At 48.5% G+C, this 70995-nt stretch overlaps 1 protein-coding gene across 3 annotated transcripts; it reads right to left on the reverse strand.

The window, feature by feature from the left end:
• Nucleotides 1-24493: 24493 nt before the first annotated feature.
• On the reverse strand, nt 24494-45975 carry TFAP2A (transcription factor AP-2 alpha). 3 transcript variants are annotated; one of them, XM_047102856.1, is made up of 8 exons: nt 41369-41413; nt 37933-37959; nt 36245-36679; nt 33065-33116; nt 30752-30983; nt 28710-28828; nt 26610-26751; nt 24494-24782 (listed from the first exon to the last, which is right to left on the reverse strand). In XM_047102856.1, the coding sequence occupies exons 1-8, from the start codon at nt 41411-41413 to the stop codon at nt 24494-24496; spliced, it is 1341 nt and encodes a 446-aa protein (XP_046958812.1). The 3 variants fall into 3 exon arrangements, with proteins under 3 accessions (XP_046958812.1, XP_046958814.1, XP_046958813.1); XM_047102858.1 differs by lacking the exons at nt 37933-37959; nt 41369-41413 and adding an exon at nt 45943-45975; XM_047102857.1 differs by lacking the exon at nt 37933-37959 and having other exon boundaries at nt 41369-41419.
• Nucleotides 45976-70995: the final 25020 nt, after the last annotated feature.

The raw sequence follows: 70995 nt of genomic DNA on the forward strand, positions 1-70995 counted from the left end.
TTTCCGGTATCCGTTATTCTATCGAATTCCTGTAAAACAGATAGCAGCACGCCCATTTTACAGATGAGGATATGAAAGCTCACCCATGTTAACTGGTTTGCCCACGGCTAAAAGCCAGCCCCTCCTCTGCTTCTGAATCCACTCCTCTCTCCACCAAACCACAGCCAACTCCAAATATGTCCATCTTTAGTTGACAATGAGAGTCACTGACTCAAACATACCTAGCGCTGTGGATAAAAAGATGGAAATATCTGGGCTTTGGGGAAACCGTTTGCTTTACACAAAAATGCCTCTCTGGTCATCCTTGCGTGTGAAACGCACACGCGCACGCGCCCACACACACACACACACACACCCCCAAAAAACTTTCACACCAAGATTTAAAGTGAAGCAAATGTTAGCAGTCAACTTTTAAACTTTGGAAAATGGTGTCATGAAAGGAGTAACAGCCACAATAACAAGGCTCCAATAAAACAGTCAATACTAATATGGTGTGAATGAGAAGAATTGTGTGTGACGTTCCCTAGGAATGCGGGTCAACCTTCTCATGACTCCCCTTCAGCCTTGTCTGAAGCGTTCACAAACGGCTTTTGTGTCCCTGTCTGTGTGACTATGGTATGTGACTGCACAAGCGGCTACTTCACACAAGAAGGGCTTATATGTAAAGGTTTATATCTACAGTAGCCCCTTCTGACCCAGAGGGATTGAAATGCTATTCAAGAAGCACCGTGGTGGTCCCACCCCCCTCCCCACTGGGCCCTGTTTCGGGAAGCCACGGCTCCAGCTGGCTGGCTCTGTCTTTTGTTGGCAATGAGTCCTAAGCCAGGTTTTCTGCTCACACTCCCTAGCGCATTCGACGACTCCTCACGCCTACCCAAGACATCTTTGTGGGTGGTAGGGCCTTTTACTGTTTAAACTTTGGTGGAAGGGGGAAGAGGGAGTTCTGCTATTCTTTTTCCACAAAGTCATTTCAGGTAAAGCAACTTTGGTGACCATTTTCATGCTTCCATCCCCCCGAGGCCACCTGTTTCCTCCTCCTTCGCTCGAGTTGCTCAGTAAGTATCATCGTTGCTTTCTTGGTTGCTAGAATCCAACACCTGCTACATTTTCCAACTTGCCTTATGTTCTCCTGCTTCAATGTCTTTATATAGTTAAAAAAAAAAAGTCCTTTCAAAGCTGGCTCCAAAAATCTCAGATATTGGGCTCAGCAATTTCTTAAGTTACGCTTTGGGCAAGATACAGAAGTGGTAATTACAGTTAGCCCAAAGGATAAAAACTGCAAACGAAAAGAAGAAAATACTTACAACCTTGCGATGGGATTTTATTGCTTTCTCTGTGTATTAAAATGTGATATCTTAACCTCTGCATGAGTGGAAGGAAACATGTTTGCAAATTCAACCATTATCTGTTCGCAATTAATAATATGGAATATCATCTATCCCAAACCTCTCCTTTCTACGTGTGTCAACATTTGATCTAGGAGTTTTGTTTTGCAGCAGAGAGAGTGAGGTCAAAAGTTGGTTTTCCATGCTTCTCCAGAGGTAACTAATGTCTGAGGGAACTAGAGGAATGGTTGAGAATTCACTATCCTATTTTATGAGACTGGAGGAGGGGGTCGCTCTATATCAGGCCACGAATCAGGAGAATTTTAATACAGTACAATAAGGATAAATTTTTGCACACGTCAGCCAAATCCATTGTGGCTTTTAAACTAACTAGAGGACATTGGGCACCTGGGTGGCTCTGTCGGTTAAGTATCCAACTTCAGTCTGGGTCACTATCTCATGGTCTGTGGGTTCAAACCCCATCTTGGGCTCTGTGCTAACAGCTTAGAGCCTGGAGCCTTCTTCAGATTCTGTGTCTCCTTCTCTCTGCCCCTCCCCCACTTGCACCCTGTCTCTCTCTCTCTCAAAAATAAATAAACATTAAACTAACCGGAAGACAGCCACAAAAACCAACTTGGTAGTCTTAGACAGACAGCCTGAGTTACTGAGGCAAATTCATCTACCTAGTCCCCATGGTTATAGCCTTTATTATTATTACTACTATCTCATCCTCTAAGGAGAAAAAATAAATTTAACTTAAAGTCTATCTGACAAGAAAAATTAAATAGAAAGGAATAAGATTTTGTCACATCGGGTTGAGCTTGGAGGGCCACAAGCCACTATAATCTCTAAGATTTTTTGCCCCCAAAGAACCAATTTTTGCCCCTTTAAGGGCAATATCACCCCAACTGAGAATGCATGTTTTTACCTAATTCCATATATCATAATGATTTATCAGTCCACCCCCACTCTATGCATAAATCCCTGTTACAACTCACTTCAGTGTCTGTAATTATATTTTTATTCATCTGCCTCCCCACCAGCCCGGAAGCTTCTCAGTGGAATTTGTTCCTAGCAAACAGCTCAAAAATGTTGAATAAGTCAACGAACAGATGAAAACATGAGATATAAAGGCTGAATACTACAAAAAGTAAGGGGCCAGTATGTCCTTAATCGCTCTGCCTCTTTCTTCCTTGACCAGCCAACCCAAGCTTCAAACATTAAAGACCATCTCCAGGTATTGCCCCAGCCCAGGGACTAGCGTGAAAAAGCGCTAAAGGTTTTCCAAACAGCCGCGAGGTCTTGCCCACGTTTTGGAGGATGACAGGTGGTGTAACAGGCGGTGACAGAGACCTGATGCTTGTTTGATGTCTTTGTGACCATTTCTCTACCAGACGCAATAAGGCGTGGGAAGTAGCAATTATGTTGTCTCGAAGCAGCATGGCAAATTTACTCACCAAAATGAACACCTCACCTTTCTCACTGTTGTGCTTGGCCTAGCTGCTAAGAGTGATGGCCAACAGTAGGGCTAATGGCCTGGGCAAAGCGGAACAGAGCACCCTGCAATTAGGAGGGAGGAGATTCCTAAGAATACTACGCTGGGTGGCCAGGGGGCCTCAGACACCCACACCCCCCAGACCCCGAGGTGCCACAGGATGTAGGGAGATTTGTCAAGAAGAGTCAAATCCCTGCCAGTGGTGTTTCTCCCATTCAACCAGCACCATCTGTCTACCTCCTTTCCCACCCGACCCATCGCCACCCACATCTCCAATTTGCTCAACCAAAGTTCAATCAATTTCACTAATGGCTGTTGCAGAGTAGGTTACCGGAGGTACTAGCTATTATGGATAAGAAACAGCACATAATAATAATAATAACAACAACAACAACTATAGCAGCAACAAAAGTACCAAGGCACCTGCCTGGCTAAGTCAGTAGAGCATGAGACTCTTGATCTCTGGGTTGTATGTTCGATCCTCATGTTGGGTGCAGAGGTTACTTTAAAATTGAATCTTTAGGGGCGCCTGGGTGGCTCGGTCAGTTAAGCATCCGACTTCGGCTCAAGTCAGTGAGTTCGAGCCCCACGTCAGGCTCTGTGCTGACAGCTCAGAGCGTGGAGCCTGTTTCAGATTCTGTATCTCCCTGTCTCTCTGACCCTCCCGCATTCATGCTCTGTCTCTCTCTGTCTCAAAAATAAATAAGCGTTAAAAAAATTAAAAAAAAAAAAGAAAGCGTGATCTTTAAAAAATTAAAATTAAAATAAATAAAATCTTTAAAATTAAATTAAATTTGATTTGATTTGATTAATTAAAATAATAAAGTACCATATATTCATGCAGCATTTTACGTTTACAGAGCAATTTCATAAGGATCAAATTTTATCTTTTTTTAATGTTTATTTATTTTTGAGAGAGAGAGAGAGAGAGAGAGACAGAATCCAAAGCAGGCTCCAGGCTCCGAGCTGTCAGCACAGAGCCTGATGCGGGGCTGGAACTCGTGAACCATGAGATCACGACCTGAGCTGAAGTCGGATGCTCGACCGACGGAGCCCCCCAGGTGCCCCAGGTCAAATTTTATCTTCACCACACTGTGTACACAACATAGACTAGACCGACATTCATTGCCTTTTATGGACAAGAAAGCTGATGGCAAATGACTGAAAGTCCTGTGGGGGTGCACTCTCCATTCTAGTGTCCTGGATGGATTCCAGACTGCGAATCAGCAGTTACTCACTGGTGGCCTAAGACAGGTCACTTAGGCTCTTTCAGCTTCGTTCCCTCACTTTTATTTTATTTTATTTTATTTTATTTTATTTTATTTTATTTTATTTTATGTACTGTTTATTTATACTTGAGAGAGACAGAGTGCATGAACAGGCCCGCAGGGAGGGGCAGTGAGACAGGGGGACAGAGAATCCGAAGCAGGCTCTTCGCCGAGAGCAGGGAGGCTGAGGGGGGCTCAGACTCACAAACCGGGAGATCGCAACCTGAGCTGAAGTCAGATGCTTAACCAACCGAGCCACCCAGGCTCCCTGGTTCCCTCATTTAAAAAATAAAGATACCGGAGTGCCTGGGTGGCCCCATCGGTTGAGCATCTGACTCTTGATTTCCGCTCAGGTGATGATCCCAGGGTCGTGGGATAGAGCTTTGAGTCAGGCTCTGTGCTGAGTATAAAGCCTACTTAAGGTTCTCTCTCTCTCCCTCTGCCCCTCCCCACCACTCGCTCGCTCGCTCTCTCAAATAAAAAAAATAGGGGTGCCTGGGTGGCTCAGTCAGATAAGCATCTGACTCTGGCTCAGGTCATGATCTCAGGGTTCCTGAGTTCAATCCTTGCATCGGGCTCTGTGCTGACAAGTCAGAGCCTGGCACCTGCTTCGGATTCTGTGTCTCCCTCTCTCTCTGCCCCTCCCTGCTCACGCTCTGCCTCTCTCTCTCTCAAAAACAAATAAACATTAAAAAAATAATAATAAAATAAAATAATACCAACAATAGCATCTATCTAAAAAAGTTGTTGAGAGTTTGAATGAGGTAAAACCTATAAGGCACTGAGCGACTGGCAAAAGATACAAGTTAAAAAAATGATAGTTATTAGTATTAGTATTCATATTTGGAAGACATGAAATATTAAGCAATGTATGCAAAGCTAAAATGACTTGATTTCAGCAGCTCTCAAAGGAAACAGGAAAATATTCAAATTGTCCTAGATATTTACAAAAAATAAACCTGTTTTTCTCCTTCAGAAGAAATAAAGCCTTAAGACAAAATGACCCCATTAAAGAAATATAAAACATCTTCCTTCAAAACATATTCTTTAAAATGTGGTACACACACACACATACACACACACACACACACACACACACACACGAGTGTTAGTCAGCCTTAAAAAACAAGGAAATCTTGCCATTTGTGACAGTATGCATGAACCTGGAGGACATTATGCTAAATGACATAAGCCAGACACAGAAAGACAAATATTGCATGAGTTCACTTATATGTGGAATCTAAAATAGTTGAACTTAACAGAAGCAGAGAATACAATGGTTGTTGCCAGGGGCTGGGGGTAGAGGGAAATGATGAGATGTTAGTTACAGGGTACAAAGTTTCAGTTACAAAAGATGAACGAACCTAATGTACAGCACGGTGATCACAGTTAATAATACTTTTTATATACCTGAAGTTTGCTAAGAGGGTAGATCTTGAATATCGTCACACACACACACACACAAAGTGAGGTCATGGGTATGTTAGTTTGAGTGTGGTGGTCATTTCACAATTTGTATGTATATCAAAATACCAAGTTGTATTCTTATTTGTCAATTCTTTTTTTTTTTTTTAATTCGAGTGAGAGATAGAGAGGGAGTGGGGGAGGGGCAGAGGGAGAAAGTCAGGGAGGGTAGAGACAATCTCAAGCAGGCTCCACCATCAGCTCAGAGCTGGCAAGAGGCTCGATCCCACAACCCTGGGGCCATGACCTGAGCCAAAATCAAGAGTCGGCCGCTCAACCAACTAAGCCCCCAGGCATCCCCGTATTTGTCAATTCTTTATCGATAAAGCTGGAAGAAAACAAAAACATATGCTTTCTATAATGACTTTCACCCGCAGACCTCAAATGTCTTCTCCTGAACTCCAGGTAGTAAAGAGGGATCTGGAAGGTGGGAATTAAAGCATTTTCCCGAAGTTAGATAAGGAGCCATATGTCTAGCCTTGTAAAGCAATACATCTACCGAAACAGCCAAAGCAAACTGTAAACTTCATGAGGGAAGGGATTTTTGCCTGTTTTGTTGGCTGCAGTATCCCCAGTGGCAAGAACTATCCCTGTATATAGTAAGTCATTAAAAAGAAATATTTGTTGAATATTGCAAACATTGACTGCTCGAGCACCTTGGTCCATCTTCAGATGCTATCAAGTGGATCATCCATTGACTTACTTAACTTTCTGTTACGGGTCCATTTAATCATTTCCTTATTCGGCACACACCTATTCACCACCTTCTGCGTGCCGAATGCGGCGCTGGATGCTGAGGATAGAAATACCAGAATCAGATCTCCCCCTCTGGGAGCTTACAGTCCCATGGCAGAGAGGAAGGAAGGAGCAATGGCGTCCTGCAGGTCGTAGAAGACAATGAACTTGCCACCTGTCCTCCTCTCCCAGGCGTTTCCTTCGAGCTCCTCTTGTGCGTGAATGTTGAGTACGTTCGTGTCAATAACAGGCATTCTGTTGCCAAAGAAAAGAAACAGAAGGGCATTTCGTGTCCCCGCTCACTCCCATCCAGCAGCTCCCACACCCCTACATGTTTGGTTGTGGCGCTGCAGCGGTTACATGGTAGCTGATCCTGTCCCGTGAGACGCCAGCGTCCGACCCAGGTCGGATGCAATGGTGCATCGCCGGACTAGGGCTCCAACCACATTAGCCATAGGCCGCATTGTTGCTGCCGCTGCTGTTATTTTAATTATGATTGTACGTTAACTACCACCTTCCTTCCTCTGCCTTCCTTCAGCGGCAATGATGTATGTTACTTTTTGGTAACTGGATTTCATTAACATTTATGAACTCTCATAAAGTAGTAGAAAAAGCAATTTGTGTGGAAGAATTTTCCACCTCATTAAACAGTGTTCTTTTGGGGGTCAAGCTGATATTTTTTTGTTGTTGTTGGATTTTTTTTTTTTATAGGTCCTTTGTCCTTCCCTGAGCCCTGGGGGATGAAAGGAAAACGTCCACAGTCGGCGGGGCTCATGAGCCCTATAGAGGGCGCTAGACCGAGCGCGGGCTTCCCGCTCGCTTCCGCCTGGCGTTACCCACCGGCTTCTCAAACTCCACCGGTCCCACGTACCCGCTCTGGGTCCCTACGCCCTTCTGCCTCCTGGGCCACGTCTGACTCCTTTCCCGCCTGCGGATGAGGTCGCCTGGCTGAGGGCGGGGTGGGGTGGAGGGTGGCAGGGGGTGGTCCGCCGGCCTGAATGCAGCTCATACCTGGGGCCTAAAAGGGTGCCCCCGGGCTTTGTCCCCGGCCGACTGTGCAAGGCATTCCCACGCCGGCGAGGACTGTCCCCAGCTCGGCTCTCGCCCTAGGACACCACCCTCGGCAAAGGCGCACTGGCGCCCCCCACCCAAGCCCCCTTGCCTTGGAGGCAGGCTCCAGCCCCGGAAGAAAGGCCCGGGGGGGAAGTGGGAGGAGAGATCCGAATAGAGTCTTTTAAAAGCCCTTCCCCACATTTCTAGCTTAGCTGCATCGTCCAGCCACGGCCTCCTGGCCCGAAAAGACTGTGTTTCTTTTCACACCCGGAATGCGAGCGGAGCCGGCCTCGGTGGGCAGCGGGCGGCCGGGAGTCGGTCCGGCTGCGGGCGACGCCTGCACTCGCCAGCCCCCTGCCCCCAGCCCCCCAATCCCGCATCCAGCCTCCGGGCCTGGGCCCCGGGACCCACCGGAGGACGTGCCGGAGCCACCGAAGAAGGCATGGGAGAGCGATGCCGGAAAGAAGAACCTCCCCGACGGCTGATCCAAGGGAACTGGGGGGTGTCGCAGCGATTGCTGATGGGCTTTGGTGAGGGACACACTCTGTCCCAGCAACCTGCCTCTGGGTGCCGGGGAAGAGGTGAAAAGGGCATGGTGGCCCTAACGCTTGGGGGAATAAAGCGGGAACCCGAAGAAGCCGAGGCCTGAGGGCGCTGTAAAGTAACCAAGGAGCCAGGTGACAGGTGCTGGGGGAAACTAACATGTAAGAACGACCTTTCTCTCTTCTCGGCGTAAAAATGTAAAACAGTGGCTCAAACTCCGCAATCTGTGTGCCCACCTAGGTTAAAAAACAAAAAACAAGACTCAGCTCTCCAAGCAACCGCTGATTTGGTGCTTGTGACATGGTTTTCTGCCAGACGGCTCCCAAACCAGATCTTATGACCTCTAAGACCTTTCAGCAGGTGACTGGGGCAGAGGCTGGAGCGCGTCTGCTGTTCAGCCTCCGGACAGATTCTCCGCATCAGCCGGTGTGGACGCGGGTCCCGGGGCTTTTCCGATTTGCTGAGTCAGCCGCCGGCGCCGCGGGCTTTGCTGTTTCAAACCCAGGCGACTGTGCTTCGCTGACTGATGTGTCGACTTGGTAGTGTAATTATTGTTTTGTTTTCTAATATGTAATTACTCTTTGTCGTCGCTATTATGAATCCGCCGAGCCTGACTTGAACAGCAAAATGGATTCAAGTTTGGGGTTAGGACTCGATGCGTGGGAAATACTGACTGCTCCCCACGCTGAGGGCCCTGGGCCCACGCATCTATCTCTCGCCGCCCCCACCAGCCCAGCAAGAAAAGAGCGCGCCTGGGGTTCCCTGGCTGACAAGAGGCCGTTAAACCTGAGCCCCACACCGCTGTGGATCCACTCTCTGAGAGCAGGAATCGCTGAGGCTCTTTTTTCTCCTATGCATATTTATAAAGAGGGACGACGAGGGAGGGAGGGAGGGAGAAAAGGAAGATTCAGAAACAGAGAGACGGGCTAGAGAGTTGAGGACAGGGTAAAAAAGAGAGAGACATTGATTTGGAGAGAGTTCAGAGACAAAGAACGAAGAGACAAGGAGGGGAGCTTGCTTATTTTCAGGTGTTCCCGTCCTACATTTAAAATGAGATATTGGAAAGTTCCCACCATTTCCCATTTGTTTTACCACGCCCTGCATTATTAAACACCCCCCCACACCCCCACCCCGCGCGCGCGCGCGCGCGCACACACACACACACACACACACAAAGTGGCTGCTGGGTTCCAACACTACTCCCGCAACCGTGCCTCCGGCTCTGAGCCAGGCCTGCCTGGTCGGGTCTCCCCACCCGACGGGGCGACTTTCAGGAGGCCCTGAAAGTGCCAGAACAAAGAACCGACGCCGCAAGCGCCTCCAGTACCGAAGGAGCCCCGTGGGCCCCGGCCTCAGAGTCGGACCTCTAGGCTGAGCCGGGTTGAAAAGGCCCCCAAGCACTTGGCGGGCGGAAGTTCACGGCTGGGCTGGGCACCGCGGGACCGCCCCACCGCGGCGCCGCCCGGGCCCTGCCCGCCGCCCTCTGCGGCCTGCAGGGCTCGCGGAGCGGAGCGGGCAGCTTTGCAGAGCCGCCCGCAGGCCCGGGAAGTGAGGTCCCCGGCCCAGGAAAGCGATCCATTTTCTCTAACCATTTGCCCGAGAGCTGTCAGGTTAGCGCTGCCTCCTCGGCCACCCAGAGAAGAATGTGTTAAAAATTGCACGGGAGGCCTTCCCCAGACCCAAATGTACCACACCAGGGCACTTGCGGCCCCAACCGCCGGTCCCTAACCTCGGCCACCTTTTCCCGTTGAAATATGCACATCGCTCTTCAATAATTTAGACACCTGGGAGACTGGACAAGTATAATTTTTTTCCCAAACACACGAGCATCCGGGTTGCCATCAATCATGCTTTTGTTTTATGTGAGATGGGCTTTGTGTGTTTAGCTGCCCGGCTTCATCCTATTTGCATGCGGCTATTTAATGGGCATTTATTTTAGCTTTGAAGATCTGCTTAAAAATCTAAACCCAGAAAAGAGGTGGGGGTGGGGCGCCCCCTTCCCCCCCTTCCCCGACCCCCCGCTTGTGGTTCGGGTGAATTTGCCTCTGGGGCCCCTTCCTTTCTGGAGACGGGTCCTGCGGGTCTCGATTACAGATGAATTTTGATTCCGAGGTGGGACACGTAATGAAACGGAAAAGATGCGTTCTTTCCCCCTATATGTCAGTGTTTCTTTCTAGCAAACAATGCTCCAGTCAGTATTTGTGTATGAGACAAGTAATTGTGCTCCAAATGCTTAAATAAATCATTGATGGGTGAAATTACACATGCTCACTTAAAGTGTAATGTGATTAAGAGATTATGAGATTGAAGCTAATATCTTGTCTCCCAGCTCCTGGCCCCCAATCTTGACACCAGAAATTTATCAACTACAACTGTCCTGAAATTTACAGATACAATAGGTTTCTATTGACAGCGGATCAAAAACAACCTCTAAAGATAAATAAATAAGTAAAAATACGTATGCGCGTATCTGTATCATACAGGTCGTGGTTTTATTGTGAAAGGACATTAGAAGGGAAGAGGAAAAGACAAGCGATGAGAGCGAGAGGGTGTTCGCCTGTTTTATCTCTCATTTTTAAAAAGTAAATGGCCGTGGGGGGGGAGGGGAGGGGAGGGAGGGGGACCGTGGCGGGCTCTACGTCTGCGAGCTGATTACTCCCCGTCTGAAAGCGGCTCCATTTCCCGCACGGTGGGTAAGTCCTTTATCGGGGGAAGCCCCGGCCTCGCCCGCAGCCATCCTTCGCCTCGAGGCGCGCGCTGGGCCGGGGCGCGGGAGCCGCTCGGCGACTCCGTAATGACCCGGGTTCGCCGCAGCTGCGCCCTGACCCTTTGTGATGGCGCAGATAGCGCTCGGATGAAATTATGTCCTTCTCCGGGTGTGAAATTACCATGTTTATTAATTGAGCCAGACATTAGCTTTACCTTTTCTTTTTAAGCCGTGAAAATTTGTGATTCAGGGCAAATGATTCTCTGGCAGACGCTGCGCTCCGCACCCTACCCCTCCCGGCCCGCGCCTCCCCTCCCCGCCCCTCCCGGCGCGCCCCTTCCCCCCTCGTCCCGGGCAGCTCTGGACAGCTTGCTGGCTTTCCAAGCTGGAGAGCCCGGGGAGAAAAAGCAAGCGGGCCTGAGTGTGAGAGCGCGCGTGTGCGTCAGTGCGCACGCGGGTTTTTTTTTTTTTTTTCCTCCTCGGGAAGTGTTCTCAAACAATAATAATAACCCCCCGACTCGGAGTTACAGCATTTCCCCCAGAATTCTTGATCAGTGAAACCCAAATCGTTTTCGAGACAAAGAAGCATCGATCAGCGACAAAGACAGATTTAACGTATTAAATCTTTATTAAAGTGAAGTCATTCTTATTGAAATGATGTATTGGGTGTTCAAAAAGATTGGATTTTTTTTTTTTTTTTTTTTTTTTTTTTTGCATTGCTAAAGATGGAGTTGGTGGCGGAGGGCAAGAGTTGTGTCTTTTGCCCTTACTGTTCTGGGCTGGGGTAGGGTTACCGGGGCTCTGCCCAAGGTCCCGCGCCCCGGAGAACACTGCCTTGGACTAGGAGAAAGGCTGATCCCTTTCCTTGTGCCTGCCCCTACTTTGATTTCCCGCAGAACAAGTGCCCCCAGTCCCCTCAAACTTCCTGCGTTTGTCGCCACATTTAGGGGAAACTGAGGTACGGCAAGCATGGATGGTTGTCTGAAGTTCGAGAAGTTAGCGACTCCGGCGCGGGGGAGGGGGGTGGGGGGGGGCTAGACTTTCTCCTCTAGGGTGTTCCTAGGTTTGGGGGAACAAGCCCAAGTTCTCCTGAGAGCCGCAAGAAGGTCCCTGCGCCCCAAGTCGGAAGGGTAAGGAGAGCATGTGTTCTCGGACCAGAGCGTTCTCAGGCGGTCTCCACATCCTTCCTTCCTCTAGGCCAGGACTGGAGGCAGGAGCTGACCTCTTTCCCCTCTTGAGATAGACCTTCAATTCAAATGGCCCTCCGGACCTCTTGCCCAGCCAAAGGCAGGGAAACCAGGACCAGAAGGAGTTCAGAGAGGGGCCCTCTCACCCCCGCCCCCCCAAGGGACAGCTGCCCCAAATTTTCGGTCTTGCCTGTTAAAGGGCTCAAATTCTTAGCTCCCTAGAAGAGGTGGAAGGGGCGGGGTATCTAAAACCGTAGGCTGCTTCTCAGAAGGGCAGCCACAATTTTAACAAGATGTATTTGTGTCTCCACCTCAGACACACAGACATCCACCCCACTGCAAACGAACTGTTGGAATCAATTTCCTTGGAATACTCCACTTTTTTTTTCTATCATATTTCAGCAATGGCATGAATGCTATAGTCAGTTGATTCAATTTAGTATTTGCATAAGGAGGAGAAGAAGGTGCCTTTGCAGACTTCAATGAATAGGTCTCTTGTTTGTTGTATGTGTTGTCGGATTGGACTTTTAAATACAGGTAGGGGAGGAGGGCAGTGGGAGGCCACATCCAGGACTGTGTTGCTGCCCATGAGTCAGAAGCAGAGAAGTCACTGCTGGGATGGTAACAGACTATTGTCCCTTGCCTCTCCACATGTCCTCACTCCTCGGGCGCGTCCACCCATTGGAATCCCCTACTTTTCGGGTATTTGCGAATTGGAGCTTTCGTGGCCCGTTCCAGGCAGTCCTGCTTTCAAAGACATATCACTTTGGCAAACTGAAATAGTTCAGTAGCAAAGAGAGATGGCAAGAAGAGAGTTTTATATACTCTGCACAGAGGAAAGGAGCAAACAGATTTTCAGGACAGTCTTCAGAAATAGAGCCAGTTTTAAGAGGATCCCAACCCGGGCACTAATTAAATATTTCACAGCTTCCAAATTTAATGTGTTAACATTGGGATTTTCTTCCCCCACCAAGTCATACAAATTGGCCTTCTGTAACACCATCCCCCACCCCAAGGATCCCCTCCCATACCCACCCACACACATACACACTCCCTGCCACAAAAGTCCTACCCACCCGTTTTCTGAATGGCATTACAAAGAATTTTGTTAAAGAAAAGTCAGACTAATTGTTGCCAGAAGACCCGTCTCTTAGAGAAGTCTGGTTTTCATAAGCCAGATTCTGTAAGGGTTGTGGTTAAATCTAAGCCTAGTAGAAGGTTCTTAAGGTTTTCTCAGCAAAAGAGGGAAATACAAAGAAACACTAAGTTCAGCCAAAATGCTCAGTGGGGAGAGAGGATGAAGAAGATGGGGTGGGAGGGAAATTCAAGAGGATTCCCTCAACTTTTGTTTCTTTCTAGATTCCTCTCCTTGGAAGAGCTTTCTCCAAGCTAATACCCATTGAGACAGTTTTCCCAAGTAGCTCTAGCATTGCATGGTCACCGACCAGTGACTTGATTCTCTTGATGTGGCTGGGAGTTATACTAGAGAGGACAGCAAGGGACTTTCCAGCCCCAAGATTCTCTGAAGCACCCCCCTGCTCTCTCAGCTCCAGGCTTGCTCTGGGGAGCCAAAGGTTCCTTCGGCAACATGCAGGTAAGCCATGTTGCTGTAGGGGCCGGGCCGGTGCAGACATCCGTGCCAGCCCTCCCCCTGGCTTCCCAGCAAGCTGCTGCTCAACCTTGTAGCAGAGTTAGACGGCGGTGCAGGCGGGGGTTGGGGAGAATATCTCTTTGAGTGTTTGACAAAGAAAAACCATAGAGAATCTTAAATACTGAGAACAAACTGAGGGTTGATGGGGGTGGGAGGGAGGGGAAAGTGGGTGATGGGCGTTGAGGAGGGTACCTGTTGGGATGAGCACTGGCTGTTGTATGGAAACCAATGTGACAATAAATGTCATGTAAAAAAAAAAAGAAAGAAAAAGAAGAAGAAAAACCTCTTTAAGACTGGTCTATCAACAGGCTGATTGAATTTTAGATTTTCCTCCTCCAAACTTTCCTCTATTCTGTTGTTCCTGAAGCTTTGATAGGCACAGTCCCAGGGGTGGTTAGAAGGCCCCTGGAGTTCACCATCAGAATGGCCTTCCCCACTGCCACCTCGTTTCAGCCAACCCTGGAAGCTGGAGCCACCACTTGATGTCTCATGATGCAAGAGATGTCTCATGATGCAACTCCCAGCCTCCAAACTGCATGGGGGATTCCCAAGACCCTTTTGGCTTGCAGAAATATCCTCCGAGGTAGGACTCATCACTCCCATGTTCCCTGATATTCCAGAAAACAGTTCCCTTCCTTGAACTTAGGTCCTTCTGTTCAACTGGCTATTGAGAGTGTGCGTGTGAGAAATCGAATATGCAACAATAATGCTTGCTGAGCACCATGAGAGGGTTCTCCCAGTCCTTGACATCCTGGTCTCTAGTATTTAACTTCTTTCTCCTCCCCAAGATTCCTTCTGAATTCCCTTCCCATCCTCCAATCTTACTGCAGGGGTGACAAGAGGGTCCGAGAAGGTCTTGATGTTACTGTCTTCGTTTGTTGTATAATTACAAAAAGATCATAATAGAAGCAAATGAATAAGAACTTAAAAATGCCTTATTGTCTCTCTCTCTACCCCCCACCCCCCCCAATCCTCATGGTTTAGGTTCTGAAGGATTCTAACCATACTTTAGTGTTTGATATAACCATACAGAGTAATTTCTTGCATTCAAGATACAAAGCTACTTAGCTAAAAGATGTATTTCGCTTTCCACTTTCCAGGATGAGTAGAGCAGCCTTCTCCCCCAAATCCTATCACTTCCCTTCCCAACAGCCTGAACTTTTTAGGGGAGTTAAGGCAGGAACATTTCCAGTCACCTATTAAAACTGTGGTCACGGAGGTCTGACAACGTAAACACCTGGACCTTGACATCAACAGCAAATCCGGCTCATCCAGGAGACCTCAAGGGTTTCATTTGACTCCAGATGTGGATCAGGGCTAGTGGGACCAGCGTTGACGCGTCCCTATGAGTGGAAAGAACACATCCCTTTTCGAGCACTTCATAGCCTGGGCTTGTGCAGAGTAAAGGGAAAGACCAGAGAGCCCCATGGTGTATCATGCCCTGAAGCCCACTGCATTTGAAGACCATAAAATATGCAGCAAGCCCATTTGTGTTGCCTTTCTCCTCCTTGATCATCATGAAATAAATTGTTGCAGAAGGAAAATACCTAAGTCCCTGAAATCCCTCTCAATGTAGGGTGAGTGAGATTTGAAGAAAAGTGTTCAATTACTCTGACGTTCTCATTTTAGAAACAAGCCACAAAGCTGTGTTCCTATAATAGAACTACAGTGTCTACTGTTGGTGTATATTTGCATAATAATTGCTACACAAAATCAAACCTCAAGCTTCCTCTTTTGCATTTGGCTTCATTAACCCCCCCCCCCACAGCATCAAAAATATTTTGTATCTCTGCTTCTAAGGTCTTCTCTAGAGTTCATCTTTCCACTCTGTCATTCTCTCTTTTTCTCCTAATCAATGAAAGCTTTTTCTCCTGAAGCTAGAAATCCAGTCAAACTATTAAATCCGGAGCGTGTAGGGCTTCCCTTATTTACCAAGAGGGTATTATCATAAGGCAGAGATCTTCAGATTCAACTTTAGCTGTGCCTGTCACCGGCAACAAAAGAGATATGGGGTATGTACAAGGGAATCAGCATCAGGGATCTTTTTTGTCGGAGTTTTTTGATAAAGGGACTACCCGTAATGTCCTTCAGACAGGGTCCTTCCCTGTTATCTGCCCATTTTTGCTGTCTTTTTCTCCCATTACACTGCCCCAGCACTCCACAGAGCCAGTCAATTTCTGTAATTCCAAAGGAAAAAAAAAAAAAAACTGAGATGAAACATGTTTTCTCTTTGAGGGTGACCTCTGACCCTTTCCTTTCCAATACACCTGACACCAGGGTTTTAGAATAAAACCCGTTTAGGTCTGGGATGCTGACGTTGCTTTCTCTCTGTCTGTCCGTCTCTCTCTCTCTTCGCCTCTCCCTCTCCTCTCTGTCTTCTCTGAGGCCGAACTCAATGAAAAGTTGTTGCAATAATCGCAGCTCCCTGCTCCGCCAGGGCCCAGGGAGAAGGGCGGAACACGCAGGGTGTTTTGTTAAATGCTCCCGTCGTTCGCAGGGGCTGGGACTTGATAAAAGGAGACAGTTTTCTGAAAAGATTTGATTGAAATGGCGTGTGCCAGGGCTGATGGGAGCCAGCGAGGGACAAAGCGCCGCGAATCCATGGACACTCGAGCAATTATGCCTCCACGCTGAAGGTGGATTAGCGCGCTGGAAAGAAGCATATGTTTGGCCCGGGGCGACACTTCCCCCCGGCTGAGCTTAGAGAATGGGAGCGCGGAGAGCTGCTGGACCCGGAATATCAACTATCTGCGAAGCCCCCCTCCCCAGCCCAGCCCAGCCAGTCTCCCCGCCCCCGCCCAGAAAAGTCAGAGCGCATTTTTACAAAGAGAGGAGGAGGAGGAGGAGGAGGAGGAGGAGGAGGAGGAGGAGGGAGGGAGGGGAAGGGATGCCCAGAAGTGCAAATGGGCCTGGGATTGGCGAGAAGCGCCACCCAAGGCTTTCATCTCGGGTCGTCCTAATGGGAGATCCATGCTTGGGCGTTGAGATTCAGAGGGGGTCGGCTAAACGCTCCCCCAGTAGCCTTTCCTACCCACTGCTTAAGTAGTTCGGCCCAGGATGTTCGCCCAAACGGGTATTGGAAGGTCAACCAAAATTGTTGCAATAAAACAAGATCTTCATGCCTTTTTAAAGATTCAAGTGCCTAATGGACAGTGTCGCGGGAGGCGCTGAGCGGGCGACGCGGGTTCCTGGCCTCTGGGTGGGTCTAGGTGAAGGAAAGGCCCCGGGAGGGCGGTCAGAGAGTGAGGTTTTGGGCGAGATGCGTGGCGAGTGAAAACAGCTCGGGGAGGCCTGGACGGAAAGAAAGGGTGGGGGTGCCGGGGTCGAGTCCCACGCCGCTCGAGTTGCTTAGAGACCCGGGCCAGGGTTGCTAAAACTGCGCGCCGCCTCGGGAGTCGTGGAGCCAGAAAGTTTCCCAGATCCTGCCTCCAACCATTAATTAAAGCACCGCTCCTGCGGAAAAGGCCCTTAAAACTCTGACCTGAGCCTCCCGGCTCTCGCTCACTGCACCGGCGAGCGCGCGAAGGGAGGCGGGGGGCGCACGCCAAGTCCCAAACCTCTCTCTCAGGGTTCGACTGCAGCTTAATTGGGTCTCACCCGGTCGCGAGCGCCGGGGGCCGCCGCCCAGGCCGCCCGCGCCCCTTGCCGGGGCTGTCGTCTTGGCCCCCTACGGTCCCCACCCTCCCTAACAGTCCCCACCCCCGCCTCCATCCAACCCCGAGCTGGGCGCGAACCGTCAGTCCTCTTTTCCACCGTCACCGCCCCCGCCTCCCACCTCCAAGGCCAGACCTTCAAAATCAAGTTGCGCGTTGCTTCTGATCCAAAGTGGCGCGCGACGGGATTTGGGGGGCGAATGTAGCTAGGACTGCGCGGGGGCCGGCGGGCGGGGGCGGGGGTGGATCCGGCGGCGGGGCGCACGGAGGGGGTGCGGACCGTGCCGCCTCCTCCAGCGCGGGGGTCCTGGCGCCCGGAGCTGAGATCAGGCATTGGGGACCGCCTCCTTGCTGTGGACAAAGGCGCAGCCCAGACTTGGGGGCTCCAAAAAAAGACAGGGGGGGATCCTGAAATAGGATTTGGTAGCTGACAAAGCAGACGGAAATTTGATCCTAGCATTAACTCAGCGCCTTAGGAAAAAAAAAAAATCTTTTAAGCTATATTAGCTAAATTTAGTTTGACCAAACCGTTCAAATAAAAATATAAATAAATCTGTATACATAGATGTGTATATTTCCCCAGGGTAGGTTGGATTCTAAAAGGGTGATGAGCGAGAACAATTCAAAAGAGAGCTCAGGGAGATGTGTGCCCTGACAGAAATAGGGGTCCTGGCTTCTTTACTTGCAAAAGTTTAGAGTTGGGGGTGGACAGCTGAACAGCAGGGCATGGTCATACAGAGGCTGGACCACCAAACTCCACTTCAGTTTGAAGTTTCGGGTTTAAGACTGTTGCTGGAATTTCGTGATTTCCATAGAAAAATCATGTTCAGAGAAAGCATAGCCTGGAATTGGGCCACTTAAAAGAAGAAGAAGAAAAGAAAGAAGGAAAATGCCCGTCCTCCTGCTGTTGAAAATATTCCCATCTCCAAATGGAAGTTAATATGGAAAGTCAAGCTAATTCCACGAAGTTTCCCCAAAGATGGTCAGACTCCTCATTAAAAACAGAGAGACAGAGAGAAAAGGAAGGAAGGAGGGAGGAAAATGGGGGGGGGGAGTGAGAAGGAGGGAGGGAGAGAGAGAGAAGGAAAGAAGAAGGAAGTTAAGGAGGAAGGAAGGAAGGAAGTTAGGAAGGAAGGAAGGAAGGAAGGAAGGAAAGAAGAAGGAAGGAAGGAAAGAAAGAAGGAAGGAAGGAAGGAAGGAAGGAAGGAAGGAAGGAAGGAAGGAGGAAGGAAGTTAGGAAGGAAGGAAGGAAGGGAATCTCTGTTATAAATACCTTAAGTATCTACTATGGAAAGTTCATCTCCTCTGCATTTCCTTCTCCTCCAACATAGATTTCTCTAGCAATATCCTAAGTGTTGCTTTTTTTCTTGAGAAATAAATCTCCCTGTGAAAGCAAAGTTGGCTTTGTGCTGTCCTTTTCAGACGCCAAAGATGACAAAGATACACAGTTTTACGTGGGAATAACAGTTAAAGTTTAGTCATAGGGCCCTCAGGTTCAGCCTAAAATCTCCTTCACTCTCTCCTTTCCTGTTTCAATCATGACCCTAAAGAGCAGAATGTTATTTTTCAAACACAAGAACCTCCTGTGTACATGAATTGCATAGGTTTCCATCCCAATCTTCTCTTTCTACTCTCATGGCCACCCTGCTGCCCTCAATGGGAAACAGTTACTTCTTGGAGGAAGACTTAACTTGTGTTGGCAATTTGATTGAGAATGTTTCTCATCTATGTCCATGTGGGCAAAGATGAGTTTGGGCTACTGGTTTCGTAGAAAGAAATCAATGTCACGTTCAATCATACAACTGCTCTCTGTTTATAAATACTCCACCTCGGACTAATTCATCCCTGCCTTCAGAAACACAGTTGAGTAAACTCTGATCATTAATGGGGTTTTCGGTTCTAACTCGGGGTTAACTTGGCAAATAAAACTTCTAAGAGGAACCCATAACAAGGTCAAACTTTGTCAGTTTCTCTCCCATGGTGCGTTCCAAGGAGGACAGTATCCTTAAGAGTAGTGTAACACTTGGAAACTGACATGCCATACCTGTGCAGCAATCAAGTTTAATATAAGAAAGGAATTGTTCATTGAAATTCGCAAGGAAAAATATCCCTGAGCACCCCAAGAGGCGATGCAGAGGTGTGAGAACTGTTATTACCTGGCGTGTTGTGTGGTTTCATTCTTCTGGGGTGGATGCTGGGGTGATGTGAGGAGTTGGCTTGGGTTTGTCTGTGGTATGTGGGGTATTTTCTTCTTCTCTCCTTGCATTTTAGGTATTTCTCTTTACCACATAGCACTAAGCGATGGGGAAACGTGGCTGTGTTTCTTCAAATGCCCAACTTGGATAATCAAGCAAATTAAAGGACAAATTTCACTACTCTCGCCTCAGGATCATTGCCATCGCTGCACCTGTAACTCAAAGAATGAAAACCCTGGTTATTTATGTTGTACTTTCTGCCTCTTGGATCTCTAGCGACTTGACCCGATTTTTATAGCCCTTTTACCCAAGCAATGAGGATTCTTCCCCTCACTTCACCTCCCCCCACGCCCAACCAACCCCATAACTGAGTGGCTTAGGAGGAGATCTGTAACTGGGATGAAGCAGCTGTTGGCTTCATGCCGCCCTCTAACTTGATTATTCTTTGGACACGTTAGGCAAGCATTAGTGATTGATAATGACGCTAATTAACCCCTTTCCTTTCCAAACAGTAAACGGCTGCCAGCAGGATGCTACAAACAATAAATATAAAACACTGCATACATCAATATCTGTTTAAAGCACAACTTCATTTGGGCACATTTAACCATACTGCTTTCAGTTAACAATTTCACTATTTACTCAAGCACTCCTCCAAAAGCCGGAGGAGGGAGGAGGCAGAGGAAGAGAGAGGGTTAAGAAAAGGAGCCTGCAGCTTTAAGACCACAAAAACAAAAACAAAACAAAACAAAAAAAAAAACCCAACAACAACAAAACGCTTGTCATACCTGTCAGCTGCAGCAAAGTTAAGCTCTAATGAAAATCATGCATAATTTTTTTTTTTAATTTCAGGTCAATACTTTTTTAAAACTTAATTAATCCAGCTCTGTTCTTAACCTATTTAAACTTAACACAAGGTTGATGACCACATGTGATTTTTTTCTTTGTGGGGGGGGAAGCAGCTCTCCTACCTGACATGGAATTATTATGAATTTACTTTTGATTGAGAAAGAAGTGGGGAGACTGTTTCATAAAGGCTGGTGAAATTCAGATTTTTAGAGGATTTGAGGAAACCAGGGCAAATTTGATCTGATTGCGCAGTCTCACGTAACCTGAGTTGTAAAGAAATGTACATTAAATTTGGAATTTTGATAAATGAATATTCCTAGCAAGTGAATAAAATGTATTCAATTAACTAAAACCCTGTGCACTTCTGAACTGAAGTGGAATCGACTGTAATTGATTTATTTGAAACCAGAGGTTAAGGACTGAATTAGCTAAGTACAACTGGGTATTTCAAGCCACTGACTTCTCAAATGTCAAATCCCTTCTATTTTAAATATTATTTCAGCTGCAGGGCATTGCAGTCCTGATGGTAGTTCCATCAAGAACTCAAATTATATTAATATTCGATTTTGGGGAGGAATGGATTGGATTGTGATTTTTAAAGGGTGTTGGAGAACAGAAGGGGTAATAAAGGAGCATTGTGTTTTCATAAAAATTGGGCGTGGTAATTAGCATAGCCTAGCAAGCATCCTTATAACTCAAGTATGTATCCTAATTTGAGTTAATCTACAGAGAATCATGGTTGTTAGTATATAAACATGTGACCTGTCAAGCAATCACCATGTGCTTTAAAAAATACACATTGGTCACAACAGATAAAGTCAAAATCCATATAATCTTCAGTTAGACCCATAGAAATTATTTTTAATAATAACTGCTCTAATCCTCCCACCCCTTAGAAATAGATATAACTTCTTTTAAATATTAAAAAAAGAAAAAGAAAAAGGAAAGGAAAGTCACAATATCCTGATCCTCAAAATGTCTAACTACGGAATAAAAATACCTAATTCTGTGCATTTGGAAACCATTGTTTATTATGACCTTGTAATGTTCTAACCCACTATTTCCTTTCTATCTTTCTCAGGATGCAAGGATTATATTGGGTTCAGGTTTTCCAACATAACAAGCATCTGTAAATCCAGATATGAATGAATGGTATTTAATAAGATTGTTTTCGTTTTAAAATGAGTATTTATGTGTCGTTGGAGAAAGCAGCAATGTATGGCTGTTTATGAATGCTATTGTGCCTGAGGTTAGGATCCCCCACACAATCTGAGATGCAGCCAAGAAAAACAGCCCTGATAGACAATGCTTCACTTCACCTGCTACGATGCTGTGTGCGTTTCATTTCTGTCAAGAGTATGTACAGTTAGGGTTCATTCGCCTCATTATTTTGTTACATCTACGTTACAGTTAACCAGTCTCTCTAGGAAATAATAAATAACCGCTTTAAAAAACAATTGCTGCGTTGCGTTCGGAGAATACACTTTCCATTCGAAATTAAAAAAAAAAAACCCACCATTGTTATGAATTCTCTGGCTTTGGAAAATAGAATTTAGACTCCACCAACTCTCGTTCGTCTGTCGAGATTGATTTTACACAGCCTTCCATAAGGAGATTAGAAAGCAAAAGGCTGCAAAATGGACACTGTCTAATGCTTTGCTTCCTTAGTCCTTCGGAATGTCAAACCGGATGAACAATTGTTAAATCTCCTCCAGTACGTATAGCTAGACACATTTCCTATGACCTTTCCTATAAACCTTCCAGTTAACTACCTCCATTTTCTTCTTAAAAACCATTAAAAAATCCCCTTCACTTCCAAAGCAAAGACTTTCCAAATCAGACTTTCCCAAAGCTCTGAATTCACCATTTTTAGGTACAGGAAGTCCTTCCTGCTTTAAGAGCTAAGCATATAGTCCTGTTACTGTAGAAGACAGATAGGATAGTCTGTAGGGGCAGGATTCACAGCCCTCCCCCACCCTCTCCACCCCACCTCAGGGCACAGTTTCTATTTCTGAAAGGTCCTAGGAGGAGCCCCGAGGTGATAGAAAAGGGCGGGTCGGCATTTAGGGGGCAGGCAGAAAAGACCCTGGGAATGAACCTCATTGCCACTCACCTCTGCTACCTCAGGAGATCCTAAGAACAGCAGAGTAGTGAACTCAGCCCTAAATAAAATACTAAAATAAATGGGAGGCAGTGTACCCTCTCTTTCCCTGCTCCACATGAGTTTAACCATTCCTTTTCCCTTCCCAGAAAACCAGAGCTGGGTCTTGCTCATTGACGTGTCTTAGCCACTGAGAAGCTTGAGCCAGTCAAGTGAAGGTTTACGTGGTATTTCCTTTGTGCTAATGAACTAACAATTCAAATTTCAGTTATCCTCTGAGACAGGTTCCAGAGCAGTTATGGGGCAGGAGGGGGGGGGGGGTGTCTTCTGTTCTGTTCTCCATCTTCCCGGTCATCCTTAACAGTTTGGTTCTGAAGGTTTTATATTGCGGTTTCCAAAACACAAACGAAAACCTAAAGGGTCACCATAAATAAAATAAAACTTTATTTTTAATAATAAAATTAATGTTTCTAGTCAGGAAAAGAGAGTATGTCATTCCTTTAGCAGTACAAACAATCTTTTATCCAAAAGAATACATTGGGTTTTATTGTGTCATTTGTCTGAATACAGACTCGGTGGAATATCTAAATGATACCCTGCTCTGAACTCCAAGTTGAAAGTAAGTTTTTATTATACTTGAGGGAAACAATGGGTTCAGCTGCTTATTGCACGGAACAATTGCCAAGGGAGAGTTAAACTCAATTACTGTAACCATACTGAATAAAAAATACTGCCAAGAACAAAAATACGCCTGGGTAAAGACAGCCCCTGAATAAAAAAAAATCGACATAAAGCGTATCAAATATTTATTTATCTGGGCAACAAAGGACTATGATACATTGACAGGCATGAAAACTACTGCCAGCACAAGTCAATACAATACAACTAGAACTGCTTCCAAAATGGCCAGTGAAAATACAGAATACCAGGTGGTCCCAAATGTTTGAAGTTCTTTCAACAAAAAGAGAGAGAAAGAGAGAGGGAGGTGGGGGGGGGGGGGGAATCCCTTACCCTTGGTTTAAAGACAATGCTCATTTATTGCTGGAATGATCCTTTCAAGGGAGGATAGTGGAATAAGATAAACTTTTTTTTTTTCTCCCCACAATACATAGAAGGGTCATCAAACCACTCAAGTTTAAAACTCTTTCCAGGGTCCGATATCACTTTTTTTCTTTCAGTTCGATGGAAAGCTAAAATGTAATACTAATTATATATAAAATTTTAGTTGGCTTTTTTTTTTTTTCTTCGTTCAGCTGTCTCCTTGTCGTCTTTAACATGCTACAACAGGGCTAAATTCATGAATCCCAGAGGGGGAAAAAAAAAATCCCCCAAACCTTGAATTTCTAAATAAGTACCATGAACCACATGAAGAACTAATAGGGAAGATTCAAAACCCACTAAACAAGAGGTAAACGAGATCACCAGATAAATTAAAAAAAAAAAAAAAAAGAGGCTTAAAACAGACTCACCATATTTACAATTCCCATTAAATTACACATAAATAAATATATACAGAGACGTGAACACTGATTCCCTTATATAACTGTGAATCGTGTTGCCAGAGAAAGTTCAAGTTGGTCGCTTTACCTTGAAGAGGAAAAACTTCTACAACTGAAGACATGACATGGAAATTCCTGTGTTTGTGTTCAAGTTTATTCACAATACTGATAAAAATGTCATTATCCTTTTGGCCTTTTTTTTTTTTTTTTTTTTTTTTTTTTTAGTATGGCTACAATCTGAACCGAAGTATGTAAGGGAAGGTGGTGACTCAGTCCCATGAAGCTCGTATCTTTTTTTTTTTTCATTTTTATGTTCTTTTTTTTAGAAAAAAAAAAATGTTTTTCTTTTTTTTTTTTTGTGGTGGTTGTCACTGTTGGGTTCCTGTTGGTTTTTCTGTTTTGTGTTTTTGTTTTTTAAAAAAGGTTCACACACTTGGACAGAACTTTTCTTTGCTGGCTTCGAGGCCTGTTCTGTTCTCTTAGGCTCCACAGGAGGGCAAAGGGCGGGGGAGTTGGTGCTGGTGGGGGGGGGGGAGGGGAAGTCGAGGCAGGGGGGGCGGAGTCAGCAGGGGCGGTCCCGCTGCCGGAAGAGAGAGGGCCCCCGGACTCTGGAGGGCTGTGGGGGGCGGGCGGCGGCAGCAGCAACAGCAGTAGCAGCAGTGGGGTTCGCTGATTCCGAAGCTGTCACCTGCCTGCGGTGGTAGGTGGGGGGAGACGACCGAGTGGGGGGGCTCGCTGGGCGGGGAGACGCAGGGCGGGAGGACAGCCTCACTTTCTGTGTTTCTCCTCTTTGTCACTGCTTTTGGCGCTGTTGTCCGTGTGGCTGTTGGGGTTGTTGCTGAGGTACATTTTGTCCATGGCCTTGAGGGCCTCGGTGAGATAGTTCTGCAGGGCCGTGACCGCGGCGCACACCGCTGGGCTGCCGAAGCCGTGGGAGATGAGGTTGAAGTGGGTCAAACAGCTCTGGATGCCGGGCTCCAGGATGGGGTTGGGCCGTGAGTTCCCCAGGGGAGATCGGTCCTGAGCCAGCAGGTCAGTGAACTCTTTGCATATCTGTCTGCAGCACAAGTGAAGCAGAGAAAGAGAGAGAGACAGAGAGACAGACAGAGAGAGTGGTGGGGGAGGGAGAAAGAGAGAGAGAGAGATGAGGCTCCCCTGTGGGCAGTACCAGCAGCAAAGAGAAAACCCTTCTCCCTGCAGTCACCCCCAGGGGATTCCGGGGAACCCCGACCTGACCCAAGGCCCCAGAGACAGACTTGGGGAAAGACCGAGTCACCCCTCAGTGTCCACTGAAACATGGCTCCTTCCGTCAATGCATGCCTTTCCTGCCTTCACAAATGTCTCTCGCTCTCTCTCTCTCTCCTCTCGCTCTCACCCCTCAGCTACCCTTAACTGCTAACCGCCTCTTTTCTCACTCATACCAAACGCCCCAGACACAGAAACACATTTCACACGTTAGAAGAGAAACAAAAGAGAATAAGACGGGCAGGAGTCAGGAACACAGGCATCTCGCCAATGGCCAATAGCACACAGCCATCAGCTGTCCTGTTCAAAATACTAGACAGACCCTCTCCCTGCTCTAGAGGTCTAGAGAGACCTCAGTTGGTGGGATGGTCTCCACTCATTCACCTGCAAATCAGGTTGGATGCAGACAGGAAGGCAAAACTTTTCTTGGGATTATTTTGCCTTAAAAAAAAAAAAAAGGTCACAGAAAACCTGTTACCTGGGGACAACTCAGACTGATTTTTGAGAAGAAATCGACCCTTCAATTTCAATTTCTCCTTCCACCTCTTTTCCCACCCCCCAACCCTCAGCCCCCGAAAAATCTCTAGGGAAACTGTGAATACGGGTGGGCTTAGGAAGCTAAGGGAAGAGAAAAAGTTGGCATTTCAAAAAGGGTCTCGAAAAGTCAGAAATACAGGCAGATGAGGCCTGTATGCTGGAAGCTGTCTCTGAATCTGGGAAGGAAGGACTTGCTGGGGCCTCCCTGAGGCATCAGCAGCCTGGAGGGGGTGCGGGGGGGGGGGGGGAGGGAGAATGGGGAGCACTGCTAGGCCGCCTTCTCCAAGTCCAGCTGATGCCCTCAGGTCAGAAACTATCCCGCCTGAGGCCCCAGCCTCTGCCCTCTGGTTCCATGCCCTCCTGTGACACAGACTTTGATAATTAAGGGCTTCCGAACAGGCCTTTTAATTTCCAGAAAACATATCAAAACAGTAATTTTCTTTTCACACACCACCTGGAGGGGCCTATTCAGCCCAAGCACTGATGGGAATATAACTTGGGCCATTTTGAAACCTATTTGACATCTCGCCTGTAGGCTAAGACTTGTGGGTGTGTGGGTGTGTGTGTGTGTGTGTGTGTGTGTGTCACTTTTGAGGAGGGAGAAAGGCAAGAAATGGGATAAGGGATTAAGGTTGAAACTAGGACTCCTGGCTTGCACATTTTGCAGACCATTGCTTAATCCTTGCCCTCAGAGACCATACTGATAGGAGACAAAAACTGATACAGGCAAGCCTGGTCCCCATTTAAGGACTTGATGCTGGGCTTTCTGAAAAGACAGAGTCACCAATTCACACTGAGCTTCTATCAAATCCCTACATTACCCCCCTCCCCCCCCACACACACTCATTTTTTAAAAAATGAGGTGGAGCAGAAGAGAGGATTAAGATGGAAACACAGGACAATCCCGCCTACACTTCCCCTTTAAAACGGTATGGTTTAATAAGAGCGTGTTGTTAATTTCAGTTATTTACAACAACAAAGCTGATTAACACAAAAGAAGCTGGGGGGGGGAAAGCCGGGGAGACCAGAAACAATTTCGATTTTTGTTTCTCTGGACAACAGACACAGAGAGACCCCGGAAGAGGTAAGGTAAATGCCTTACTTTGTAGCCAGGAGCATGTTTTTTCTTGTCACTTGCTCATTGGGATCGGAATGTTGTCGGTTGAGAAATTCAGCTACTGCTTTGGCAGGAAATTCGGTTTCGCACACGTACCCAAAGTCCCTGGCTAGGTGGACGGCTTCTCCTGGCAAGAGGGGAGAGAGGAGAGGCAGTGCGACAAAAGGTTGAAAAGAGCCGAGATCAAAATTTCCTCCCAACTCCCTTATTTTCTTAATCCAGATGTTGAAGAAAACACAAACTACTTGTTTTCTCATTTCAGGAATTTTATTTCCTTCTCTGTAGTATCTGGCAGATGAATTTATCAGGAAAAAAAAAAATGGCCACTTGGCCTAGAAGGCCAAGAGGGATTGAAAATGATGTAAGTCCCCTCCCCCACCCGCGAGTCCCCTCCCCCACCCTGATGACATTTTCCCAACTTCTCTTTTTAAATGTTTCTTGTACTCCAACCTCACACCTATCAACACATTCATAAATGATATTCATAATTACTCGCTGAGCTTTTCTTCGAGGGAACAACTAAAGGTTTACATTTTAACTTGATCGCATATAATTATCTGTTCATCCAAACCGATTAACCAAGAGGATTTGAGGGTCACTCCACTGAGTCTGTCTGTGTTGTTGATTTTCGAATCTTTGGTTTTAATTTCCTGAACCAGTTGGTTTTTACTGCAGGGCTTCCTGCCATTAGCTCCAGCTCCGGAAGAACGCATGCGCCAATTAGAGCATCAAAGCCCTCTCTGCAGAGCTCGTTTCCATAAAATGGAGCGGATCGCAAACAATAACAGTTCTCCAGAAACTGCCTCCCTGCTACAGGACTCAACCCCCAAGCCCATACACTCGCTCACACTGCTCACACTATACCCGAATCCACTACTGCCACTGCTATCATTTCCTTTGCATGTAATTCTCGGGGGGCGGGGGGGGGGGGTATGGATAGTGGGTTCTCTTATGTACTAATGTTATTTTTAACGTAATGCTACTGTAGTTGAGTTTCTGGCACTGAACACTCGCTTATTATTTAACAATTATAGTATCGTCCTCAACGCCATTAACAAATGCTTCATAGGATTCTTTCTCAAATTTACGGGTTTAAACTTTTTTTTTAGTTATTTATAAGCTGGAGCTCAAGTCCAATTGTAATCTATCTCCTCAAGTGCAAGATGTAAATAAGACAAAATGCCTTCTTGAAATAGAAATGGCAGTTTTGAAATCTACCTGGTAATGTGTCTTTTTTTTTCCCTATGGGCATAAAACATCTTCAACCTAACGCATAGGAAAACACAAGAAAGCTTACACATTCATTCCCAGCACATCTAAACTTAAGCCAATTCAGTATCAGAAAAAGTTAACAGGAATCTAGAGGAAGCAGGAATGTAAGTGGGTTCTGGTGACAGGGTATCTATAGCATGGAGTGAGAACAGGAGTAGCTTTTGTTTTGAAGGGTTTGGAAGTGTGTGTGTGTGTGTGTGTGTGTGTGTGTGTGTGTGTGTGTGTTAAAAACTGCCATGAGAAACTTTCTGCATGCTTCCATTTCTTTTTTCTTTCCTAGCCAAACAATTCAAAATCTAAAATTGCTCACTTTTCTTCCCCTCCACTAGAGAAGCACAATTAAATAAGAGATAAGGGAGCATATGTTTGGAAAACAAAAACCTGAAAGGGCATATAACCCTGAGCTTTCAGGACGGTCTTAAATCAGGATGCAGGTCAAAGATTCCCAAATTAATTCAGGAAGTAATGGTCACGCATTTCTCAAACGCAGATGTCAGAATAGCTTAAGTGATTTACTGCTGAGCTCTCTGAAGGAGACAGGAACTTGGGATATATGCAGTTCTTAAATTTTCACATTGTTTAGGTCCATATTGAGCTACGGAGGTGGAATTTTGTGGCAGAGGGAAAGAAAAAAGGAGGACAGGAGTATATGCAAATAGTTTTTCAACATGCAAGGATTCCGTTCACTTCCATTACAGCCTCTGGAAAAAACGAAACTGCCCAGTTGACACAAAACACAACCAAATGGCCACTAAGTATTATCCATTTTCCCACAAGACAGTTCCCTTCTTGTTAGCAAGTGGACTCGCTTACCCTCCACTAGTGACGTGAGCAGAGTGACATTGGCAGCTTTACGTCTCCCTGCTGGCAGATTTAATCCTATTTTGTCCAGTTTTTCTCTTAAAGATCTTCCTCCATTTTTAGACTTCGCCCTGTTTCACAAATATATGCAAGAAAGGGATTGAGAAAACACTGGGTTGCTCTACATCACATTATTTTCATTTTGAAAACTTCCTAAAATGTGCTTTTCACAGTCAAGAATCGTGGCCCCGAGATACTTACTTAAGGGAGGGAAATCTAGGAAGGAATGGTACAGAAAGATCATAGAAGACAAATGCTTGACTGTGAAGCACCCCCGCGTGCAGTTATGATTGCGGCAACCGTGGCAGGTTAGAAGGGTTTGATTTCCCAAATCTCTAAAGAAGAACCACAAACAACCAAACACAACTCTCATCTCTAGGGTTTGAGGTATTCTTGAGTTCAACTGATTGCTGTATATTTTCCCTGTTGTTACAATCACACAAATCCCAGTGGGGTCTTTAAATTGTCTTTGCAAGGACTGCTGTTAGGTTGTTCAGAGTAACCAAAGTTATCATCACTCTCACGTTTCTTGCTCTGGCTTTAGCCCCGGTGGGAAATTCATTTCACCAACTGTTTACATGCCATGTCACCAGCCTAACTGGAAATGTCAAAAGCTGAGATCAGCCTTTAAAAATTTCACTGATTTCAGCGACAATGGGGGTGGTTCTAAATAGATGTCTAAATAGACTCCCATAATCAGAAAGTGGTTAAGATAAATTGTTTAAATAAAACAGCAAATTAATTAATTTCAGATTTTATTCCCTACTCAAGTGCTCTTTAATTGTGTGGATTAGATTATACTCCCCTAGGTAAACAGTCTCCAATATTGGGGATGGGGGAAGGGGAGGAAAAAGCAGAGGGCGGATTCAGATCTCTGTCAGTGAAAGATTACAAAGGGAAGCAAAATGACTGGAGGAGAAAGAGAAGATTAGAAAAACTGATGTTAAAACCTTCCAAAAACGGCTTCGTAAGGTTTTGCATGGGATATACCCATCAGAGTGGGCCTGTGGGTCCACAGATACACAAATGAATAAATGGCAAAACAGTGAAGTTCTTGGTCTACTTTCTTATTTAAAAAAAAAAAAAAAAAAAGGAAAAGATCATGTGGGAAACTTCCACCCAACACCCACCACTCACAAAGTTGGGTGGAACCCTAGGAGGATGCAGCTCAAGGGAGGGAGAAATCTGCCCTAAGGGAAGGTGCTTCACCTTGCAGACCCTTATAAAATCTTATCTACGAAACGAATCATTCCGGCCTCACAGGGGTGAGATGTGTATCCCTAGGCACGTATGTAACACGCACTCGTGGGCAACGACTACACAGAATGATGCACGTAACCGTATCTTGCACACTGCCTGGAGCACATCGCGGCCGCAGTACACGGGAACCACTAATGCGTGTGCCTTAGGCACGGGGAGTCGCCGTCTGGCCAGAGGTGACAGTGACAGAGGGGGGGAGCGGAGGGGGCAGGAAGGGCGGCGGACTCAAGAGAAAGCCACCGTCTTCCACTTAAAAACCCTATCTATTCAAGGGGCGGTGGATTTCCGTCGGAGACCCTACACGGAGGTAAGGCAAAGTAAGGCGCCTGAGAGGAAGTTTTTCAGGGTTTGCAAGGTGTTCGCGGGAGTAAAAAGGTGGCTGCACGGCGCCCCGCCGCTGCAGCAGCCGGGACTGAACGCGCGGTGCAAAGAGCTGCGCGTGCGCGCGGGGAGTTGGGTTGGGGGCGGAGGGCGCGGGGAGCGCGCTGCGGCGGCGGACCCGGGCGCGCGCCAGAACGCCGAGCGCGCGGGAAGCCTGCGAAGGGCGCAAGCGCGCGCCGCCTCGTCCCGCCCCCAGCTCCCACCCACCGGGTTTGGCGCTCTTCTCCCCGCCCCTTTCTTTTCCCGCGAAGGGAGGGCCGTGGCGCGAGGCCCGTTTGCGTCGTCGCCCCCGCGCAGGCGCAGTGTTTCCCGCGGCCGCGAGGCGGGGCGGGCTGGGCGGAGCCGGGCCTCACCTCCGCAGCACTCCGCCCAGCAGCGAAGCGTTGAGACACTCGGGCGGTGAGAGGCGCCGCTGTACTTCCGCCACCGTGACCTTGTACTTCGAGGTGGAGCTGAGGAGCGAGAGGCGACCCGGAACTGAACAGAAGACTTCGTTGGGGTTCACGACGCCGCCGAAGAGGTTGTCCTTGTTTATGGGGATGGCGGAGACGGCGTTGCTGTTGGATTTGGACAGGGACACGGGGCCTGCGGAGATAGACGGGGAAGCTGCGTGTGGGCGTCGAGGGTCACTCCCAAGTCCTTCCCGACCCCGGCGCTCGCCCGGGCTTGCGCTGCAACCCCCCCGTTTCCTGCCAGCCCAGAAAATCCCCTCTTCTCTCCTATTCCCTGGTGTTCGCCAGTCCTGGGGATCGAGCCTCTGGCCCTCGGCGCACCTCACCCGGCGGCCGGCAGGCGCCCCCACCTCGCGCCACCAGCCAGGCCCGAGCTTCCGGCTGAACCCTTTCCTGTTAGCCGCAAGGGTGCTGTCTACAAATGGTAGTGACATTGTGACCCCCTGGGCTCTCATCCGAGGACAGTGGCCCCAGTTGAGGTGCTGGAGCATAGGGTCAGGGTGCAGGGGAGGGGATTACGTTTGCACACCCGAGAGCAAGCTGTGTGTACTTTGGAGTTTTGGGGGGGTGGGGGGGTGGGGGGCTTAGTGTTGGGAAGAGATTGCCTCAGAGACCTATAATTAAAATCAGCAGAGAGTTTAGGTGGCTGAAGCGGCCTGTAAGTGAGCATTGCAGTTAAGGCACCAAGCTGGGAGGCGGTCGATTCGCTTGTCACACACCACACGTGCCCCACCCATCCTTTTGAGGAATAAGCCCTTTCCTAGGTTTAGTTGTGAAAAAGACCCGAGTTGTGGAAATCCATCCCAAAGCCCCATTTTGAACTGGGAGGAAAAAAAGGATAAATAGGCCTACCATAGGATATTAGCAGTATGCCCTGTTGTCCAGCAAATCGTTAATACCCTTGTCTGCTTAAGAGTACTCATTGGGAAGGGGAGAGGATATATTCTTGCTGGTTCAAATCATAAGCTCTTCATGGTCGGCCCCACCATAGTTAGAGAAAAAAGCCAAGGCCAGCAGAAAGTGTACTACCATGTTACATTTCTCAACACCAATAGAGTTCAGATGCATTCACAACCATTTAAGTACAGTATGCATTTGTATTTTATAAATTCCACAAGGAGACATATATAATAATATGCACACATTCTATTCACAGTACTCCTCCCTCTTTAATGGGGATATTCTAGACGTATGGGGAGGTAGGGGGCTCTAGGTTTTGGATAGATCACTTGTGACATTAATAGCTCTGGGGAGGCTAATAGAGACAATAGGAGTTAAACGAACTCTTGAGAGATTACTAATAAAAGAGCCAATTATCATGTCGACTTGGAAAGAGCATCTCTTAAGATTTATCCCTTGCACATCTAATTTGACGTGACAAAGACTTCACAGATGCAAAAAATGAAACTTTAAACTGGCTAACAATATACTGATTGGGGTTAGAAATGAGAACAGTTTTATATAGCATCATCCTCTGGTGGTGCCTAGAATCCTGAAATGTAACATTGCCACCATAACAACAACAAAAAAAGCTGCTGTGAATAGCATTTAATCCAGTAAACTTTATTTCTACTCACTAAACACAATACAAATTACAAATCCATCCAAGTCACTTGACACTTTTTAAAAACAATTTCTGCTCTGAACAATTATGCTAATAATCCCGACATTTTCAAGATGCTAATTTTAACCAAAAGCCAAATTTTTGTTAACCTAATTCACAAAGTTTAAAACCCCTTAAACAGCTAATGAGAAATTAAATTGAAGAACATGAAAGTTTCTTCTTCCTCTGCTAAGGAGTGTTACCAAAGACACAGCTGCCCTTCTGTTAACATTGAGTTATTTGCACCGTTTTAGCATTATACCCCTTCTTAACACTCATAGCCACGCACACAACAGATGAACTAAACTATTAAACCATTTGAAAACTGAAATGCCACTTCCAAATCAGTTCGACTCTTACACGTTTCGTGTGTTTGTCCATGTATCATTAAACTAAATTAAATGGTCAAATCATGAACAAGGCTAGCCTGTTGCCATTACTAACATACTGAGAGCCGATCACTTAAGCATTGCTGTTCCAAGCCCATCTATTTGCTAATTCTGAGCCTTTAGGAAATCCTATTTGAAAAAAATAAATACAGCTCTGCAAGTTCTTTTAAATAGCACTATGCCTGTAAGGACATGCCTGGAATGTAGAAGGAAATGGCTTACCTTTCTTAATTACAGTTTGATCTGGGATGTTAATACCCGGGTCTTCTACATGCTGCAACAAAAGGATACACATGGATGTAAGTGTATAATCAAAACAAAAGGAAATGAATATTCCATGCAACATGGGGGGAGGGGAAGGGTTAGAATCAAAATTTCCCCCTCCCAAATAGTGACATTTATATATAAACATCTCATCTTGGCTTATTGGAATTTGAGGCTTTGCAACTCAAGAGGTTTCACTGCACACCCACGGCCCATTTCTCCTCCCCCAGCAAATAATCCATGTTTGAAGGAGGTGGGGGTGGGGAATAAAACTTTCTTTGGAAATGAAACCAAGTTTTGGAGCACCTAATCTTTCTCACAAAGTCAGTTCAACCTTTAAAAATACACCTGGCTTTATTTTGGCGCCTCAGCGGCTTCGGACCTTAGCGATTCGAGTGTTCGGGCAGCAAAAGCCAGAGAAACACAATAGAAATGACAGAGGCGGGAGTAACAAGGGAGCATTTTAAACGTTTTAGGTAGTGTGATAAAAAGCAAATGCATATACACACCTTCACTTATGGAACACTAAAAATAATTTTTTAAAGAAGACTACTGCCTAAACCGGGTATCAGAAAGGAATATGAAAATGGTTTTTAAAAAAAATACAAAAAACAAAACCTTTGCGGTTTTATCCCCCCTGTTGTCCAACAGCAGATTTGTTGGGTTTTTTTCTTATTTTTTTCTTCTCTCTCTCTCTCTTTTTTTTTTTTTTTTTTTACAGATGGATGGGTATACGTGTGTGCTAGAGTCAAAACGTGATTAGAAAGTAAAATGAAATCATGTTTTCTAATGCAGAAACTGACAGGCAATATAATGTCTGGCTGTGTTTACAAATTAGCACCAGGGCTGCTGAGATACAAGATTTCGCAATCGTTACCAAACACAGGCATTACCATTTAAAAAACTATTACTTCCTTCTCTAGTCTTTGTCCAACAATAATACTGATTCGAACATTTTCCATTCTGTCTTGGATTTATGCTCCTGTTAATTGTGCCTGATCGCAATGATTCCGGGTGGATGGTACTAAGTTGCTTTATTACAGGTTTTATTATACTCAATGCTCTCATTTGTAACTTGCCTAAAGTGCTTCTGGATTTAAGTATAATTAAATTGAGAAATGTTCAGAAATGACTACTGCTGCAGTTCTTGTGTTTTAACTATATGGGGAAATATGATCCCTTTATGCATGCACCCTCAACCCATAAAGTAAATGTAGTGTGGCATAATACTTTTATTTGTGTTATTTCTAGACCTTGTCCATACAGGGAAGACTGTTAAGTTTAAAACCCCACTGAGATATTAATGATTAAATAATTTTCACCATCAATTTGATTTTCTTAAATATTTAGCAGTCATTCTTATTAAAGGTTAACTGTTGCAGCAATGGGAAAATTGAAAACAACCCTTTTCCTGACCCAAATTCCTTTGAAAGAATTTTTTTCTTAATAGGTGGGGGAGGGTGGGGGGAAGAGCTGCAACTGAGTTTCCTTGCTTTTATATGATCTTTTGGTTAATTTCTCCTACTGACTAATTTCACCACAAAGAGTGACTATACAGGTGCTAAGAATTCACACCAGCCACTTTGGAATTTCTGCAAAGGAGAGCAATCCTAATTCACAGTAATTCCAAAAGGTTGCAATGCATTTTGCAATTCAAATATTTCCACAGAGCAGGCTAGGAAAAGGATTCAGAGGCTCTTTGGGAAGGGGAACTAAAATGATCACAACTTCCAGGTTGGTTTTTTAATTGCGCTTTTCTCAACTATTGCTTCTCTCATTTTACTTCCCAAGAAATGTACCGTTTAGTATCAGTCTCCAAAAACATTTATGAGCGCAGACAAACGCACACCATGCTTACTAAATCCCACAGTGGATCAAGTGCCTACTTTGTTGCTTTCCATGCAAGGCTGCTCAACATAACCAACAAATTTCAGTGATTAACTGGGCCAACTGAGAGCTGTAATAAATTTTCTATTTTCCTATGTAACTTAAATAATGTTTTAAATTCACCAAGCAAGCAGGTAAGTTCATCTGACCATTTTCTTTGCAATCTAATGCAGTAATCATTAAACTGTCAACGGACATATTGCTGCAATATTTGATGCACTAATTTGAAATAGCATTTTAGTAAAAATCACATCCAGATACATTTCCTCTCCAAAGAAAAGTAGCATTAACAGAGCCTTTACAGCTTTAATAAAATTATTGGCTCATTCTAATTCCATTTCAGGAAGGTTGTGAGGAAACCATAAATACGTAGAATTGAAACAGAGATGCTGGTTTAAATTTAATTTCAGAAAGTACTTTCAAATTATCAATAGGTTTACATTGTAAATAGTAAGTGTGCTAATACCATGCTTATTCAGAAATCATTTTAAACTGCATTTATCGATAACTGAATCAGAACTCAAATAATGTATTGCCCAATAGTCTCAAAACATTTAATTTAATATGGGGTGTAGCAGGTTCTGATAGGCGTTGGGAACCCAGCTAATGATTTATGAGGTCAGCACTTAGCACCCCTAGGAGGAGAAGGAGGTTGCATTTTAATGTCCCCTGCTCCGATTTGCTACTTACTATTCTTTAATCAGGGTAGGGTACACACATAACTTTTAGTTATCACCAGTGCTTATAAAACCCGGCAAAAATGATTTTCTTAGGGTGTCGTTTACACTTTATGTTAAACTGCCGGGGCATTTAATGAGCTCTTCTGGTCGGATTTAACGTCTTTTTCAGGACAGACAGAAATCCCCACGCCAGACGCAGCGGTGGAATTAGATCCTCTCCCAATCGAAACAGTTTACTGTGGTGGAGAGGGGCAGATATTGTTAATGGTGACATTCGTCTGATTTATTTCTGCGTTGGTGGAAATGGTAACGCAGGCATTGTTTGCAGGAGCTCCAGGAACCTTTGTTCTAGGCTATAGAACTCTCAACTACTTTTTTTTTTTTTTTTTTAATCCGGTCGTTGCCGTGGGTTCTCAAAGCGTCCGCCCCCAAAAAATAATATGAAATTTTGGAAAAGTAAACGCCATCGCGGGAACCTCAGGCCCACCCGCCGCACGTCCCGATTATCTTCTCTGGGGGTGGGTGAGCAGGGGCTGCGGTCCCCTCTCGCGCCCCCCGCGCGGCCTCTTACCGGGACGTCCTCGATGGCGTGAGGTAAGGAGTGGATCGGGAGGTCTCCGAGTCCTGAGCTAAGCCCGTGTGGGCCGTGCAGGAGGTCTTCGTGCCGCCGGTAGTCCCTGCGAGGATCCAGGCCCGAAAGCTGGTGGGGCAGCCCCCGGTGCGTGTGCAGGAGCCCAGACTCCTGGCTCTGCCTCTGGCCGGGCCAGCCCGGGTGCTGCGGCTGCGGCTGGGCGTGCAGGGGGTTCAGGCTGTAGGGGTCGTTGACGTGGGAGTAAGGATCTTGCGACTGGGGGTAGATAGGCTGGTAGGGCGGGGGGAAGTAGGGGGGCTGGAAGTCGGCATTGGGGGTGTGGGACAGCGGCGGGGCGCTCGTGTAGGGAGATTGACCTACAGTGCCCAGCTGGGGCAACCGTGCCGTCCCGTTGCTGGTGCCGTCGTGACGGTCCTACAAGAGGGAGAGAGAGGGGAAGGGGAAAGAACGAGAAATCAGGCGTCGAGTTACAGCTGTCCACTCTAAATCCACTCCGCAAGACTGCGTGGGGAACCGCTCACTCCCACGGGCAGGCCGACGAGAGAAATGGGCTCCAACTTGTTCATTTCGGAAAATACCCCAGAAGTGAGGCGGGCTCTTTCCAAAACGCAGGGAATTAGATGGTGCAAATGTGGGGGCATAAGAGGCTCTGCTTAGGCGTTTCTTTGAAAGTGGGGGGGGGGAGACAGAAAAAGGCCTCCCAGAATACACTCCGTTTAGCTGCAGCATGAAACCTCCCTTAAGCAAAATGAAAATTCCTGCTAAATATTAAACAGCAGAAGCGGCCTTTCCTTTTTCCCCCGGATTTGAACCTGCCTGCCACTGCGTTATTGTTTACACCCTGTTCATTTATTTGGAGGAAAAAAAAAATCACACACGTTCAAAGACCATTACCATTTCATGACTATTTAAATAGAAACATCTCATAGAGGGGCTGCAACGAAAGCACACGTTTAAATTACCAGCTTAAAGAAGGTTTTAACTGCAGGATGGGGGTCTGTCTTTTCCGCTTCCTCAGTTGGGAGCCTTTTTCTCGACAGGGTCGATTTTAGGATACGGATGGGGGAAACGGGGACGTCAAGTCAAGGTTTAAAATAGAAAGATTCAGCCTTGTTGGGCTTAAAAGAGAGAGGTGTACCCCGGGGCGGAGGCTCCCGCCCCTTGCACCCCAGCCCCAAAGGGCAGAAGACACGCCTGACTTTATGTCCCTGTATTGCAATTCGCTTGCAAAACAGGCGAACAGAGTTGATTCCAGGGAGTGCGAACCCTCGGAGGTTGAGCCCCGGGCTCCGAGGGTTGGGGGCACACCGGGCCGCGTTCTTCCTGCAGATGGATTAAGCACCAAAGGTTGAGAACACCTCGGGAACAAGTGAATACGCGAGGAAATAACGATGAACGTGGTGAGGAACACGCCTGGGGAAGTAGCGGCGAGGTAGGACTGCGCGCCGGGAGAGGTCGAGCAGGGGGGAGGGGGTAATGCATTCGATTTAAGAATGAAAAAAGCGAGAGAAAGGAGGAAAGAGAGAAATGCAAATGGAAAGGTGGGGGGGGGGTGCCCTGAAGGAAACCTGGGCGCGAAACCAGAGGTTGCGGGCAGCCCCGCCGCACCCGGTTTCCAGAACAGAATTCCTAAGGAAAACAGGGATGGGGGTGGGGATGGGACTCACCATAGCTGAAAAACTGTGAACTAACATCTGCGAAGAGTCTGGGGTAACGAGTCAGGGTGGAAAAAAACAAGCAAGCCTGGAGAGCCCGGCTGCCCCGCCGCCCGAGCGCGCCCCACACAAAAGGCGCCGAGAGCCCCGCGCCACCCAGGACTCCGGTCACGGCGCAGACGCTCCCGCGAGCGCTGGAGCCCCGCTCTGGTCCATCCGAACTTGAACCACCGATTGGAGCGGCGCCTTCAGCTGGTCGAGCCCACGGTCTCTATCCTGCCGCGAGCGGTTAGGATTCAAAGTTCCTTAAAAAATGAAAAAAACCCCAAAAGAGGAAAAAGAAAAAAAAAAAAGTGTGTGTGTGTCTGTGTGTATGTGCGTGTTCCTTAATCCGTGTCTCCCCTCTTTTCTTAGCGGCGGCTTCGCTTGAGCTTCTAATAACCGCGCTGGGCAGCGTTCCTGGAGCCTCCTAATAGCAGATATTCATGACTATTAATATTACACGAATACTTAATAAGGGAAGAATGCCTGGAAATCGAGCGTGAAGCGGAGAGGCAACTCGCGCCGGAGCCGGCTCTCAATGCAGTCCATTGACGGGAGCCTCAGTGTAGCAAATCGGAGGTGGGGAGAGGGAGCGCGAGAGACAAAAAGCGGGCGAGAGAGGGAGCGGGCGAGCGCGCGGGGGGCCGCGGCGCGGCGTCTGGCGAATCACAGGGAAGGGGCAACATTTTAAAAGGTTGCAGGGCATGCAAAAGTGAAAGAGAAAGAGGGAGAGAGGGAAACCGAGGGAGAGAGCGCAGAGAGGGAGAATGTGTCTGCGTGCGTGTGTGAGAAAGAAAGTGTGGGTGAGAGAGGGGAGCCCGGAGTGGGGAGAGGGGAGGGAGGAAAGGAGGGAGAGCCCGGGAGGAGGAAGGGAGGGAAAGAGGGAGGGAGGGAAGGAGGGGGAGGGGGCCGAGCCGGAGCGCACGGAGGGGGAGGCCGCGGGGGAGGGGGAGGGAGCGAGGGGGGGGAGAGGAAGCGAGCGAGGACAATCAGACCTAAAAGGCTGGGGCAGACCTCGGGATACCGTGGGGGCCGCGCGTCGCGGGCCGGAGCTGCCGGGGACCGCGTCCGGGCATTCATCGGGCTCTCGGCACGGGAGGTGCTGCCCGGCCCTCTCCGGCCGCGGGCTCCTCCGCTCCGCAGCCGGGCCTGGGACTCGGGGTTCGGCCGCCCGCCGCCGCGCCGCTGCTCCATGGCCCGGCGCCTCGCCCGGGACCGGCCCGCCCGCTCCACCACCGGCCCTCGCCTCGGCCGCCGCTCGAGCTCCCCTCGGACGGCCCGGGCCGCTCCGCTCTGCGGCAGCTGCCGCCCCGCCCTCGGCTCTCCGGGGCAGGGGCTCGGGGCGGGGGAGCCGGGACGCGGCCCGGGGCGCGCAGAGACGCTAGGCGGCCCAGCCCGGGCGCCGCTGGCACCGGCTCCCGGCTCCCGGCGCAAACCCGTCCGACTGGCTGGGCCACTCCCGCCCGACGCCCCCCCCCACCCCCCACCCCCGCCCGGATGACACGGCTCGCTCTCTCCCAGCGCGGCCCGGCTGCCGCCGCTGCCCGTCCGCCCGCTGGGTTGTCAGAACAAGCGGCACCTCGCCTCCTGCGTGTCCCTGCAGAGCCCCGACATAATTAGACAGCCCCGAGCCGGCTCGGAAACCCGAAATCCCTGCTCCGGCGCTCGCCCACCGCAAAGTTGTTGAAACAGCCCTCACTCTGTTCTCCTCTCTCTCTTTTTGGCCTCGCTTACACACATTCACACGCGCCCCCACAGGATCTCTCTCAGAGGGAGCAAGTTCTTCGCCTCCCACCTGAGTGTCGCAGGCGCCCAGCGCCGCGCAGAGGTTCGGACCCCGCCCGCCTAGGGCTCGGCCTCCGCGAGGGTGAAATGCCCGAACCTCGGGCTCGCAGCCCTGGCGGGGACAACTCGGTCTCGACTGAGGGGCTCAGTTGCACTCGGACCAGTTCGCAGAGCCACCCCCACCCCCCACCCCAGGCCTGGAAACAAAGCGGCTGGTCTGCCCTGGGGTCGCTGAGCCCGGCGCCGCGCACGGCAGGAGCCCCCAGAGAAGCGCCGGTCCCCGTGGGATGTCACCTCGTGCCCCGTGGGGTGAAGGGAGGGCCCGGGAAAGGAGAAAGATTTAAAATAGCCGACGGAAAGGAGAGGGGGAAGGGAACGGGTGACACATCGTTCACCTCAACCCGGGTTCTGATTTCAAGTGAAGACAAGACCCACGCTGCTGCGCCCGCACAGACCTCTGCGCCAGACATTTCCAGCTCCAAATGTCAAAGAGAAAGAAAAGAGCAGAAAAGAAAAGAGAATACAAAACAACACAGCAAAGGCAGGGACTACCACCTATTTAGGTAATCATCGGCCGCGGCCCCCCTCCCCCTCCCGTGACCCCTCCGCGTATTTCAGCGGGGGTTGCGAAGGAGTTCACGGCCGCCGCAGCCGGGCGGGTTCCCAGCGCCTCCCGCGGGCGGAGCGGCGGTGCTGGGGCTTCCCCGGCTGCCGCAAGAAGCCGAGCTCCGGAGACCCTGGCTTGTAAAACGGGCTCCAATGAGGCGCGCTCTATCGGCCCCGCGGGCTCCGCGCACCAGAGGCCCCGTGCAGCCCCGCCAGGATTCCCACGGTCACGCAGCCGAGCGCCGGGCGGCTGCAGGGGCCGAAGCTGGAGGACCCCGCGGCCGGCCGGCTCCGCACCGCGCAGCCTCCCCACCCCCACCCCAGGGATGCTCTCCGAGTGTCCCACAGAGGGAGAAGCTGCTTACAACTTCTTCAGTAACAGAGATACCTGGAGCGAGCCCCGAAGCAACGTGGGAGAGGAGTGATTCCAAACTGAACCCCATAACCGGGAGGTGCAACCCAGCTCAGGGAGAAGTGTGCGGGCCCCTTCTCCAAACAGAAAGGAGCCTTTTTAGAAAGGGGGGGAGGGGGAAGATAGGGAGGAAGTAAAAAAATGAATCAATAAAAGAAGGAATATTAAAGATCGGAGAGGAAGTTAAAGAGGAAAAGGGGTTTTCTCTTCCCTTTCTCTTCCTGGTGACTCGAGCCCCCAGGATCTCGCTGGAGACACACGCCGGGTGCACAGACGCGTGCCTAATTGCCAGCAACTGCTTCAAAAACCCAAGCTCGTGTCTTCGTTCCACTCTTAGGCAGACCCAAAACTGGTCAGAAAAAAAAAGGGGGGGGGGGTAAAGTGGGACACGAGCTTCGAAGGAGGGAAATGAAAGAAGGCAGCGTCCACATCCTTCCTCTCCAGCTTCTCCCTTGCGTTCTTCGGGCGAATCGGAGAGGCGGGCGCCGCGCTGGGGAAAGTTTGTCCCACCCGCATTTCGCAGCTGGCTGCGAGGAGAGGAGGAGGAGCGGGAAGGTAGCGCTCCGAGCCTGCGGCCGCAAAGATACCCGGCGCCGCGCTTACCTCGCAGTCCTCGTACTTGATATTATCCGTCAGTTTCCAAAGCATTTTCATGGATCGGCGTGAACGGATTTGCCCCCTTCTCCGCCTCGCACCCAAGTGGAGCTACTCTCTGGGTAAGCGCAAAGTGCCGGCTGCCGGCGGTGAGCGCAGGAGGAGGAGGAGGAGGGAGAGGAGGAGGAGGAGGAGGAGGAGGAGGAGGGCGAGGAGGAGGAGGAGGGCGAGGAGGAGGAGGAGGAGGAGGGCAAAAAGGAGGAGGAGGAGGGCGAGGAGGAGGAGGGTGAGGAGGAGGAGGCGAGAAGGGAAAGAGCTCCCGTGTGCGCTCGGAGATCTCCCTCTAATGGTAGAAACTTTTCCCTTTTCCAGCTCTTTACCAACAGCCTAATCGCCTCATTAGCATATCAACAATAGTCCAATTGCTCGCCAGCACCGCAATCTGCGGCCGGCCGCTCCGACCCAGGTATAAAGGCCTCTCCAAGCCGCGAACTTGCTCCTAGAGCGCACGCCTGCCTGTGAGCGGACGGAATCTCCCCGGAGACCAGCCGCGCGCCCCTGCCCCAGTCACCCCCCAGCCCCCGCCGCTGCCCCATTCCACCCCACTCCCCTTCCTCTCCGTCTCCTCCTCCAGGGAGATGCCCTCCGCAACAACAACAACAACAAAAAACCTGCACTGTGCAGGGTCCGAGCGGCTGCGCCTGGGGCCCAGCTTTCAGCACCTCTCCCTCACCCCTACCACCGCTAACCGCGCGGTCCTTTCGGCCCCGTCCAATTTTATTAGAAATTATTATCCCTTTCGCAATTAAATATAATCACCAAACCAAGACCGGCAAAGTCACTCCAGGATTTTTGCCCAACAAGAGATCGCCTCCGCTCGCGGCAGCCTCCACCTCGGGCCCCAGCGCCTTGGGAGTTTTATTGGCTTTGCGCTCCCCCCCCCCCCACACCCCCAAGTTGAAGATTTTGCCAAACGGCTCCAGTGGCTCGGCTGGGGTTTGCGATCCTTTAATTGCCGCGTGTAAAATAAAAATTGTACCCTGAAGAGGTTAGTTGACAGCTCCAGGGGTTAAATGATTTTCCTCTCGTTTGTATGAAGCTAGAGCAGACTGATAATTCAACGTGGTGTTTGGGCTAAGGGTTTCCTAGGTGCGATGTGGACAAAATACAGAACTCCTATGGAGTCTCACAGTCGCTTCTGGAGTTGAGCCGATATACCGACATGTGTGCGCCGTGTCATTCATGCATCAAAATAAATCGCTGGGAACCAACTCTTCGCTGTGCTAATCTGCTCCAGTTTTCCCAAGATCCCCCTTTTTAATTAAAGCAGGGAGAGTTCCTTCATGATTTGGTGATGTTACTAAAGCGGGCGCGCTCGCGGCGCAGTGCCCGGCTGACGCGGAACCCGGAGGCCCCGGGGCCACCCCCGAGTCCAGGTTGACCAGTCTGGGCTCTCCCGCTCCACACAGGGACCTGCTCGCCCCACCGGGGCTTATTATTATTATTATTATTATTATTATTATTATTATTATCATTATCATTATTATTTTCTCTCTGCTGTTTTAGTAAATTATTTTAAGGGAGAAACTAACAAGAAAGACGTGATGTAATCCTTCGAAATACAGAGTAATTAATTTCTCTGGCTGAGCTCCTCATCTGTCCTCCATGAAAAAGTTTTTGTGTGTCTTTCTCGCTCTTGAATACTGCAAACTCACTAAGCAGTAGTAGGTCTGCCTCCGAATTGCTCTAGTAATGACTTCTGGTTCCATCTAGGCCTGTTTCTTGCAAACTTCCAGGCCTCCCGGGTTTCCACGGGGTGTCCTTACAGAAGGGCGGAGGCTGTTAACAATTCGAGCATTTCTTAACAGGTGGAAGGAAGACGAGAAGAGGGAACCCCCTTCCCCCCAAATCTGTAAAAGGGCAATTCTCCTTCTGGGTGACCCCCGCAAATTCCTCAAGCTAGGCAGAGTAGGCCAGAGGCCCCTCCCAAAACTTGGGAAGAAGACTTGAGCTTGAAGGGGGATTTAGAGCTCGGGACATTTCCCGGACAGCCGGGGCGCTCCCCACGCTCCTTTCCGCCACCTAGCACGGCTCTGTGGCTGTACACAGTCCTCTCCACCGGGGGAAACGGTGACCGTCCAGGGCTGGCACCACGCACCCTAAGGGGCTGCCCCGGGGCCCTCCGCGCAACGCGGGGCCTAGAAGTCCCTAGAAGTCGGGCGATGGGCCGCCGCGAGCATTTCCACCTTCCTAACGGCAGCCGCAGCCGCCGAGCGTGATCTGTAGGCCAAATCCTAGGCCTGGGAGCATGGGATTTTTACACCCTCAGCCGTCGCCACAGTGTGCTTAAGGGAACTTCAAGTTTCGCTTTTTCAGTTTGTTGGCTGGGGAAGGCATTCAAGGCCCCTTATCTTCTCCACTGCCCCCCACCCCCCACCCCGGCTGACCCGTGCCCCGCAGATCTCTGGCTCCGCACCCGCGGGGGCTGCTACACTGTTGTTGTATTCCCGCCGAGGGTGCCTTTGAGGTGCAGATTGGGGCCTGCGGGCTCAGCGCCACCGCCCGAGTTACGGGCGTTGAAGAAAGGCCCAGGCCCGCGCCCCAGGAGCCCCTGGAGCCAGCCGAGCCGCGTTTGTGTGAACGTCATTACCACGACAAGTCGCTTCATTGCATGTCAATGCTCCGTCCTCACCAGCGCCCCGGGATAGTAGCGCCAGGCCTGGGGATAGAGGTCGGGGGTCCAGGCCTGGAGTGGGGGCGTGGAGAGGGCCTTGGAGGGAAAAATGAGTACCAGTGTGAGACGGAGACACCCAAGGAACAAAGAGACAGCAAGGGGCCTGAATGGCTATTTTCTCTGGTTGTCACCACCCAGTGGGACCCAAGAGCCCGACAGGCCAAGCCTGAAGGATCCAACCCCTCCAGGCCCCAAATCCATGGGCCCCACCCTAGAGGCAGGCTTCCCACCTCTTGCCAAACTGTGAGCCCGCAGGAGCTAGGCCCAGGGTTCATTCTCTTCTCCTTGAGGCCAGGATCTCACCGCTTCGGAACCTGAGGCCCTTTGGAAGCTCGGACCTCCACCGAGGCTGTGCTACTGGCACTTTCTCAGACCCGAGGCGTTCTGCTGTGAAGTCCACTCGGCTTGCTTGCGGAGAAACCTGCAAAGCCCTCAGCCAAAGACTTCCCGGAGTCTACACCCTCCAGAGAAGAGAACGAAGTAGGGTCCTGAGGCCCACGGGGGCAAGGGAGAAAAAGGTGTGGATTTCTAACGTTTGTGTTTGGTGTGGGTATTTGCACCCTTAAGCCCCAAAGGCAGTCTAACGTTGGGGCTGAAATTGCATTTCAGTGAGGTTTAACTTGAGGGGAGAGGCAGAAAAAAGCTCAGTGTTAATAAAAATTATAAATACAAGGAAAGAAATAAAAATTGCAAGACGAATTCCTTTCCCCAACTCCAGGGAATGTATTAAAGGTGGGACTTCTCTGACCTTTACTTCTCATGGCACAAATCTGAAACAAGAAAAGGAACTCGCCCCAGAAAGAGCAGGACCTCGACTTTTCTCTGGAAGTTCAGGGCGTTCTGTTCGAATTGCCCTACAGGCTTCTAGGCACCCAGAATCTCGCCCTAACCAGGCCTCTCTGGGCCCCGGGTTGGGGGTTGGGGGTTGGGGGGGAGAGGGCCCCTCAGCTCCCATTATGAAATTGGCCACAGAGAAGAGAGGCTGCTACCCTCACCAACCTGGCCAGAGCTGCCCGGGGTTTCCATAGGGGAAATGTCTGGAAGTTAGAAGCCGAGAGCTACAAGAATGCTCCTGTGGCCTAGGTCGGGTCCGGAGCTCAGGGACCCCAAGGTCCAGGGCCCAGTTGGCCTTGTAATACGGGCGGCCTAGTAGGGCCGAGTTTGGCAGGCGTTCGTTTGGAAGAATTTTGGACCTGCCTTATCCCCCACCATCCACTCCTCCTCCAGTCACCCCAATCCGTAGCCCAAGCGGCGCAAACGGGCTTCACGACTCCGACTGAGAGGCTAAACTTTGTGCAAACTCTTAAGTATTTCCCCAAAGAACATTCTCGCCGGCGCGACCCGTCCATCCGGACCCCTCTGCATTCTCCACCCCCCACTAGGTCCCCCAAACTTGGGAGGCAGGAAGACAGGTGCACCAGAACCCCACCACATGCGTAGCCCTGGGGTCTAGGGCAAGAACGGAGGGCGGACCGAGCCGGGAACCTTCCTTACCACTCACTGCAACCCCCGCCCGGCGCCCTTCCCCCTCCCGAATTAGTCATCCACCCTTATTTCTGCTGTGGGGGAGGGGGGGGCATGAAAAGCTCTAGCGCAAACCACAAGTGACCCCCCGGGGCCACCTGTGGAGCGTGCGCCGGACTTTCCCCAGCTCCGGGCCGCCGGCAGCGCGTGTTTTTTTCTGCCCTCTTTCTCTCCTGGGAACACTCCTGGGCGCTGCCAGGCGCGCCTCACTTACGACTCTCCCTGCCCTGGGCCAAGGCTCTTCCTCTCCGCCTCCCCCCCTGCCGGCCCCCTCCCCCGCTCCACCCCCGCCCACTGCAACCCCAGCCAAGGCAAACCCCCGTACCTGCCAGTCCCCCATTTTGGCAAGTATGGACATCGCGGCTCGGCGCTCCTGGCGACGGGTCCCCGCCGGGCATGGGCTGGAGGGCTCGGCCGGGCCCGCTCCCTGGAATCGCTTAGGCAAATCCTCCTTTTTTACCTGCTCACCAACATCTCACCTGGTCATAAAGAGCTGGGTTGCTACCTGCCGACGCATGCGCGCTAGCCCAGGAATTCACTCCGCCAGCTCTAGTCCCAGCGCCTCGCAGAGCTGACCTGGGAAGTGATGGATTTATAGCCGCGGCAATCTCGCCATCAGCTCCTGCTTTTCCCAACAGCCCCAACCCGCTTTCCCCGGTCAGTGCCTGACCGGGGAACCGAGGCAGACTGCCTGCTGGGGTGTGCAGGGCGCGATGCGAGCGTGAGTGGGTGTGTTTTCACACTCAAGCAATGGGGGCATCTACGCGCTCTTCCGTCGACTCTCCTCCCCCCTCGGAACTTTGGGGCTAGGAGAGTCTCCACCCCGAGGGGGGAAGGATCCGGGAAGGGGGGGGGGGTGGGGGTGGGGTGGAAGAAGAGAGCAAGGCCCGGAGATTGGGCCCGACCGGATAGGTCCCGCGCACCTGGCGGCAAGCTGTAGGGCCAGACCCCGGTCCGGGCCTCCTCACCGGCCCACGAGGTTCAGGACACCCCCGGCCCTCGCGGATCCGAATCTGCGAGCCCCAGGGCTGCTTCAAGCGTCCGATCCCAGATCAAAGTGTTTCTCAGTAGGTGAAAACGTTCGCGATTGTTTCATTTCTGGCTTCTAGGTCTAGTCTCCTCCCACCGCAGACACACGCACACACACACTTGCACACTCATACACTTACACTTCTATTTAAGGTGAGCCCCTCCCCCACTCCTCTATGGCTTCCCAGCTCTTTATCTTTTCCACTAATAACTTTTTAAAGGGAGAACGGGGGCGTTGGTGGTTCTGGGATGGGCAGCTGAGGTTTGGGCTTGGGGTTTGCTTTCCCATGACAGATAAAATCACTCAAGTGATTCCACCGCTGCTTCTAATTAGAAGGGAGATTTAAAAGAAGCCACAGGATTTGGGGCTCCCGAGGAGCTCACCACTCCGTCAGGAACCACACCTGGTCGGGAGGGAGGCCCGGGTGAGGAGCTTAGCCTCGGGCCGCGCACTCCTCCGCGACCGTGCCGGCCCCACTCCGGCAGCCGCGAGGTCTGAGGTCTGAGGATCCAGGGCTGGGGCCTGGAACTCCCGGGACAGGCTCGGTTATCCCCTCCTGCTGTCGTCGCGGGGACTAAGATGAACAAAGAAAGAACCGGCTTCACATCGTCTAGGACACGTCAGGCCAAAGTGTGTAAAGGGTCAGCTCCGCGCTGGGGAGTGAAGACTTGTCCCGGTACCAAGGCTCCCTCTATCCCTGGCGGACGGCCTCAGTGGCCCTGCACCCACCCAGCCTGGGCGGTAGTGGTGTGGTTGGTGTCTCTCAAGGAGTCCCCGTGTCGCCTAGGCATTTGGGGCGTCCCTGGACTGCGGGACTCCCATCCCGGCGCCGACTGTGGATTTAAAACTTTCTCGGACCTGCCTTAGAACCTTGCTCAACACGTTTGTGGGTGCTTTTTTGTTTTTCCTTGCGAGAATTTCAAAGAATTTAAATTACGGCGTGTTGTTTTTTTTTTTTTTTAACTCCTAGTGTTTCCACTTCACTTTCCCGGCTTTTTCCACACCGTCGAAATAGGTTGGTGAAAACCGAATTCTTTCATCAAGTCCAAGAGAGAAGGGGAAGACGCGCCTGTAGCTCTTCGAGATTCCGGCGGGGGGCGCTGTAGTCTCTTAGAAATGAGCACGGTTTCTGGCCCCTGCAGCCTCGCTACTCGCGCGCCTCCGTGGAACCAGAGCTGGAGGGACGTGGGACCCGGCTGGCTGGGCCAGGCCGAGCTGGGACGGGAGGACGTGTGCTAGGGCTGGGGTGGGGCGCCTCTAGTCTCTAACTTTGGTACCTTTGGCGGGGGGGAGGGGACGTGGCAGGGCTTGTGCGGGAAAGAGAAGGCAACAGTGCACTTGAGCGCGAAGGCAAGCCGCCGCTCTGGGTTGGATGGGAGCGGACAGAAAGATTTGGAAGCGAAGCGGCCCAGGCCTTGGGCATGAAGGTGTCCGTTCAGATGACCTGGGCTGTGGCTGGGATCGGGGTGGGGGAGAGGGGAGAGAAGGGGCAATCCGGAAGTGGCCGCGGGCTAGAAGTTAGCTTTGGAGTACGACCACTTGGGGTCCGAACTCAGCTCGGTCATTTACAGTCAACAGGCTGAGTGCTCTAAGGCAAGTTGCTGAGTTTGTCTGAACCTCAGTTTTACTCATTTGTAGAATGGGTAATTTGTTGTGAGAGCTCACTAGAGGAGTGTGTGCGCCAAGCGCTCAGCACAGCGCTAGCCCAAGATGCGCTCTCAGGGAAGGCTGCTGAGCCTCGTCAGGGACGGTCTACTCCGCCCCACCCCCCACCCTGATAGTTACCCGAGCCTGGTTCCTTCTAGGTGGGGTCAACTCCTTTGTTCCTTCTTTAGGCGCCCCGCAGTCAGACCTCGTGGTCAACTGCACCTCCTGGGACTCCCTCCGCGGAATCTTCCTCTTCCCCAGGAGCGCGCCCTCCCCGTGGCTCCCGATTCTCCCCTCAGGGCCTTTCCCCACCTCGACCTCCTCCCTAGCCCCGCATCATCCTGACTTTGCCACCTGCAGGAGGGAGCCATGGGGTGGGGGGTGGGGCGCGGGCAGGGGCGACACCTCCCAACTTCACCCCAAACTTAGGCTCCAGTCAGCCACCCTAGTGATCCATCTGCACCCAGTGCCAGGGCTGTCCCAAGGCCACTGACTGCTCTTGGCGACCCACCTCAAGCACCTTAGCGGCCTGCAGCCTCCAGAACTGTGGCCCCCGGCCTCCGGGGAACCAGAGAAAAGTGGGACTTTTTTTTTTTTTTTTTTTTACTGGGTCGAGGTCGAGGGAAGGGAGATCAGCAGGAATTATCCTCCCCTCTCCCTGCTCAGCCGCCACCACCGAAAAGCAGGTTCCACAGCTGACAGGTCCTGGGATTCTCCGCCCAATGGCAAACTTTTCAGTGCGTGGCTCAGTGAGGCGTTGGGAGCTGCGGGAAGGGGCTGGAAGATTTGGTGTCAGATTGTGCCAACCTCCTAGCTTCAGGTAATGCTGAGCTCAGGCTCTCTGAGGCCCCTGGTGTCCGGGGATATCCGGGTGGAGTCTATTCCTACCTTGTAAGTTGCCACCCAACTTCATGAGTTCCCAAGTTGCAGCGGGAAGGATCTTTCCCTTAGGGTCAAGCTTTGCTTGAACTGCATTCCTCCCCACCCCAAAACCTTGAGGATGCTTACTCACCGTTTTTTCCACTCACCATCAAGTGCCACCCCCCTCCCCCCGCAGCGCTCCCCTCCCCGCATTGGACGCTTCTTAAGGCACTTAGAAAATGAAACTTAAATCTGAGCAATGGGTTGACTCAGAATTTCAACCTTGTGGTTTCTCAGCTTGCTTCTCCCTTAGAGGGGTCAGGGATTATTGGGGACAGATTGAGTGACCGCTCATCGTGCCTGGTGCCTCTTCCTCTGCAGAGGCTTTTCTTTCTGGCCCTTGGGCCTGACAGAGCCTGTCAACTCTGGGCCATTCTTGGGCCCCTCTCTGCAGTAAACTGGCCCCCAGGATCGGAGCAGGGACGGGAGAAGGTTTGACTACTCAGAGGAGGAAGCGAGGGGAGTTGAGCAGTGACGTGGCACGCCAGGACCCTCCAGGGATTCCTCCAGCACCCCAAAGCCCTCTCAACTCTCCCACTGGATTAGGGCAAAGGAATCGGGTTACCGGTCACTACAGAAGAAAGAAGCCAAACCTCTTACCAAAGGCGCCCAAGGAGAGTGCAGAAGAGAGGAACTGTGACCCTGAGGTGTGCTCACCTAAGCGCCTCCAAGGCTTGCACTTGGAACTGGGAGTTTTTGGAGCTGTGGATACAGAAGGCCCCAAGGGGGCAGTAAGACAGGTGGCCCAGAGGCCAAAACCCTAGACATGCCCTGGAGGCCATAGGCCCGTGACCCCTCCACGCGTGGCCCCGGTTCCTCCAGGCCCCAGGCGACAGGTGCAGTGGCAGCCTCCGCCGCCCGCTGTGCCAGGGCGGCCGCCGCTCAGCGGTGCGGAACCACTATCGGAACGAGTTTGCGCTTCTGTTTACAAAGCAATCCTGCCATCAAAAGAGGAACAAAATCACCACTTATCACACCCTGTCATAAAGTAATCTGCCCTGGAGGGAAACCCTAGCGAAGAACCGCGAGGTGTGGTGTGTGTGTGTGTGTGTGTGTGTACGCGCGCGCCCGCGTAGGTATGCGCGCTTGGGGGTGGGGGGAGCAGGGAGAGCAAAGGGAAGGGGGAACTCTCCCAACTCTTCCAGAGTAAATCGCTAGGACAGGCAGGGTCTCTCCAGGCCGAGAGAGACAGACGGTAGCCCCAGTGCTGGCCCCCGAGTGTGACAGGGGAGCCCTGCCCAGGACTGGGTTCCACAGAGCGTCAAATCTCTCTTTGCTCTTTGGAATCCACTCATTTGCAGTCTCCGACCGGATGCCTTCTTTTCTGGGGTCTCTGAAGATGCCGTATCCCCCAACCCCCACAGATGGGCAGAAAGGGAAAACAGTGAGTTCTTGGAAACTAGGAGGTCCATCTTGATTTCCCTCCCTGTTGGGGCACGGAAGGGCCCACAAGATAGTCTTCAGTAATTCCTAACCAGTGGGGGAGGGTTTTGCTCCCTCTAATCCCCATGGTGTCCCCCCCCACAATTCGTCGCTGAAGAGGGTGTCCTTAAGGATTCTCTGGCAATATTGACCAAATGGTCTGGAAAGTGGCCACGGCTGGGAGGGAGGGGGGCGGGGGGGGGGAAGTGTTGGGAAGTTATAAGCAATCCCTGTGGGCATCCAGTCCTTTTGGATTATCTCCATTCCTGGCTTGTCTAGAGGGAGATGGGAAACCCTTCAGGCAACCAAACCCATCTGTGTCCAGCGGAGTACCTCTGGGGGCTTCCTCTGGGGTGGAGGTGTCCCTGCCTCTTGTGTCACCCTCGGAAGGGCAAAAAGAGCAACCTTTCCCACTGTCACCCCACCCTCCCCATTTCCCTTCCGACGCGAAGACTTTTCCAGTCTTCTATCAGTAATTCACGACTTATTAATACAATGCAGAGTTTGGGCTTGTGCGAAGGTGACCCTCAAGTCCAATACCACTCCTCCCACTCCCACTCTCCTAGTCAAGGGAGTGATTTCCCCTGCAACCCACATTAATGTAGCAGGGCACCATTTGGTGAATTTGTGTCCACAGGCACTTGGATTTGGGACTCTTGGTCTCCACGATGTTAGTCTGAAAAGCTAGCAATCACTAACCCTGAGAGATCACTTTGGCTCCTAATGGGATATCCCTGAGCCCCGGCAGGCAGAATGATCAATGTTAAAGTATCCTATGCCTTTTTAAGGCCTTGGGGGAATTGTTCCATCCTTTATAATTCCTGTATGGTTGATGAAAACAGTCCACATGGGAAGGGGAGGGACTTTTCTTTCCCAGGACTGGGAAGTTAGATCCAATGCTGGCAGAATCTCCAAGAGCAGGGTAAGAAAAGGTCCTTGTCCTCTCCACCCCGCACCCCCCAAAACAAGCTGTCTTGGGGCAATAAATGACTTAGGGGAGCGGTATTCAAACTTCGCTCTATATTGGAATCACCTAAAGAGACTGAAAATCCTAATGCACCTGATCAATGGAGTTAGAATTTGGGGGGGGGGGGGTTAGGTCCCAAGCAGAAATATTTTTTAAAATATCCCAAGTGATTGCACTGTTCAGCCAAATTTGAGAACAAATGGCTTAGGGCAGTGTGGTCCCAACACCATCTGGGAACTTATTAGTAGAAATGCGAATTCTTAGGCACCCCTTTTGTTCTGCGGAAAATTCTGAGGGCCCTGAAATCGGTATTGTAACCAGCCCTCCCAGCGGATGCTAGTGCACGTTCAAAGCCCCTTTGGGAACCACTGACTGGGGAATTGTGTGCCTGTATTTGAGGCAGGGTTTGGAGGCTGACTTTCCAATCCGCAATTATTCATCTTTGTCTTTATGAAAAACTGAGAGCCCCAGCGTTTACCTGCCTGTCCATCCTTCGGGAACGCAGGGCGTATCTCGGTCTTAGGTATGGAGAGGTGTAAATCTCTCAAGCAGCTTGCCTTGCGTTAGAATTATTAACCAACTTAAGAACAAGTTCAACATCAGTGCTACAAGAGCCTACAAACTCAGCGTTTCCCCGCCTCTGTCGGTGGCGTCGGCCAGGATACAGTTTAAAACCACACCTGGGTTTCTGGGTTTTACTTGGGGCCAGATACAACTTTTACCCAACCTCTGAGCTCTGGGATTCTTTTTCCTTCCGAGTCTAACCTCCTCTACACTTTCTCTCCCCGCTCCCCAACCCCCAGCTCCTTGAACCCTATTAGGCAGCTTTGTCCCACTCGCTCAGACCATGTGTCTGGGACCCGTCCTGGGAATTTAAGGTCCGACCATTCGCCATTCGCCAACTTCTTCCAGCACCGGGGGAGTGAAATCTCCCTCCGATCCATCTTGCTCCCAGACCCGTCGGGTTAAGTTTGCTGATGCGGTGCGCACCCAGCCGCCGCGCCCTCTCGGACACCCCCGACGCGGTCCCTAGGGCAAGCTTGCCCCAGCTGTGCCTAAAAGGCGCTAGGTTGGCTGGGTGGAGCTGCTCGGCGCCTCTCCCGGCTGCAGGCGGCCTGCGCGGCCGGGTCCCGGTTGCAGCCGGCACCGCCCCGAGCGCGCCCTGCCTTCGGGGCTTCCCAGGCAGCTGCCCCTCCGGCCACGCAATCTAGAGCAGGGTGCGCGCCCGGGTGCCCGGCGGCGCCACGGCTGGGGCCTGGTCACCTTTCGGGCTACAAAGGTCTTTCCTTGGAAAGGGCGGTATCTGGGCAGACAGGTGGGCGTCGCTCGCAGGCGGCGCGGAGGGGCGCGCGGGGGAGCCCCCGGCGAGCAGCGGTCCCAGGCTCCCGCCGCCGCCACTTTGTGCCGCCGACAGGATCAGCTGCGGGGTGGCGAGGCCGCGGGGTACGGGGGGATGGGGTGGGGGGGGGCCCGAGGCCGGACCTTGCGGCCGCAGCGGGAGGCGAGGGCGCCACGCCCGGAGTTGGGCGCCCCCGCCGGGCGGATTGAACCCGCTGCGCTTGGGCCTCCGGCGGAGGTGGGGAGGGGTGGAGGGGGGTGGAGGGGGTGGAGGGGGGGTGGGAGGGGGCGCTCTGGCGCCAAAGCCCGGCGGGCCGGGGGGCGGGGAGCCGCCAGGGCTCCCTCCCATTCAGAATTCAGAGGCTGCTGGAGCCAGAGAGTCTCCAAAATTGCTGCAAGTCTCCCGAAAGTCTGGGAAGGGCGCCTCAAAACTTTTCTGCCACGCAGAGCGGGGGCTGTCGGGGGGCGCGGTCCCGGTGCCCTTCGTGCGAGCCCTTGAACGTTCACCCGGTTCCGCTGCTGCCGGGAGGGGCCCGCGGTCGTGGCCGGACTCCGACGCGGCTCCGTTTCCTTTCAGTTTGTCCTAGGTGCCTGATGTCAGGACAGGCTGCTCTGCGCGCGCTGAGATTTTCTCAAGGAGTTGTCACTTTAATTTAGAAATAGGAGGTAAGGCCTTCTTTTTAGAAGGTGGCGATCACTAGCTGCGTCTTTCCGCGCATCTGCTGTGCCCAGCAGTTGATTCCTTAATGCCCCTTAGCCATTTAGCCCCTCCCCCCCTCCCAGAACCCCTCCAGCAACCCTGTTTGTTCTCCATAGTTAAGAGCCTGTTAGGTTTTGTCCCCCTCCCTGTTTTTATATTGTTTTTTCTTCCCTTCCCTTATGTGCCTCTGTTTTGGCTCTTAAAGTCCTCATATGAGTGAAGTCATATGATATTTGTCTCTGACTAATTTCGCTCAGCATAATACCCTCGAGTTCCATCCACATTGCTGCAAATGGCAAGATTTCATTCTTTTTGATCGCTGAGTAATACTCCAGTGTGTGTGTGTATGTGTGTACACACACATACACACACACACACACACACACACACACATCCCACATCTTCTTTATCCGTTCTGCCATCGGTGGACATTTGGGCTCTTTCCATACTTTGGCTATTGTCGATAGCGCTGCTATAAACATGGGGGTGCATGTGTCCCTTCAAAACAGCACACCTGTATTCCATGGATAAATGCCTAGTAGTGCAATTGCTGGGTCGTAGGGTAGTTCTATTTTTAGTTTTTTGAGCAACCTCCATACTGTTTTCCGGAGTGGCTGCACCAGCTTGCATTGCCACCAACAATGCAAAAGAGATCATCTTTCTCCGCACCCTCGCCAGCATCTGTTGTTGCTTGAGTTGTTAATATTAGCCATTCTGACAGGTGTAAGGTGGTATCTCATTGTGGTTTTGATTTCTATTTCCCCGATGATGAGTGATGTGGAGCATTTTTTCATGTGTCAGTTGGCCATCTGGATGTCTTCTTTGGAGAAGTGTCTATTCATGTCTTTTGCCCATTTCTTCATTGGATGGGTGTTGAGTTTATAAGTTCTGTATAGATTTTGTATACTAACCCTTTATCTCATATGTCGTTTGCAAATATCTTCTCCCATTCCGTCGTTTGCCTTTTAGTTTTGCTGATTGTTTCCTTCGCCGTGCAGAAGCTTTTTATTTTGATGAGGTCCCAATAATTCATTTTTGCTTTTGTTTCTCTTGCCTCCGGAGACCTGTCGAATAAGAAGTTGCTGTGGCCGAGGTCAAAGAGGTTGCTGCCTGCTTTCTCCTCGAGGATTTTGATGGCTTCCTGTCTTACGTTTAGGTCTTTCATCCATTTTGAGTTTATTTTTATGTATGGTGTAAGAAAGTGGTCCAGGTTCATTCTTCTGCATGTCGCTGTCCAGTTTTCCCAGCATCATTTGCTGAAGAGACTGTATTTATCCCATTGGATGTTCTTTCCTGCTTTGTCAAGGATTAGTTGGCCATATGTTTGTGGGCCCGTTTCTGGGTTCTCTATTCTGTCCCATTGATCTGCGTGTCTGTTTTCGGGCCAGCGGCCACAGACCTTAAAAGAGCACACTTTAAAGTTGCCATTAAAACCTGTCAAGAGTTCCATGTTTTCGTCTCTTGTAATTTCCTAATGATGGAGACTTCCTGCTTTTCACGTGCTGCTGGAAAGCTTGCTCCACAGGGAAGGTGCTTTGCTGGGTGTGTTTTGAAGCTGTGCAAGACTGTTTGTCAGGGATCTCAGAATAACAGGCCAGCTACCTCTGGATTTCCAATGACAGATTCCAAAATCAAAAATGCATGTATCTTGCTTCTCGAGTCTAGAAAAAAAAATAATTTTTTGAAGGCATCATCCTCATCATTATCATCATCATCATCATTTTCACAATAAAACGATACTGAACATGTCTCTGGAAACTTGGGCGGAGGCATTGCTCCACTGGCATTGTGTTTTTCTGTACGTCTTTCTACGTGGCAAGTTGCACTGGAAATTTAAGTTGACGATTTAACAAGGCCAGATCAAGTACGTGAGGCTTTGAAAAAAATGGGCATGGCATACGTCTCTTCATCTGTTTCCAAATTCAAAATGTATTTTCCCCCCTAAATCTTACAATGTAAATTACACAGCCTTTCTAATTGGATAATTTCAGCCCTTGTGTTGTGTATATGAGAATTAAACAATTTCCCTTTGAAGTGTGGTGCTGAGAAAAAGGAAGAGGAAGTTTTTTCTTGGGAAGTGAGTGCAAACACACACCAGAACCTGACAATTTCATACGCACAGGTCCCTTTCTGACTTGACTCTCCTCTTTGACAGTTATTATTTAAAATACCAAAGTTATGGGATACTAACTTAACTGGGGTCTGCAGCTTAAATAGTTTATTCCTCATTTTTGAAAAACTCGATTTCATTTGCTTCAGGAACGTTTAAAGGCAAAATCACTAAGATGATTTTTAAGAAATGTTTATTTATTTTTGAGAGAGAGAGAGGAAGAGAGAGCAGGGAGGGGCAGAGAGAGAGAGGAAGAGAGAATCCCAAGCAGACTAGGTGCTGTCAGCAGAGAGCCCTGCGTGTGGCTCGATCCCACAAACCGTGAGATCATTACCTGAGCTGAATTCAAGAGTCTGACACTTAACCGACTGGGCCACCCAGGCGCCCCAAGACACTTTTCTGAACAGAGACTCAGACAATAGCAGTTGGCTGATTTAAATCTCCAGTTATCAAGGGGCGCCTGGGTGGCGCAGTCGGTTAAGCGTCCGACTTCAGCCAGGTCACGATCTCGCGGTCCGTGAGTTCGAGCCCCGCGTCAGGCTCTGGGCTGATGGCTCAGAGCCTGGAGCCTGTTTCCGATTCTGTGTCTCCTTCTCTCTCTGCCCCTCCCCCGTTCATGCTCTGTCTCTCTCTGTCCCAAAAATAAATAAACGTTGAAAAAAAAAATTAAATCTCCAGTTATCTTAAAACTACAGCTGGAGGAGCCCTCAAGTGTACAAAGAAAGGATAAAACCTAAAAACTGTTTAATTACATATTTTCTCCCTTCGTTGTTGGAGCACTCAAGCAATTTCGTATGCAATTCAGGTTAAGTAAAACTCATTAAAAAAAAAATACGTAGCCAGTTTGCATATTCTTATTGCATTCAAATATTTACACGACAACCCCCCGGGATATTGACAGGATTTTTAACATTTTTTTTTCTTTTACTGCTCGAAAGAGAAGCTAACAAAGCAAAACTTCACAGAGTTTTAGAGCCTACGACGATGCTCTGATCATGATGCCCTTCACCACAGGTGTGTGTCTCCTGAGCCCAGGACTCAGGAGAGTTCTGAGTGTTCTGAGCCCAACACCATTCAGCTTGTTGGTAGCCAGGGGAGTCTGGATGACGTGTCCCGGCTGATGGCTGATGGCCTTTCCCCTCACCACACCTGTTCCCTGACACCGTATCCTAGATTGTGTTCCGGATGAAAGGCCTGATTAATTACAGACCTTTTTGACGAAATGTTTGTTAACCTAGGTATCCAACCCGCTTTGCAGAGCTTGGGATTAAAGATGCCCTGTTGTTAATTGCAGACAGGGAATGGCCAGTGTGGATAGAAGTGACCTCTCGAAAACCTTGATGCTGGATGGTGCTAGAGAGATGGCTCTTGGTTCTAATGTGGATGCTTCATTCGCAACTGCTTCCTACGAATGAGCTCAGTCTCTGCTGGAGGCTACAAGAAAGCCAGAAACTATGGGTGGCTCGGTCAGTTAAACGTCCAACTTCGGCTCAGGTCATGATCTCACAGTCCATGAGTTCGAGCCCCGTGTCGGGCTCTGTGCTGACAGCTCAGAGCCTGGAGCCTGTTTCGGATTCTGTGTCTCCCTCTCTCTCTCCCCCTCCCCTGTTCATGCTCTCCCTCTGTCTCAAAAATAAATAAACGTTAAAAAAAAATTAAAAAAAAAAGAAAGCCAGAAACTGTACAAAATTTCTAGTCTGACTAAGCCTGCAGCTACCTGTCTCATTCATGTGTCTTGAACATTGTCTAGACGCCTGCTTGATATTTTACACGACACGATTCCAGTATTAGAACCCCACTTTATGTAACCAGGGATGGCAGGAAGGCAGGACTAATCCCCGGAATCACTATTTGGGAATTATTAGAGAGTGATAAGAAACGAGTGGAAATAAGAAAGAGAACGTTAAATGGGTGGGGAAGTGAAAACTAGAAGTAAGTACCAACAGAGGGTGTTTGATTCATCAGTAATCGTAACGATGAAAATGGGTTATGATAACAGCTGAAGGAAATCTTCACCAGTAAGTTCAATTGATGAGTTCACGTGACATGAAATTTCATGAACTTCTGTAAGGAAGGTGTGGCTCAATATTACCGAACATTCTGGAGAAGACACGTTCCATTTATAAGGAATGCGTTTGATAATGTCAGCAGTGGCATATTTGGAAGCCAAAATGAGTCACGGTGACTACCACTTTCTCTGAAATCTCCGGTCCCGTGTTGAAGCACACGGATTGAAGAGCAATCTCAATGCCATCAAATAAACAAACCAACCCCCTCCTAGGAAAATCTCTTTTTTTAAAACACTTTCCAAATCTAGAAGGTAGATCTGGAAGTTTTTCCTAAACATTTACTGCCCCCGTGTGTTTCTTTAGAGAACTGAGTGTTAACATGACATCGCATTTATTTAGCGCCTCCTGCACAGCATTTGGTTTAGATACACGGAACTACAATCAGAGAAGCACCGAAACCATTGTAAGAAAGAGCACCAAAGACAGGGCTGGAGAAAGGTGCAGAAAAGATCTTTCTTTGGCCTCAGGGTCCTGATGTAATCTCTAGTAATTACATAACCTGTCCATGCCTCTGCCTTTTAAAAAGTGTGTGGCCGGTTGATGGGATGGGATGGGATGGGATGGGAGCCACGGTTTTCTCTGAGGTTCCATCTGGTCCTTTATTTGGTCATTCCCACTGAGGATAATGACACAGAAGTAGGAAAATCTGGTCATTCCATTTCTGGCTCAGTAGTCAACTTGGAGGTGTGCCCAATCCTCATGAATGAATTTCCTGTTTCATCTCTGGAATCCATTACCTTGGTCCTCTGTCATCTCGACAAACCTGCTTCTCCGTGTCTGAGTAGCTCTGAGCCTAAGGAGACAAGGAAGGATTCCTTTTCTTTAACGGCCAACAACTATGCAGTAGACCGCTTGTGACTTCAAAACTGAAAATCATCTTCAGTGTTTATAAGTAAGCGCCAGTGACAGGTGCTTCTTCAGCGCCAACTAGTTCTTAAATCTGCGCAATGCCATGGTCAACTTAACAAAACTGTTCTCTCCCTACTTCCTTGATAGCAGAACCCTGATTGTTCTTAGTTACCAGGCATGGTTTCGAGAAAGGCTGGGTCCCTCCCTTACCCGAGGGGATGAATCTTGGTTCAGCTAAGAATTAGACTAGTCACTGATTTCACTGCTTTCTTTTTTATTCAGAAGTTTGGTTTTATTATTATTTTCATTATTATTGAGGTATAATTGACATACAGCATTATATTAGTTTCAGGTGTACAACATAATGATTTGATATGTATATTATTATGAAGTGATGATCACAAGTGTAAGTCTTGAGAGAGAGAGAGACAGAGTGCGAACAAGGGAGAGGGCAGAGGGAGAGAGAGAGAATCCCAAGCAGGCTCCAAGCTCAGCGCGGGGCCTGATGTGGGGCTCAATCCCGCGATCTTGGAATCATGACCCGAACTGAAATCAAGAGTCCAATGCTCAACTGACTGAGCCACGAAGGCGACCCAGAAAGTTTTTTTTCTTAGGGCGATAACTCTTAAGATCTACACTCTTAGCAATTTTCAAATATGCAATACAATATGACCTAACTATAGTCACCATGTTGTACATTATATTACCATGACTTATTTCTTTTATAACTGGAATCGTATGCCTTTTGACCCCTCGATCCATTTTCCTAACCCCCAACACCACCTCTGGTAACCACCAATCTGTTCTCAGTGTTTCGTCTGTTTGTTTTTCAGATTCCGCATATAAGTGGGATTCTATGGTATTTGTCTTTCTCTGTCTGATTTATTTCACTTAGCATCATGTCCCCAAGCCTAATCCATGTTGTCATAAATTACAAGATTCCCTCTTTTTATGGCTGAATAATATTCCTCTCTGTGTGTATACATATACACATACCACAATTTCTTTATCCATTCATCAATTGATAAACACCAGGCTGTTTTCATATCTTGGGCATTGTAAAAAATGCTATAATTAATATAAGGGTGCATTAGTTTAGGAATGAACACATGACACTATTTTTAGCCTTATAAGGAGAAATCTGATTGGGGTGGAACATCCAGGATAGTTTGCCTCACTCTTAGAAAGAAAGAGAAGATGAGGTTATGTCTTTATTTTCTCTTGTAGGTTTTGGGTTTTACCCTCTGAAGACATAAGGAATGTGATGTCTGGAGCTGTGGCAGCCACCTTGTGACCATGAAGGAAGCTCCCATATGCAAGGTACAGCTGAGTGGAATGACAGAAAGAATTCCGGTCTTTGATGATCTTGTTAAGCTGCTGAATTAACTGACCATGTAGCTGTCCTACCTCAGGACTTAATATTAATATGAATGTAAGTAAAAGTCGTGTCATTTAGTTGGAGCTGTAATCATCCTGATACACCAGTAGTTCTAAAAACAAGTAGGCACACATATTTTTTTTAATTTTTTAAATTTATTTATTTATTTTTTTTGAGACAGAGAGAGACAGAACATGAGCAGGGGAGGGGCAGAGAGAGAGGGAGACACAGAATCTGAAGCAGGCTCCAGGCTCCGAGCTGTCAGCACAGGGCCTGACGCAGGGCTCGAACTCACCGCGAGATCATGACCCGAGCTGAAGTCGGACGCCTAACCAACTGAGCCACCCAGGCGCCCCTAGGCACACATATTTTAAATATTTTAAATGGGGTTCCTTGAACCCACAATGGATCGTCCTGGGATCCCAAGGAATCCTGCTAGTATTCTATAGGGATGTTTTATAAATAGGATTCTATAATGGGCATGTATGTGTTTTTATAGTAAAAAGTGTGAAGATATAATTTCAGAATGTTATTCCTTTCACCTGTCCAAACTAAAGCCGTGCATTCATTTGCAAATATAAAACAAAGACTGGGGCAGACTTAACCTACAAGTGGAAAATTTATTTGGCCTGGGTAAGATTGAGCCTACAACTAAAGATATTTTTGTTACAATTCATACAAAATCCTGAAGCTGTCGTAATATGTACAATTGTAATATTTTACTACTCTTGTCTTCCGAGTGATTATTAGTGCTATGAACTTTGTTATCACTTGCCTTGAATGTGCAAATCATTAAAATGTTACCGTCATGTCAAGGTTTGCCGATTGTCTCTCAAGAATTGTTCAGCGTTAGTGGCCAAAGTGTTCGAAAGTTCTTGTACTCGAATCTGTTTTTCTCTGAAAGAATCTGGCTCTCTTTTTTACTTGTAGCTGTGGTTTTCATTTTTTTGGTATCATTTTCATCATTAATACACATATCACCACTTGATGTACTATGAAACCTTTTAACTCTTTTTAAAAATTTTTTTTTTCAACGTTTATTTATTTTTGAGACAGAGAGAGAGCATGAACGGGGGAGGGTCAGAGAGAGGGAGACACAGAATCTGAAACAGGCTCCAGGCTCTGAGCTGTCAGCACAGAGCCCGACACGGGGCATGAACCCACGGACTGCGAGATCATGACCTGAGCCGAAGTCAGCTGCTCAACCGACTGAGCCACCCAGGCGCCCCCTTTTAACTCTTTTTTGCGTGTCTCATTTGTACACATGAAACTTTTAACCCGATAGCTAGGAGTCTAGTGCACAGGATGCTAAGTCATATTCAGATTTATGAACCCTGCCTTGAATATCATATTTTAATGCTAGAATATTCGTGTTCTAGCATACTATGCCTGACAAAACAAGGTGATAAGTGATTGCACTCTTAGTTGCTTGGAGGAACTCATTTCTGGTCTAGCATTCTTGTGTTTCCCAGGCATTACAGGCATATTAGTAAAGCATGTGTCTTGCTGTGTGAATTATATGTGTGTGTTTCCTGACTTCAACATGTGCCTATATATAAGAGAGGTATTACTTTCAGCCTGATTGCCATTTGTTGCAACGTGAAATTTAAAAATCCAAAGCCCCAAAGGCATTCAGTGTAACATTTCAGGTTAACTTAGGCGGATTTTCAAACATTCTCTCCATTACCAGATGGTTTAACATAGAACTGAATAGAAAACAGACTTATGGTGTAGGAAATATTCGTGTGTTCTCATCTTAATAATGATTCTGTTATTCAGCTGCTTCTTCTGTACCCAGAAACCAATGGGATTTACCGACATTATTACCAACCATAACCAGAAGTGTCTTGTGAGAGCCACAGATGTGACATGCGTCCTCAGAGCAAAGCGCAGAGGGACAGGCGTGAAGTAACCACCTTTAGAGCCACAGTTCACTTTGGCGAAGGAGCAACGTGCCAGGTCTAATTGCAGTTCACTCTTCATCGCAAGGGTTTAGTCATTTCTCTTTCTTTCACTTATTTTTTAATTTTTTAAATGTTTATTTATTGTTGAGAGAGAGAGCATGAACAGGGAAGGGGAGGAGAGAGAGGGAGACACAGAATCTGAAGCAGGCTCCAGGCTCAGAGCTGGATGCGGGGCTCGAACTCACGAACGGCGAGATCGTGACCTGGGATGAAGTCGGAGGCTTAACCCACTGAGCCACCCAGCCACCCCAGGTTTTGTCATTTTTGCAATGCTTCCCGAATTCCGGTCCCCATTCCCACGCTGTGACTGTTGGTTTCCAAAGCTGTTTCAATACAGTATACAGCCTTCTAAAGACCGCCGCTGTCGCAGGTGGGGCCGTGCTCAATTTGCAGTGGGGGTGGAAGGCAGATGGCTTTTCCGAGCAGCGTGGGATGAAGGAAAGAGGCTCAGACCGGCATTGAAGGAGTGGGATGCTAGGGTCAGCCTTGCCACAAGCCACCTGCTCCGTCTCCTCTCCTGACCTGAAAGCAAGAGTGTCTCCTCGGTGCTCTCTGAGTCCCCTTCCAGGTCTCTAAGCTCCTTGCGTCAGATTCATGTATCCGTCAGCTGAATTCCCAAATGGCAGCCTGGAGACCGTGGTTCTGGAAGGGAGACATAGAACCAAGAAACCACTAACATCCTTTAATGCATTAAGTCACTTTCACGGGAAGCTTACGTCAATAGCTTGGGACACGTGACGGTCAATCTCATTTTAGATTCACCAGTTATTAGGCAAGCCATTTTCATCCCCTGGTATCTCACTCTGTACCCTAACTTACAAAATCCAGTTAAGTTCTCCTGACACGGAGATAATATACAACTCCTTTCCATTATCAGCACCACTGAAGAGAGCTATACAAACACGTGCCAATAATATTCAGGACGTAATAAAAATATGACATTTCCTCAAGGGAACTGATTCATGCAAGCCTATGAATGTATTATGTATAATAATCATCATAGGTAACTCTGCTGTTGTATTTTTTATAAAAAGCAGAAACAGTCGGGGCACACGGCTGGCTCAGCCGATAGAGATATGACTCTTGATCTCGGGGTCATGAGTCCGAGCCCCACACTGGGTGTAGAGATTGCTTATTCTAAAGTTTATTTATTTATTTTGAGAGAGAAAGAATGCATGAGTGGGGGAGGGACAGAGAGAGAGAGAGAGAGAGAGAATGGGAGATTCCCAAGAAGGTTCCACACTGTCAGCCCTGAGCCCGATGCAGGGCTTGAACTCACAAATCGTTGAGATCATGACCTGAGGCTGAAACCGTGACTCTGACGCTTCACCGACAGAACCACCCAGGCGTCCCTTAATTAAACTTAAAAAAAAAAAAAAATCTTTAATAAAAACATAAAAAGAGAATTAGTGTTACAAAGCTCTTTGTTGTCTACAGAATCTTTTGTGCATGTAAGAATGCTGCATTTTTTAAAAATTTTTTTTAATGTTTATTTATTTTTGAGAGAGACAGAGACAGAATGTGAGTGGGTTAGGGGCAGAGAGAGAGGGAGACACAGAAGCAGAAGCAGGCTCCAGGCTCTGAGCTGTCAGCACAGAGCCCGACGCGGGGCTCGAACTCACGAGCTGTGAGATCATGACCTGAGCCGAAGTCGGACGCTCAACCGACTGAGCCACCCAGGCGCCCCAAGAATGCTGCATTTGAATATTTAAATGCACAGAGGTCAAATAAAGGATACATTTATTTCAGTTGTAGGTACGAGGGCCTGGAAGTCGAGGAGAAAGCCAATTCTTCCTCTTGCCTCTGCACACAGCAATGGTGAATGTCATCAGCAAATTTAGAAACTATTGTATTTTCTAATGTCTTCAGAGATTTGATTGGTTTTCTCTCTTTCTTTTTTTTTTTTTTTAGTTTTTATTTATTTTTGAGACAGAGAGAGACAGAGCATGAGCAGGGGAGGGGCAGAGAGATAGGGAGACACGGAATCGGAAGCAGGCTCCAGGCTCTGAGCCATCAGCCCAGAGCCCGACGCGGGGCTCGAACTCACGAATCGCAAGATCGTGACCTGAGCTGAAGTCGGACGCTTAACCGACTGAACCACCCAGGCGCCCCTCTTTTTCTTTTTTTAATTCTCTTTTTTTAAATTTACACCCAAATTAGTGAGCATATAGTTTTTCTTTAGAGCTTATTACAAGAGTTAAGAACCTTCAATATCTGGTCTTTTTTTTTTTTTTTTTTTTTTATTGAGAGACAGAGAGAGACAGACCATGAACAGGGGAGAGGCCGAGAGACGGGGAGACACAGAATGTGAAGCAGGCTCCAGGCTCTGAGCTGTCAGCACAGAGCCCAACGTGGGGCTCAAACCCACAAACCTGAGCCGAAGTCGGACGCTCAACCGACTGAGCCACCCAGGTGCCCCTGGTCTTTTTTTTTTTTTTTTTTAATTCCATATAATTCTTTATGTTAGTGGTTTACATCAATTTTTGCTTGTTTTCTCTGTGTAAGGTGCAGACAGCTGTTGGAGGTTCTTTGTACGATAACACTTCTCATGCTTAGTAATTATCTCTGGGTGAGGCAGCGTGGTGTGGTTCTTTCAATGATTCAGCATATACTCATGGGGTGTCTATTCTAGATTTTGGGGGGGTAGACCAGTGAAAATAAAGGACAGAAACCCCTGCCCTTGTGGAGTTTACATTTCTAAAGGGAGGAAACAGACAATAAACAAGATATATAGGTAAAATATACAGTATGTTAGGCAATGGTGTGGACTGAAGGAAATCTAAATGAACAAAGAGAGTTAGGAAGTACTGGGAGAGTGCATGATTTGCAGTTTAGATAAGGATGCCCCCAAGGATAAGGTAACATCTGCATCACCAAGGAAATCAGCAAATGCAAAGGCCCTGAGGCAGCAATGTGACTGGCTTAGGCGATCTGAGTTAAGTGGGCAAAGGAAAGAGTAGTAACCTATGAGGCCAGAGAGAAATTGAGAAATGGTGGAGGCCTACGGGCTAGAGGTACTCGTGGCGAAGGGCCTCCTGAACCACTATAAAGACCTTCGCTTTTCCTGGAAGGGGTTTGTGCCAAAGAATGACGCGATCTGACTCGTATTTTAACAGGGATGCCTTGGCTGCTGTGTCACCCTAGCGGGGCAAGTGTGGAAGCAGGAAAACCAGTTTGGAAGCTGTGGCAATTCCCAGGAGCCTGGTGGAGACCACCCGGGGAGTGCTTTCAGATAAACAAGGAAGGAGCCCTGGGGTTCTCCCGGGTGTGGCCTCAGGGAGGTGCAGAGACCCCGACCAGGCCCAGCCGGGAGAGGAACCACCAAGGAAGTGAGAGGACGACCCTTGAGCACGGACTCTGGAAGCCAAATTTCCAGAAGAGGGAGTGAACACCTGTATCGAATGCGGCCGATAGTTGGTGCAAGATGAAGACAACGCGGACCCCTGGCTGTCGTCACAGAGACATCGCTCTCTGTGGCGGAACCAGAAGGGACATCGCAAGCAGAGAGCCCCACAGTTCCAGCCAGATTTCGCCACACGAAGCCTGGATACCTTTAAGCTGTTTACTTATCCCTCAGTGTCCTCACTGGGAAGGAGGTGTAATACTTCCTGCCTCAGAGTGGCGAGAACCTAAGAAGATAATGTAAAGAAAGCTCCTATCCAGTGCTCCGGCCGCCTTACAAAATGCCGCAGATGAGGGGGCGGGACAGAGCGTGGAGAAGAAAACATGCCACAGACTGTGTGGCTTAAATCGCCTCCTAATTCTGGAGGCTGCAAGTTCAAGATCAAGGTGCGGCCACGGCTGATCTCTGGTGAGAACTCTTTTCCCGGCTGCCTTCACGCTGTATCCTCAAATGGTGCCTTCCCCTGCGTTCCTGCAAAGAGAGATCTCTGGTGTCTCTTCCCCTTCTTTTCTTCTTCTTCTTCTTTAAGTTTATTTTTATTTATTTTGAGAGAGAGAGAGAGAGAGAGAGAGCAAGCAGGGGACGGGCAGAGACAGGGGGAGAGACAGAATCCCAAGCAGGCTCCGCCCTGTCAGCGCAGAACTGGACGTGAGGCTTGAACTCACAAACTGGGAGATCATGACCTGAGCTGAAATCAAGATTTGGACGCCCAACCGCCTGAGCCACCCAGGTGCCCCATCTTCCTCTTCTTATAGGGACATCAGTCCTGGTGGATTATGACCTCATTTAACCCTAATGAACTCCCTATAGTAGGGAGTTTTCAAATGCAATCATACGGGGGTCAGAACTTCAACATATGAACCAGGGGGAAGGAGGAGGCACATCTCAGTCCATTAAAAAAGCCCTTAAGACTTGTCAGTACTCAAAAAAGGTTAATTCATATCTTACTCATTTATTGTTGCTTATATTATTAACACTTAAAACTTTTTCTTATAGTTACAGTTTAGAGCAAATTATATAACAAAGCACACATTCAGTTCTTACTCAGAAATTAGAAACATAATCTATCTTGCCCAAACAAGGCTTAATTAGTGGTTAAAAACATCCAAACGAAAAACAAAACAAAAAACTGTAAGAAAAAAGTTGGCCAATACTGCCATCTACTGGAATTTTGTCCAAAGCTCATTTGTGGGACTTAATTTATGATATCTTATGAGTATACAGTTGGATGATTTTGTTCTCAGGTTAATCCCACTAAAATATTGCAAGACATACATACAAGTTTCTAACATGACAAATTTGGTCTTTTCCTACTTCCAGGGTCCATTCTGAACATGACAAAGGTAGGGTATGGACAAGAAGGTATAGATAGACATGTCTTTGCTTTTGGAGACACCTAGAAATCTCATTAGCATTAGTTTTAGTTTTATTTCTAGATTATAACGTGTTTGGTGCTCTGGCCCCCTTAATCCACGAACAAAGAAGACTAGTCTCAGGAGCCTGGTGGTGGACCATGAGGTTTCAGATTCGGGGATGACAATTGGTCGTCTGCTGATTCTGAGGACCAAGTTCCAACGCTGCAGAGTTGATTTAGAAAGGACGCGTGGCTGGGGCACCTGGGCGGCTCAGTCGGTTGAGTGTCCAACTTCGGCTCAGGTCACGATCTCACGGTCCGTGAGTTCGAGCCCCGCGTCGGGCTCTGTGCTGACGGCTCAGAGCCTGGAGCCTGTTTCAGATTCTGTGTCTCCCTCTCTCTGTCCCTCCCCCGCTCATGCTCTGTCTCTCTCTCTCTAAAATAAATAAACTTAAAAAAAATTAAAGAAAGGACATGTGGCAAGGGGAGGGTGTAACTGACAAGGAGCACAGTACCTTGGTACTATCACCGTTGAGGGTGAGAGTAAATTGGCATTCTCTGCCTTTGCTAGGAAGATAGTAAGACGGTGTGGCTCCCATGTGCAATTTATCCAAACAGATATGTGCCTACCCTTTAACTCAGTGATTCCACTGGTAGGAATTTATCCTACAGATGTAGTTCCAAGCATGTGAAATGATGGGTAGATAATAGTGTATCATTTTTTCTTCTTACAGCAAAGATCGGAAACAATCTCAATGCTATCAGTACGACACCTTAAGTAAATTATGGTATAGTCGTATAAAGGAATCCCGTTATGGTATCAGGACGACGCAGTTCTCTGCGCTGAAATGGATGAAACTCCAAGATAATATTGTTAAAGAAAAAAAAATAAAGTATGGAGCTCGGTGTAGGTTATCCACATCTTAAGAGTTCTGTTTTGCTGCGAATAATCGTAACCTCCTGACAGTGGCTTAAGCCGCTTCTCTTGCTGATAAAACAAAATCCAGACATAGGCAGGTTGTGGCTTGTAAGACTGCATGAGCCTCAGGACCCAGCTTTCTTTATTGAGTTGATCTGTCATTCCGAGTGGGTGGTTTCATGGTCCAAGAAGGCTGCTCAAACTCTAGTCATCCAACAGGCAATCCAACTGGCAGAAAGAAAACTCTTGAGAAGTCTAACATGCACTTGGATTTACATTCCAGCATCTAGAACTCAGTTACACAGCCAACATAATTAGCTAAAAGAAAGGATGTTAAGGGCACCTGGGTGGCTCAGTCGGTGAAGCATCTGACTCTTGATTTCAGCTCAGGTGGTGATGTCACCGTTTGTGGGTTCGAGCCCTGCACTGGGCTCCAAGCTGACAGGGCAGAGCCTGCTTGGGATTCTCTCTCTCTCTGCTCCTTCCCCGCTTGCACACATGCACGTTCTCTCTGTCTCTCTCAAAATAAATCAATACAGTTAAAAAAAAAAAAAAAGAAAGAAAGGCTGTTAGGTGTAGTGTTTTAGATGGACAGCAATGAGCAGCCGTAAATAAATTTAGGGTGCTATTGTATGACTGCTGGGACAGGCACATGCAGTCTGTCGTGCTGTGCTAACATTTATGCGGTGGGGAGGGGACGTAAATAATACGTACACGTATTTGCTTGGCAAGAGTCAGAATATCTAGAAATACACAAGTCCCTAGAAGCAATATTGTCTTTGCAAAGACCTAAATCGACTGAGAGAAAAGCCAGGAACAGAGATAATTTTTGCAACTTACCGTTTTGTGTCTTTTGAATTTTCTGCTATGTCCATTTTTCCTATAAGAAAAATCTGAATGTAAAAAGATGTCAGCTAACGCTTTGTAGTAATAGTAATGGTATGGCCATGTACAAATGTATCAAACCAACACATTGCACACCTCAAACTTACACAGTGTCAGGTCAATTATATGTGAGATATATGTCAGTTGTATCTCAGTAAACAAAGAACACATTTGACTTTGAGATTTTGTATCGGACAGTCTGGTTTCAAGTTGACTCACACCACACTTCACATGACTCTCTGGCTGGCGCACCCGTTTCTCTGCTCAGATGAGGTTTGATTAGAGTTTGCAAGAAGGGACAGAAACGAAAACTCCGTGGGGGGAAGTGAAATCATTGTTTTTTAGCACCACAAACTTTTCCTTTATGATATACCTCCACCCTGACACATATACCGATACATTTACACGTGAAAAATACACATTCGAACTTTGGAATCAGGTAACCAACCTGCCCAGAATGCTCAGATCAATTGAATGCATTAGCATGCTGATTTTTTTTTTTTTTTTTTTTCCTCCCAGAAGAAGATTTCAGGAGCTCGAGGACTTTGCCCAATGCGTCAGCTCGCTGCCTGGACTGGCCCCTTACCCCACTTGCTTGCTGATGCTTGAAATTCTTTGACACGAGATAAAGCCTCTCATTCTGCAATTTGGAGATAAATCTTCAAATCTGAGGGTAAGGTAAGGCACGTGAAAATGGGGCTGACATGGCAAGCCATAGAATACCAGAGAGGCTGACAAGGGACAGCCAGCAGGTTGCTGTCCCCACTGAGACAGAGGGGGAGTGTGGTATATGGAGAGTGCAACAGTGTTATCACACAACAGGGTTATCTCTGGGCTCATGAGGAAGACAGCCAGCCTAAGGCTCCGTGATAGAAAGAAGCACACTCTCTTAAGGGAAACCTCTATGACCAGAGCCAAGAGGCATATGGGAAGAGAGGGAGCAGGGCTAAGGGAAAACAGAACTGCATTCCATTCCTGAAGGAATATCCATTGCCCCTGGGGAATAGGTTTAACAATTTATGTAGTCGAAACATACAGACTTCCAGTTATAAAATAAATAATCCCGGGGATGTAACGTACAGCGTGGTAGTTATAGTTAAACTATAGTTAACTATAGTTACAGTATTGTACATTTGAAAGCTGCCGAAAGAGTAGAACTTCAAAGTTCTCATCACACACACAAAAATTGTAACTCTGTATGGTGATAGATACTAATTAACTGGATTTATCGCGGATTTAACTAATTAAATGGATTTATCATTTTCTAATATACTGAGTAATTATGCTGTGCACTTGAACCTAATGTTATGTCAATGATATCTCAAAAACAATGATATAGGTTTAGTAATGAAAGCATTTCTTAGCAGTGGACAGTGGCTGAGAGCTCCCATTAATCAACTGAACTTTTTTCTCTCCACTGTGTCACGTAGATAAGTATTCCCCAACGAGTAGAGGTTGTTGAGATATTGAGCATTGATAGATCTATACATGAATATTTCTCTTAATTTAAATATGTCATGATTTACTGTTTTGTCAGTTTCGAAATGGATCTTGAAAAAGATTGGCTGTATCTTACAAAGCTGAATGTGTATCTATGTTATGACCCAGTGATTCTACTCTTAGGTATTTACCCAAGAGAGATGAAAGTGTATGTCTTCAAAAAGAATTCCTGAAAATGTTTCATGGCTTTATGCAAAATAGCCCCAAACTGAAAACACCCCAGCTGTCTATCAATAGAAGAATAGATAAACCAATAGTGGTAAACTCATAAATGGAATATTGCTTAGCTAAAAAAAAGGGACGGACTGCTGATAAATACGGCAACATGGATGACTTTCCAAAATACTACGCTGGATGCAAGAAACTTCATACGAAACAAGACGTGCTGTCTTCTTGTGGGACAAGCAAAACTAATCTATAGTGGGAGCAAGGGAATCCATACAATGGCTGCCTCTGGGAGGCTGGAGGTGGGGGTAAGCGTTGACTGTAAGGGGGTCTGCAGAACCTTTAAGTGACCTTACTCTATTGTACCCTGACAGAGGTTTGCACAGATGCATGGCATTGCTTGTAACTCACTGCACGGCACACTTGGAAATTGTGCATTTCATTGTGTGCAAATGTTATCTCAACGGAAAAAGACAGTAAACCAAAACTGTCTCATAGATGATACGTGTGTTGGGGTATATGGGGAGAAGCGTATTGCTTCTTGAGTCTTATTTTGAAAGGCATCAGAAAAAATAAATGAATTGGTGAGTAGATAAAGGGATGGATAGATGGATAAATATGTAATAAAGGAAGTATTAGTAGAATGTAATTGTCGAATCTCGTTGGAGAACATATGAGTGTTCATTGTAAAATTCCTTCATTTTGGGGTGTGTTTAAAAGCTTTTATAACAAAATGTTGACAGGGGTACCTGGGTGG

Source organism: Lynx rufus, unplaced genomic scaffold (genome assembly GCF_022079265.1).
Source record: "Lynx rufus isolate CCGP_SWC_20201006 ecotype Redwood Valley unplaced genomic scaffold, mLynRuf1.p SCAF_6, whole genome shotgun sequence".
Taxonomy (NCBI): domain Eukaryota; kingdom Metazoa; phylum Chordata; class Mammalia; order Carnivora; family Felidae; genus Lynx; species Lynx rufus.

Coding starts and splice junctions, on each gene's coding strand:
- TFAP2A (XM_047102856.1), bottom strand. CDS start 41,413: ATGCTTTGGAAACTGACGGATAATATCAAGTACGAGGACTGCGAG. Junction 28,829..30,751: donor CTGGGCGGAGTGCTGCGGAG/GTGAGGCCCGGC, acceptor TTTGTGAAACAG/GGCGAAGTCTAAAAATGGAG. Junction 24,783..26,609: donor AACATGCTCCTGGCTACAAA/GTAAGGCATTTA, acceptor CTTGTGCTGCAG/ACAGATATGCAAAGAGTTCA.